This window comes from Ambystoma mexicanum, chromosome 4p (genome assembly GCF_040938575.1).
Source record: "Ambystoma mexicanum isolate Mex_15411 chromosome 4p, UKY_AmexF1_1, whole genome shotgun sequence".
Lineage (NCBI taxonomy): Eukaryota > Metazoa > Chordata > Amphibia > Caudata > Ambystomatidae > Ambystoma > Ambystoma mexicanum.
In genome coordinates this window covers 1,069,857,125-1,069,929,213 of record NC_090927.1, presented here as the reverse complement: position 1 = coordinate 1,069,929,213, position 72,089 = coordinate 1,069,857,125, and positions in this window count along the sequence as shown.

Genomic DNA, 72,089 nt, shown 5'->3' with positions numbered 1-72,089 from the left:
TTAAACCCAGGTTGCTAGTCTCAATAAGGTCCAAAATACCTGGTAGTTGTAAGGATTATGAGTCGTGTAGGTGTTGCAACATCCTGGGTGATAATGCGGGTACTGTGGTGGGCATTTCATCCTTCGACATGGCTCAGTCAGTGCTTTCAGTTGCAGTTGTAATGTGACGTTGAGCAAAAGCCCTTGCCACGATTAGCAATGAGTAATACGGGACCTCACTGTTCTTCTCTTATTTTAGACCAAGCTGCTGCCTGCTACACTATACAGGCCTTGATTAACAGCCGGTGCTTGCACCATGACGTGCATTCTTTAATTTCTCTTCATACCATCTACCCAAAACTGATAGCACACACCACAGGTCCTCTTGCAGCTCTTTCCAGATCCACAGGCTCCATTTCAATCATATGAGGGAAGCAGGGAGACCTCCACTCGCACAAGCACATCATGTCACATCCTTCCAGGGCCCAGAGGCCATTTATCATAGACAGCAGATCTTGGCAGGGAGCAGGCCGTGCTCCAGCCGCTCAGTGTCCACAATATGTTGCACCTCAACGCGCCGGTAACCTCAACACTCTGTAGCCAAAGATAAATCCCTTACAGGAACTCATGAATTCACTTTCCCCACACGGTGCCTTTCACACGTAATGGACGTGGACACAGGAGAAGAAACAAACACGTCTTTAATCTTCTATTCCTCACTACTTCCTTCCCCTTCCGATCTTTCACGTCACTTCCCTTTCGCCAAACAGCCCGATCTCCATCAATAACATAACGAGGTGGCCTGGCACCAACGTGGAATCTATGTTCTTACAAAAACATTACAGTATGTATAGCATTACATTGCTCAGAACAGTGTTATTTGTCATTGTTAATGTTTGTCTCGGGGGCCACTGTTTCACTATGCAGAGCTCATTTGCCAAGTTTCTAACGCATCCAAATTGGAGGTTTTTTGTGAGTGCCAGAAAAGTGCTCAAATTGTGATGATGCAGTTGTGAAAATGCGTTTGTTTTGCTGCATCTACTTTGCACCTGCATGGTTGAACATTCTGCTAGGTGGGTGCCGTGCGTCTCGTGTGTGGAAATAGCCAACATAACACATAATGAACAAGGATGTGCTCCAATTATACTGCGAGCATGTCTCTGTGACTATGCAAAAGACAGACAGGACACAGCATAGCTGTGACTTCTTCGCTGTAATGCTGTGACCATGGCTACTGAAGAACGTGTGTATTGTCTGTACAGGAGCGTGGCTAGCTGGGTTTCCTGATGATAGCCTGGACTGCAGGTTAGTATTTCAGGGCTGACAAGACTTTAGGTGCTATTAAGGTCGTATCATTCGATCAAGGGTAATGTGCAATTTCTTTTAACAGGACCCCTTACTTGCATCCAATAAACAGTCTGTATTCTTATATGAAAACCGGATATTTTGCATTATACTTAAATAGTGCAGTAGTATCCATATATGGCATAATGCTAGGGAATTTGATTACCACTTATTTTCAAATTAAGTTTTGTGGTAAATGCTGTCATCTCACTGCATCCCTCTTCATATTACTTTCTTCGCTTCTCCGCATCGGATTTCTAATGTCAATCTGAGGGCCAGCTGCTGCTGGCAGTGCCAGTGGCATCCTTCCCTCTGTCAGGTAATGAGGGGGGAACTTTTTTTACCCCGAAGCACAAAAGTGATGAACGTGTTCGTTTTCAGAAATGCTGACCTATTTCCTTAATTTTAATCCTGACATTAATGGCTGGCGATGTTCTACCCTCTACAGTTGTAGTTACTTTTCTTCTATTTAACAATAAGTCCTGGTTTCTTGGTACCTTTTCTTTTATATTCGAAAGAACACATAACACCCCTCATTATCTGCCTTCTGCCTCTGTCTGAGTGTTGCCTGAATATGGTGTGCTGAATACTGGTAAATTAGGCACTGTACGGCCTCTCCTTTTCAGTGTCAAGCATCACATTAGATGGTTCTACGATGTTTGTGAAAATTAGCTTGAGGCCCATTGGCAAGTAAATCCTTAAAGGGGAGACACCTGGGCTTCTGATATGACTAGTGTGTACTGTCATATGTCGTGATCTGTTCCAGACCCATTTGCAATTTTTTAACACATTTCCTTGCAAATAAAATGTTGGGGGGAGACCCCCTGCAAACCCTCACATCTCTTCGCCATAATTAAATACTTAAACCCAACCCCCCATAGATATTTGCGAGAAAATGTCTTAAAAAATTGCAAATGGGCCTGCGAGTCAACAAGGGCTCGAACAGATCACGACTGAACGTGATATATCACAGTACACACTATTCATATCCGACGCCCAGGTCTCTCCTCTTTAAGGATTTACTTGACACACTGAGCTTGTCAGTGAGTACTGCTATTGCTGTGTCTAGTCTATCTGGTTGTATTTATTTATGCATTTCTCACAGCGCTAGTTACATTGAGGGAACAAAGAAGAAGGGGGAGGAGGTGGGACAAATGCATTACGAAGAGTGATGAGTCTTAGGCGGAGCAGAGTTAGTTGAAAATCCAGGTCTTTAGGTTTTTGTGCAAGGTCCAGTAGGCCAGTTCTTTTCTGAGTGCTGGAGGGAAATTGTTTGAAAGTTTGGTGGTCACGACCGGGAAGCTCTTACCCCCCCCACGAGAGGCAATTGAAGTTGGGGATCTTGGAGACGTGAGAGTTTGCAGATCTAAGAGGTCAGGTGGGCGAGTATTTCTCCACGCAGTGTGAGAGGCAGGTTGGGGCTATGTTGGAGAGACATTGGTGTACCAGGGACAGTGTTTTCAATGTAATCCTTTCTCAGATGGGCAGCCAGTGTGCCTCTCTTCAGGCTTCTGAAATGTGGACAGATTTGGAGAGACCAATGGCCTCTCTGAGAGCATTGTTTTGAATTGTTTGAAGTATGTTCAGGTTGCACTTTTAAGTGCCGGTAATGGAGAGGCAGTTGGGTGTGGAAAGTAAGAGCCTGCTGGCATGTAACAGTTAGGCTTTGTAGGCCGCTGTCGGGGTGATTGAGTTAACTTGTAACAAAAGATCAAGGTTAGAATCCAGGTAAACCCCAATGGTTTTGGCTGCAGCAGCGGTGGGTATTCGTTTTCCGTCTATGGTAAACTCCTTGCAGGCTGAGTCAATGTTGCATAGCGTTGAGTGGGAGCCAAAAATGAGGATTTCGGTGTTATCGTCATTGAGGCAAAGTAGGTGAGATGCCATCTAGTTTTGTATGACTTCATACACTGAGTTAATGGTGACTGAGTCCTGAGCGTAAGAACCGGAAAGGGGGATAAGGAGTTGCATGTCGTCAGCGTAGTTCGTGTAAGATATGCCGAGTAGGTCAAGGTGGTTGAAAAGGGGTTTTGATTAAATGTTTGATTAAATGTTGTAGGGGTGGGGAAGAGAAAGGAACCTTGGGGAACTCCGCAGGTGATAAGAGTAGGTGCAGCAGAAAAGACATTGACGCAGACTTGTGATGATCTGTCAGCTAGGAATTACCTAATCCTATTGGTGGCCGATGCAGAGAAGTTAGCTGTCGAGACAAGTTGGGTGGTCTACCAGATCAAATGCTGTGGAAAGGTCCAGCCTCATCAGGAGGGCAGGTTTTCCAGTGTCCTTGATGACATCAAGCTGAATTTTCAGGTTGAGGAGGGCAGTTTTGGTCCTGTGCTTGGTGCGGAATCCTGATTGGTGAACTCCCAAGATATTGTTCTCCTCAAGATACTGTTGAACCTGCATATAGGCTACACAATCCAGGATCTTCAGGAGGTAAGGTACTGTACTAATGGGGCAATATTTTATAGGTATGGAGGGGAAGGGGAAGGGCTTCTTGAGTAGTGGTAGGACAGATACTTGCTTTAGGGAAGTTGGCACCGAATTGGTGGAGAAGGAAGCATTAGTGATGGCTGTGATGATAGGAGTTAGTGTCTCCGCACAGTCTTTGATGATTGGCGCTGGGCAAGTGTCACTTTTGCAACCGGAAGGTTTGAGACTCTTGATGATTTTGGGGATGTCCGGGACTGAGACAGGGTTTAAAGGAGCAGCTGCATGCTTCAGCAGGAAACCATGCCTCTTCCTCCCATATGTTGGAGACCTGAGATCGTGCTGTGTTTGACACCTTCTGTTGTGCCAATACCGCAGCCGGTGTTTCCAAGAGGATACCCGTTGAGACAACCCTACAGAATGTATCCCCGATAGATCCCGCTGTTTAGAAAAACAAGACAGGGCACAAGAGGACAAAATCACTTGCGTGTCCACTTTTTCACCAATCAGCAACGACCTGCGCTGTTGCATTCTAAAAAATTGGCCCTTATTCCAAACTGAAGAGTTCTTCGTACAGAAACCACGTTTTGCTTTTAAACGCATGCCCAATCTATGTGATAAACTGGCGCACACACAAGGTTCCAAAGACATCTTCCATCCCACCACAAACAACATTGTGGAATTTGCCACCAGTAAGTGGGCATTTTAGATGTGGCAATTGCTCGGTATGTGAATTGACAAATAACCTTAAATCTGTCAACTTAAACGGCTTCACCTGGCATCTCAAGAATTTCACAAATTGTAATACACCATGGGCCATTTATGCCATCACGTGCCATTGTGGGCTTATATATATTGTCAAAACAAAGAGACCTATCAAGCAGAGAATCTGTGAACACCGCTCATGCGTTAAAAATGCAGTGCCCGAAAAACCACTAGTAGCTCATTTTGTCAAAGCCAAACATACTGTCAAAGATATCCAGTGGGTCATAATTCAAACAGTGCCACCAGACCCCTGTGGGGGAGATAGAGAACGAAAATTGAGACAGCTCGAGCAAAAATGGATTTATAATTTGAACACAGTCCAAGCTGGTTTAAACATCGGGATAGAATGGAGTTTGTTCTTACACAAGTGATCCATCAGTTTTGTCCAGTTATAGGAGTTGCCTGCACTAGTCGTCTCCAGGTACACACAGTGATTTTTTTTTTTTTTTGGTAGTGTGACAATATTAACACCCATCACATTATCCAGTCCGCCAACAGACGTGCGTAGTCCATCTTTACTGTGCCTTTTGCTTGTATGATACCGTCTCTAGCCTTTAGGAAATCATCCCAGTTAAAAAACGTTTTTCATTCCTAAAGAACCCATTCTTGTGCGCCATTAACAATGCGACAAGAATAAATAGAATGTGTGTAGTATCATACATTTTTTCACTCTTTTCTACCACATTTTCAGCATTGAGATCCGCCATTTTGTTTCCAAGATGGCGTCCATTGCGACCCACTCTGACAGCACAACTACAGTCTAGTGTCGGGCATTCAAACATAGTTACACCCGGCAACTACTTCCAGTTCCTCACTAAGCGTTCGGCACTTCGGTAGTCAGCAAGCCTCTGGCAGTGAACACCAAGAGATCAAGTGGTAAGCGGACGCACACTCGCGCTTGTGCAAGCCACAAAGAGATATATCAAAATGCTTCTAGTCACTAACCGCTAGTCTCCATTCTCAAAAAACAGAAACACGGCAGACTTCGCATCAGCTGCATCCATCTCGTTAACATGGCGGCGACCGATATCAACGAACAGGCACACATCCAATTGTGCATGAAGGTAACAGCGTTTCTCAGCCCGTTTCAAATTTCATACGTGAAACTGTAGGTTTGTTCAAAATCAAAGCTTACGGGAAGTGTTTAAAAATTAAATCAACATCTAACGCTGCACACTTAGTGAGCATGTATTACTTTTTATAAATTAAATGAAAAGTATACTTCAAAAATGTCTTTGAAAATAAGCAGTTACAGCTTACATTTTCATTTCAGTCACCTCAACTGCGAGCTTCCACAGTTACAACAATTGAATTCGGTCTACATGGTCACCCAATTCGATGCCACACACGGCTACAAAGTAATTGCAAGGTCAGTGTCAACAGTTGCACGCGTACATTTATAGAGATTCCCACCTGGTTTTTAAGACGCCACTAACACGTTCTTGTGTGTTTTTGGTTTTTAGTCCAACCATTGTGCCCCTGACATTTAATCTGTGGTGCCACCACTCATCGTCCTGAAGAAGGGTCCAGGACACTTCCCATAGCAGTTCAAGTCAGCTATAGAGTGCTTTGTAAAAACATCTGGTGGTACCCAGAAACACATTTCTCTGTGTCGACAGAGTCAAGGACAAACTAATAAGAATTGAGGATATATGAAATGTCTATACCACACTTTTACTAACCTCACAACACTGTCTAAATATGGCGACTGTGGTTGTTGTTTCATGGTTAGGAAAAAATGTTGATTTCCACAACATGTTTTTATGTTCTGTGTAGACAAAATGCATTGTTGTTTTTTAACGTGTTGAGTTTTTTCATGTACTAATTAAAATATGTCGATCTCTATTTTTTCCTGTCTGGATCTATTGACCGACATGATTGTTAACACTTGGTGCAACTAGACACACCTAGCACGTGTGTAGGCGGGTAGCTGTTCTTAGTGGCATTCCTGTATTTACATGTTTGCACTTGGCCTTCAGCCACACAGCCCCCTAAAAAAGAGGACTTTTTTAGCTCTAATTTCTTGATTTACTCCCCGATGTGATGACAACATAAGGGAGGAACTCCCTAAAGGAATATGAGGAGTAGAGAAAAGAAGCCAGTGACATCATACAAAGTATGCACGACGTCCCGAGATACTGACTGAAGAGAATGGATAGATCCTAAAGAAACTAATGACAAAGTAAAGAAGCAAGTGAGCCTTTAAATACGACAAAGAAGATTACACATGCACAAAGTGCTGTAGAAAATCAACTGTTCAATAAATGAACAGATGCTGAAACGCAAGATAGACTAAGTCATCATAGAAGCAGGTTATACCTAGTGACTAGAACGCAGGTGAAGCCACCATTATATAGAAGCTGGACATCAGTATCATGAATTTAGTAAGCCAGGACCCATGAAGCAGAAAGGGAAAGCTGTGTTGCAGCAATAATAAGCAGAATTTTGGAGCTGCAAGGCGAGGTTGCCTGGCCTGAAGTCAAGACTGAAGCAGCCAAGGTCAGCTATCTATTCTGGAAATGAGCTAACGTGCAAAGATGAATCATCCCTTGTTAACGTTTAAAGAAAGAACATCAAGAGTGCCAAGTTTAATTCCATTAAATCAGTTAAAAACTGATAAATGGACCAAATCGTGGTCTCCTGTCACCTGAGCCAAGGATGAAAATAGAGTTTGAACTTGGAGTCCCAGAACACGATAGTGAATGCTCTCACTCCCATGTAGTTTAAACACAAGGATACTTTGCAAGGCCAAGTTCAAAGACAATCTTCAGGGTAGAAGTCATGGGCGATGAGATATGCTGGGCTAATTGGGTGGGGAGGTAGCATCATGCCCCATTTAGTTGCATCTGTGTCTGGGCTTATGTGCTGCTAAGTGAACCGAATGTCCCAGACCTGGCACAAGCATGCCAACCAATTGTAGTAGTCAATATAACGAAGGACATTATAGTTTGAAAACCAATGAGAAACGGTGTATCTAATGTTTCTGAAGATGACATGTTTTAGAGGTAGACATATGTTGTCCACCTGATAGTGGCCAGCAAATCACAATCCTAGTACTTATAGAAAAGTATATTTCGATGTTCCCCTTAGCAATCCTGACCCTTGATAGGTGTTTCATTATTGCCACGTAGTATGATGTCATCTCTGATGTATTTTTGATATAAAAGCTTTGATTTTTGAGAAGATCGCTGAGAGAAACTGAGCATGTGTCCGTTGATGTTCATTGTAAACTCCCTGTTTTAGATAAATGTTAATAAAACAGTACTTTGCCATCTTCCTGAGTTGGTTCCTTTATTTGGACTCGGAATTAATTTGTGTGATCCCATCCATTACATATGCACTTTCCTAAAGGTTCCTAAGCTCACGTGGTAGTGGTGCAGATGGTTTAAAGATCCAAACTAGTTTAGCTCCAGAGTTTCGGATGATCAAGCATCTTTGGCCATTAGCTAGAAGAACGCTGAGTTTCCTGTGGAGAGCAGCCAAATAGAAATACATTTCCAAGAAGAACGGAGATCGTGGCAAGGTCCACCTTTGAAGACATCCGTGCCCGGTTTCTACAGGTGCTCTGCGGACGGAAGGCAATGTGGTTGGATTGGAGGAGGAGTCGATACCGAAGGCATTGAGTCGATTAACGAATGGTAAGTAAACTAAGGGGAATGGCAAATAAGGGGAAGGGATTGTGATAATTTTGAGTAACGGGAAATATTGTGAAGATAAGAGAGACCACCTATGAGTCCTAATTCAAGGGAATTAGAAGGAGACATTTCAAATTCAAATGGGAGTAGAGAAGAATGCACAGGTCAGGAACGTATAAGGTGATGTCTGAAACCATTTACAGGTTAAAGTAAAGGCGAGAGAACAGTATCCTGTATTTATAAATGAGATATATAAGTGGGAAGGGGATCACAGTGTTCTATAATGTGTAATGTCTGGCTAGCCTAAATGTTGTTTGTTGAATTAAATATCGAGGGGAGATAGAATTGTGAAAAGTTTGAAAAAGTAACAGTGAGTAAAAGATAAAGTGTAGCAAAACGATTGGCCCCTATCAAAAGAATAGTTAAGTCATTGAAATAAGAGGATTGAGCAGCAATTGGTGGTGTGTGCTCACATTTGTTGTTTTAAAATGTTAAAAGTGGTGATTTAATTTGAAATAAAAGGTTTATTTATCGATCTGGCAAGTATTGACAGTCAATTGAGACTTGTCATTATGGGGGACACTCCTCTCATGCATCTATGCAAGACACTGCCAAAGCATTCTCCCAAGCTCAAACAGTACAGTGCAGAATGGATAAATGGCACAGCAGATAAAATGTTCATGCCATGGCCACAGGGAGGATCATTGTCAAGAGCGGTATTGCAACACATGACCGCATACCTGCACGCCGCGTACATAGGAAAGAAATTAGAGAACAGATTAGCAATTTTAGAACTTTAAAAGATGTATCAAGATGAAAGGGAAGATCCTCCACTGATGAGTGGATGCTTAATAAGCATAATGGGGAACGTCAGCTTGAAACCTGTGAGCTGGAGGAAAAGACAGTGGCATTGTTTTATCATATTTTATGTCAGGGGTTGTCAGAGTCAGTACAGAGACAAATGAAAAAACAAGTGGGGATGGAGGTGAAGCCATGTGCTGGGATACAGTTGGCAATAGTACACAATTGCCAGTTATTACAAGAGAAGAACAACAAAGAGATGAGAATAGAAAGATTGAGGAATAAAAGTTGGTTCAGAAAAAGTTGTGAAAATTTGCCATAGAAGGGGCGCTATTGACAAGCGGAGAAGGAATGGGTGTGCACGAAGCAATATGTACATCACAGGCAAATAATCTGCACCCCCATGGATGACGGTTTGTACGAGTTTACACCACAAGGCAGTGGTATGGGATATTGGTGGAAGAGGAGGCGGATTTCAGCATAACCAAGGACAGATTATCAGAAGGGTTCCCCGAGTATGTTTGAATTGTGGAATGACAGGACATATCTTGTGCGTGTGAGAGCCGAGGGAATGTACACAATGGCAAGTTTTCCAGAGAGGGAAAGCTTATCCTCTGCTATTTAGCACACAATACAGAGAGGACTTTGCCCAAGATCACACATCTTATCAGGCACAAGTACCACAAGTAGAGCAGGTGCCACAGAAGGGACAAGCACAAATAAATCCACCCCAAGGGCAGCTGCAAAAAGCCCCCATACAGACACAACAGTATGCTAATACAGGACAATTATTGATGCCTAGAATAGGATGTGTAACCTAGCTGCCATAGGACAGTTTACAGGGTGATTTGATGTGTTCAGTACTATCTGTGACACCAGACCCCCAAGAGGAACCAAGGGTCGATGTGATGATAGGAGGCAAATCCTTTTATTTTCTTGTAGACACTGGAGCAACTTGTTTGTGTATATGACAGGGAAAATAGCCAATGTTAGGTATTGTTCCTTTGTTATGTTCATGACAGACAGTTAACATTTTAGGAAGAGACTTAATGACGAAATGTAACATGACGATTTCATTTACTGATCAAGGGATAGTGTACTCCACTTGGGGCACTATTTAAATGTGGGAGAGTTCATACTTGCGTTCACAGGACAAGTGGGCTCTGCAAGGCGTTCCAGTAGATCCAGAGATTTTTCTATATGGATAAAACATTTTGCTGACATGGATACCTGGCCTGGTAGGGAAGAATGTGAGAATACCTGATGAGTTTTTATTTATACCACAAATACCTATGAATGAGGAAGGTGGACAGACTTTTCCTATAGAGTTGGAATCAGCTATAGTGCGAAGAGAGATGGCAATGCTGAAGGGATAGACGATGAGTGTAGACCATGGAGAACAGTGATAGCTCTTGAGGAGAGATACAGACTGACTGACATAACAGATGATCATATGTTCAGTGAAGATCGAAACGCTGACCAATTGGTGTTCTTCATGAGTATTACATACTCGATAAGTATAGAAAAAAGGTAAGTCCCACAAAGAATGGCGATAATTCAGCAATGACCAGCATTTTTTCAGGAAGATCTTGAAAAGGTGCTTGATGCACAATGGACCACAGACCCCTATGACGTATATGTATTAAAGGGGTTAGGGGAGACTAAAATAAAGCTTAACCCAGGAATAATTCTACCCCGAGCCAAACAAAACCCCATGTCTGAGAAGCTGATGAAGGTATATTTCAGACTATTTAAGCACTGTGGATTCTGGTGACATAAGAGTCATCGTGTAATACCATGGTGTATCTGATAAAAATATCTAAAGGGGGTACATGGAGATTTATCGAGGGTTTGAGATATCTTAACCAGATTGTAGATGCTGAGTGTTCTTTAGTTCCTAATCCTGCAACAATATTGTGTAGTATTCCAGTAGAAGCTTAATATTTCACAGTGATCAATTCGAAAAATGCGTTTTTCTGGATCCCGTTGCACAAAGTCTCACAAAACTTGACCTCATTTACGTTTTGCGAAAAAAGACTAAAACATACTCATTTGCCTCAAGGGTACTGTGAGTCCCCATCGTTCTTTAACAGAGTCCTACAGATGGATCTAAGCAATATAGATCTTAAAAGCGTGTTGATACAGTATTTAGAAGACCTATTGATTAGCAGTAAAACAGAGGATGAGTGTAGGCAGGACTCTCTCCAACTAATAATTAGTTTAGCAGACAAAGGATATAAGGTGGACAAGGAGAAATTACAGTATTGTCAAGAAGAGGTGTTATGCATAGGGCAGTTGATCTCGCATGAAGGAAAGAAAGTGACACCTGAGAGAGCTGAGACAACCATAAAAAACATCAAAACCAAACACAGTGAGACAGATACAACCGTTTCTGGGTCTATGGGCCTCATTACAACCCTGGCGTTGGACCATGGTGCTATTAGCACCATGGTCCATGCCGGATTCCGCCATGGTGGATGGCGGATTTACCGCCCCATTCCAAGGTTGGCGGGGCGGTAAATCCCCATTCACCATGGCCCCTTCCCCATTCCCATTTTTGGCCCATAGGGCTCAATGGGAATGGGGAAGGCGCTAATTACGGCACCGTAAATTACGGTGCCGTAATTAGCACCAAGGTCCCTTAGCGGGTTGGACTTTAACGCTTGCAAAAACCAGGCGTTAAAGTGTGAATCGGGCGTTAAGGGTTTAACGGCGCTGCAGCCTTTTACGGCGCCGTTAACCCCTTAACGCCAGGGTTGTAATGAGGCCCATGTAATTATGTTAGAGGCTGGGTTTTTGATGATAGCATGTACACAGGGCCACTTCTTCAAGCATTAAAGAAAACACAAGTTGGTAAGACAAAACTATTATCGTGAGGAATTTTATTTGTTTTCACACACAAATGGGTCCGTAATGAGAGCAGTACTTACACAACGGATAACATTGGGGTACAAACCTTTAGCATACTACAGTGGGATTTTAGATCCAGTTATAAGAGACATTTCCCTAGCGAAAAATCTTTGGCAGCTGCCACATTTGCAATTGAGAAGTCCTCAAGTATTGTCATGGGCTGCTCCATTATCCTTTATGTCGAGCATGCTCCGTGTGTCATCTTAGAGAAACCCAAGGGCACCTTGCCATCCCAAAGAGCTTCATCTTATGATGTAATGATTTCTAACCCAACAATTAAAACTGTAAGATGTAAAATAGTGAACCCAGCCACATTCATAGCTGAGCCTGTAGAAGAAGGTGATCATGTGCATGACTGTGCCAATTATGTTCAATTTTATGATGATATACCCCATGTGAAAGAGAATGCTTTGGCGGGAGGGGGAATTCTTTTTATTGATGGTTTTTCAAAAATTGATCTTAATAATGGGGAAAGGCATTCAGGCTCTGCAGTAGTAAGACACAGATTAAATGGAGAATTCAAAGTAGTGGCTAGTGCAAGACTACCGTCTCACTTTTCAGCACAAGCAGAAGAATTAGTAGTGCTTATTGTAGCATTTGAGAAACATAAAGGACAAGAAGTGATGGTGTACAGTGAATCTGCCTATGTGACGTCAACCGTACATGCAAGGTTAGCACATTGAAAAAGGAGGAGCTATCTCCACGCACACAGCTCTACAGTGCAGCATGTGTGCTTATTGGATAAACTCATTAAGGCACTACAACTCCCAGTAGCCCGAACGGTCAAAACATATGCAGCGCATACTAAATGAACAGATTTTTATCTCTTGCAGGAACAAAGCTACAGATGTAGAAGCCAAAAGAGTTGAATATTCTCAAGAAATGTTGGGTTTTGACACTGAGGAAATTAAAGAAAAATCAGCTACAACTATGTTAGTACAGGAGGGGTTTAATATGCTGTCAATAACCCAATTAATAGAGATTCAGGGAAGTGCACCACAGGATGAGCAGGAACTGTGGAAACGAAAGGGGTGTTCTTTATCACCGCAGAAGCTTTGTGGTGACAGGCCAGCACTGGAAAGGCCAGTGATGGCAGTAACTTTATTGAAAGTTGTGCTTGAACAGCTGCATTACCCTGCACATGTAACTAGAGAATGTTTTGCTGCCAATATTGCAGAAGACTGGTTCATTCCTAATTTGTTGGAACACGTTGCACTGTTTATGGTGAATTCCATTGTGTATCAAATATTTACTGCTGGGTATACACTGAGAATAATTAGAGGACTAATACGACAACCAAATGGTCGGTTTCAGCATTTACATAGTGACTATGTCAATATGCTGCAGACATGTAATGGATATAGGAATCTATTAGTAGTGGTGTGCTCCTTCTCTAGGTGGATCGAAGCGGGTGTGTGTGCATACCCTGATGCCACTTGCGCAGCAAAGCTTTTAGTATGAAAGTTTTCCGGCGGTGGGGTGTGTGTGAAGTGCTAAGATCTGATAATGGGCCACATTTTGTCAATGAGCTATTTGAAAAAATAGGACTTTTATTAAGTATAAAGCACAGGTTCTATTCTGTGTATTACCCGCAAGTGGACAGACTATGTGAGAGACTCAACGGCTTCCTCAAAGAGAGGATTCGCCAAGATTAAATTGACTTTGAATAAGGGATGGCTGTATTGCCTACTCCTGGCCTTATATGCCCTTCGGAATCAGCCAGGGTCGGAACGCCACCTCACCCTGTATGTGCTAGTAACAGGGTGTCGAATGAGAATGCCCCTTACACCTCATCTAGGATTAGGAGTGATGCTCAGAGTGTAGCCAAAACTCTAGGTAATGAGATGCACGATTATTGGACATGTAGGACTACCATCGGGGGGGCTGGTCTAGGAACATGGAAGCAGTTAATTTGGCGACCAATCCAAATGAACTATTACCACCACCTAAGTTATATGTTGGGGACCTAATTCTAATTAAAAATGGAACTCGGAGTGGCACAATCAATGCTTTAATGGCTCCTTCCTTATTGACGAAGTTTCCCCTTCTGCTGTTCAGGTGACATGAAGATTTATAAAGGCGAGACCCTCCCTCCCACCGTTGCTGATCCAGAAGCAAGACAAGAAGAAGAATTTCTACGTGTGCGGACCCAATCAATGGCTAAGAAGAAGGACAATAAAACAATGAGTGATTAACGCATATTTTATTTGGACTGGAATTCAATAGACACTCCTTATATATATATTTCAGCAGAGAGTGCAATGATTTGCAGAGAATTCCACGGGTGGAATTTAACTTTTAGAAATATATTGAAGCAGTGAATAATGCACCAGAATTATGCCTAAGCGTCAGTTCTTCATCAAAAATTGGAAAAGAGATTAATATCCAGTTCATTTCATGGGGAATATCTGTTTTAGGTGATAGAAATACATGATACCTGCAAATAGTGATGTTCATTGGCTCCAGGTTGCTGTCTTTGTGTTCATACTTCCATCTTACCCTGCTCTTGCCAGAAGAGACGTTAATATTCACCCTTTTTTACAAGATCCTAAAAACGGTCCAGTGATAAGAAGGCTCCTCGTTGCTATAATTGAACAAACTGTACAGTTGCAAATGTGAAAGAACCTCAATGATTGTATTAGAAATGGTTATAGTGGAAGACAACATGATTATAGAGAAAGGACGAGTTTGGCTAGCAGTAGAATGGCCCGAAAAAAGGTTGTCCATATTTTGTATGCATAATATATATTTGCATAATTGTTCTTGTTATCTTTTTGATCCTTATTTTTCATAGTGTCTATTATCTTAATGTTTCTACTGCAGAAAGTGCTCCGATGATTCTCCCCACTATGAATACGAATGATGACAGTTTTCTTGATCTCTGTAAGTATATTGGGAGACATAAAAGAGACGCAGCAGAAGATAATCAAGGGATAAATACATCTCTAGATAAGTCAGCTCACCTGGGGTATTAAATGTGGTACAAACACATGTAAAAGGTTGGGGAAATAGCATCTGATGAGAGTTGCTAGGTCTGCTCTCTCAACCCCTATGCCATGAATATGGTAAGGACTTTCATTTCGAAGGAGGTATCAGCATACAATGCGAAATGCATCTGTCATCTTGCAGCATGTACTACTCAAGGACAATTTCAAGGAAGCTGGGTGATTTTGCGATGGAAATCAAGATGTTTTTTTCCATAACAGGATGATTACATCAAGACCACACAAATGGAGAAGGAGCCTGGATGGAAAGACAAAATGCTTGTGTATCATGCTGCAGGACAGGATGAGGTGATCATTGGGAACAAACCCAACTGTTGATTAATGGATGAGTGCATACCAAGAAGGGATGGAAAGAAGGAATGGTGTCCTGAGCAGCTCATCCTCGCAAGACGGAATACATACAAGAAGAACAGAAAGTGAATGATGTATGCTTAAAGTCATGGGCCAAGCACTCCAAATTGCTGACACAGGTAGAAGATTAATCAGGCCCAGTAGTTGTAGTCCGATTGGTTAATCCAACACTATATTTCCAAAGTCATGGAAAGAACTATGTGGGATATAACAAAGAATGCAAAGCCACAATTGATGGTCCTGGAATGAGAGAAGGGACAGCTGTCCTTGAAAGGGGCCCCTAGGGGTCCCTCCTGCTATGGAAACAAGGCAATAACCATACACGAAAAGATGCGCCAGACACGAGGTTCAAATTCCCAATGCTAGGGTCTATTGCAAGCAAAAGATAGTATCAATTGGCCAATTCTGATCTCACGCCCCGCGACGTGAGTTTCCTAGACCTCGAGGGACGCAAGAGAGCGAATTACATACGTCAGTTACATATATACAAAATGCATATCATACAATCAGCAAAGTCATGTTCGACACCCCGCTTTATTAAGTTCCTTTGAACTCGGGATGACGATGGACATATCCGACGAGTATGAAGATTATAACATTTTCGATGTCTATTCTAGTAACAATGTGCAATTAGAAAGTGCGGAGGCATCTTTTAGTTGTTGAACAGAACACAGTGGTTCTGTTCGTGGAAGCAAGCTGCACGCGGGGGAAGAGCCATATTCCAAGCTTTGCTATCAATGAGGTACTATTCGTGTCCTGGGAGCCTACACATTCTAAAGGGTTTTGCGAAGGGGGGCCGTAAGAAAAGCATAATTCAAGCCTTTAGCTGTATTATTCTAACATATTCTACCATCGTACGAGACTGGCTGGCAGCTGTGAAGTGATTAAATGCCCTGCAGCTCCCTCCCAAGGCTACAGAGAGGAAGCGTGGGCATTCCTCTCTGGGCTACTCATGAGGAGTTTCAACAAACTCTTCAGTCCCGCGACCTTGTCCTTTCATATTCAGACAACAATGTTAACAGTTGAGCAGAGTAAGCGGAATCCGCAAGAATTGTAAACTGCAAAGCAGTTTTTAGACAGAAAGCAATGAGCAATGGTTAATAAGCAAAATGACGATTCTTGCTACATTTAAAATGGCCGCTCGTTGGTCAAGCATAGCAGTTTATATTTCTATAATTCGGTGCATAAGACGGTTGGCCCACGGCCATCAAGTTACGTCTATCATTCAAATGAAGGGTATTCATTTTTCCAGATTGACATCCTTATGGATTGATATTGGGCTTGTGGATCTAGAGCGTATATGAAGTTACCCAAGGACTGCGGTGGAGTGGGTTCCCTGGTGCTCATCCATGTTCCAGCATTAGTGATTTCTCAGCATGATCTAAACATTGGTGAATTTCCAAAAGAGGATGATCATTTGAGAAAAAGAAGATCGCTTGAACTCCTACAGTGGATGAAAAGAGAAAATGATTTCTCAGCCAAGTCAATAACAGCATATGAAAACATTCTTGAGAAGCACAAGTTGTTTAGCAAGACTGCTATGATAATGACAGCTATATTTATGCCTGGAATTCAAACAGTGGCAAATGCCAAATGGTTACAAATCACCAGATGGGAGCTTCTGCAGACAATCAATGCTACCATAAAGGGATTCAATGTCTTTGAAGAAGAGCTGAGGGTAATACGATTGATGACCCTCCAGAATAGATATGTCCTTGACATGATCACAGCGATGGAAGGAGGAGTTTGCACCAAAATTGGACGATCATGTTGCACATGTATACCTTCTCACAATGACCAGAATGGGACCTTGACAGAGGCCATAACGTTGTTGCAAGACCTGCATGCCAAGATGGAAGACAAGACAGATGACATTGAGGATGATGGTTGAATTCCTCAGTGGTTGGCGAATATATTCAAGGTTATTGGAGTAATACTGGTGTTAGTAATGTTTGGATTCTGTGTAGTCGGGATGTTGATTGCCCAATGCAAGAAAATGGTAAAGAAGGTGGTAGGGATGAAGATCTTGATCGATCTCAAATATGAACCAAACACCAAGGAGCTAACTGATGATGCTGTTAGAAAGCACATAGATACTATCATCTTAGCACTTGAAGGAACACAGTTATCATAAAGAATCATAAGAAGTATGTGGGAAGTTGGGTCTATTGCACCTCCAATGCACAATGTAACTACATGACCTGGAGTGTAGAGGGACATGTCAAATCAGCAGGCACCCTGAGGGGGTGATGAAGATATGGACACCCAAGAAACAAATCTTCAAAAGAAAATACCAGGATTTAGGAACGATTGATGAGGTGGTCAAGCACTCAACCACAGGGGGGAATGTAAAGGGGAAGCTGCATGCCTCTGCAGGAAACCCTGCCCCCTTCCTCCCATATGTGGGAGACCTGAGATTGTGCCGTGATTGACACCTGCCGTTGTGCCAGTACTGCAGCATGTGTTTGCAAGAAGGTACCCGTTGAGACAACCCTACCGAATGTACCCCCGAAGTGATGACACCCTAAGGGAGGAACTCCCTGATGGAATATGAGACTGAGCAGAGAAAAGAAGCAAGTGACATTATACAAAGTATGCACAATTTCCAGAGATACTGACTGAAGAGTATGTATAGATCCTAAAGAAACAAATGACAAAGTAAAGAATCAAGTGAGCCTTTAAATATGACAAAGAAGATTACACATGCACAATGTGCGTAGAAAATCAACCGTTCAATAAATGTACAGCTGCTGAAACGTAAGGTAGACTAAGTCATCATAGAAGCTAGCTATACGTAGTGAATAGAACACAGGTGAAGCTGCCATTATATAGAAGTTGGACATCGGTATCATGAATTTAGTAAGCCAGGACCCATGAAGCAGGAAGGCAAAGCTCTGTCACAGCAAGAATAAGCAGAATCCTGGAGCTGCAAGACGAGGCTGTCTGGCTTGAAGTCCAGACTGAAGCATCCAAGGTTAGCTATCTATTCTGGAAATGAGCTAAGGTGCAAAGGATGAATCATCCCTTGTTAAGGTGCAAAGAGAGAACACAAAGAGTGCCAAGTTTAATTAATTTAAAGCATTTAAATGCTGCAAAATTGACCAAATCGTTGTCTCCTGGCACGTGAGCCAAGGATGAAAATAGAGTTCGAACTTGGAGTCCCAGAACACGATAGTGAGTGCTCTCGCTCTCATGTAGTTTAAAGACAAGAATACTATGCAAGGCCAAGTTCAAAAACAATCTTCATGGCAGAAGGCATGGGCGATGAGAGACGCTGTGCTAATTTGGAAGGGAGGTAGAGTCATGCCCCAGCTCCTTGCACCTGGGTCTGGGCTTACATGCTGCTAAGTGAACCAAATGTTCCAGACCGGGCACAAGCATGCCAACCAATTGTAGTAGTCCATATAACTAAGGACCTTATGGTTTGAAAACCAATGAGAAACTGTGTATCTAATGTTTCTGAAGATGACATGTTTTGAGCTAGTCATATGTTGTCCACCTGATAGTGGGCAGCCAATTACAATCCTAGTCCTTATAGAAATGAATACTTAGATGTTCCCCTTTGCCAATCCCGACCCTTGATAGGGTTTTCATTATTGCTGTGTAGTATGACATCATCTTTGATGTATTATTGCTATCAAAGCTATGATTTGTGTGAAGATTGCTGAGAGAAACTGAGCGTACATCCGTTGATGTTCATTGTAAACTCCCTGTTTTAGATAATTGTTCAACAAACAGTTATTTTTCATCTTCTGAGTTGTTTCCATTATTTAGACTCAGAATTAATCTGTGTGATCCCACCCATTACATATGCGCGCTCCTAAAATGCCCTAAACTCAGAATGGAAGTTGAACGTGGTGCAGGTGTGGGCCGTAAGGCACTGGGTGCTGTGTTTGGTGGTGGTTTGGCTAGCATGGCAAGTTGCTTGGAGGGGATGTTTTCTTTGAGGGAGTTGGCTTTTCCAGTGAGGGGGTCTTGGATTTTGTTGCACCAAGCGTTGTCCACTGTCAGGTCTGACTGTTGGGGAGGGGTTCTCTAGCTCCCAAAGGATGGTGAATAGTTACCGGGCTTTGGATTTGGCATTACTGACTCTGGAGTTGTAGCTGCTAGCTTTGGCAGCTTGGATTTCCCTTCTGTAGTCTTTGGTGAGGGAGGAGAAGAATGCTTTGGAGGCAGGGGATGATTTTCTTTTCCAAGCTAGCTCAGAGGTGCACTTTTTGGCACAGGCTTCAAGGAGCTCAGATATGAGCCGAGCGTTATTTTTTAGTGAGGTTTTAGTTTTCCGAAGTTTGAGTGGGGAAAGCGTGTCGACTGCCTGAGCAATGGTTTGCTTGTAGATGTCAACCAGAGCTGCCGTATCTATCACTGAGAATGGAGAGTGAACAAGGGTAACAAGTAACGGGCGAGGTTAGTGTTGTAGAGGTTTTTTATGCACCATGCCATACCTTCACGTTTAGAACGGTGAGCTGGTCTGAAATGTTCTGGAGGGGGGATTTTAAAGGCAATGATGTGATGGTCAGACCATGGGCAAGGGGAGGTGATGGGAATGGAGATGTTGCAATTGAGGTTGCTGATATGATAGGATATATGATATGATATGGCATTTATAACGTGCCTATACACAAGTGTTTCAATGCCCAACGAGGCAAGGGAGGGGAAACAGAGGGAAGACAGAGACAACGATCCTACTAGACCAGACGACATTGAGATCGTGCAACTGCAGGGGAGTGGGGAAGGGGAAAAGTGTGGGGGGAAAGGGGAGGGGGTAGTGCAGTACATAAGACAACAGTAAAATAAAGAGAGGCAATAAGTAGGTGTGCGGCCAGCTGGTGGCAAGTGCAAGGGTAAGTGCAGACATTAGTTGTCAAGTGCTAGTAGGGGCTGTAGGGATACAGAAACAGTCCCTGAGTGCATGGGTTGCCAGGGGGCAGTGCAGGTGTGCAACTGGCGGGGCGGGGATCTGGGCCCGGGATCAGAGAGTAGCCAGGTAGACAGTGCAGTTTCAGATTCAGCCAGGAGATCAGCAGGGGAGTGGAGGAGAGAAAGCAGAGTCAAAGAGGAAGGTCTTGAGGTGCTTCCAGAACCTGAGATGGTTCTCCTCAAGTTTCAGGGAGGCAGGGAGGCTGTTCCAGAGGAGAGAAAGCAGAGGCAAAAAGGAAGGTCTTGAGGTGCTTCCGGAACTTGAGATGGTTCTCCTCAAGTTTCAGAGAGGCAGGCAGGCTGTTCCAGAGGGAGGCCCCAGCCGAAGAAAGAGATCTACCACCAACTCGCTGCTTGGAGAAGCGACTAACCCTGAGGGAGTTGGAGGTGGATGAGCGAAGAGCTCGAGAAGGAAGATATTTAGGAAGAGAAAGTTGGAGGTATTGAGGTCAAAGGCCCTAGAAGGCCTTGTGGACAATGCAGAGTGTTTTGAACTTAATCCTCGCTGCAACTAGGAACCAGTGCAACGATTTCAGTCCTGGAGAGATACGATCCCTGGGCTTGAGGCCAAGGACAAGTCTTGCAGTCCTGTTTTGGATGTGTTGCAGAGGGTGGAGAGTAGAGGCAGGTAGATTTAGAAAGAGGCTGTTGCAGTACAGCCTGGAGGGAACCAGATCTCTGGAGATAGTGAAGAGAGAGAGGACAGGATGTCCTGAGTTTGAGAGATGAAATGATAAGCCAGGGCTGTGCAGAGGGCCTGGGAGGTTACAAGAAAAGTAGAGACAGCAGCAAGATTGTCCAGCTCCTTGCAGATTTTAAAGAGTTTGGCTGATTTGTTAGATGCCGCAGAGACGCGGGCTTGGATGTGGACTCTCTTCTTGGTGTGACAGAGATCCAGTATTGCCTTTGGAGCAGGCGGCAGCACAGTTTGTCAGAGGATGCACGCCATTTCCTCTCAGCTACCCTGCCCTTGCGTGTAAGGGTGGCGAGGTCTGAGTCGTACCAAGACTTGCACTTGGCTTTGGGCTTCAAGTGGATCCTCATGACAGGGGCAAGAACATCGAGAGTATCAGATACAGCAGAATGGAGCATGGAAAGGGCTCTGTCAGGGTGAGAGTCAGTCAAGAGTTGTGGGGGGAGAAAGTGGTGGCAAAAGCCTCAACTGACACATGCTTCATGTGTCGGATAACCGAGAAGGTAGGTGGCAGTGCTGGAGTTGGCTTGGCTTGAGGGGTAGAGAGGGTGAGATGGAAGGAAAGGAGAAAGTGATCACACCAGGAGAGGGTAGTGGTGAGAGGGATTGAAAGGGGGAGGTCTGAAGAGATCCGAACATCCAGAGTGTGCCCTGCAGAATGAGTCGGGCCAGAGGGGAGAATAAAGATTGAGAGAGAGTCACTGAGGTCACAAAAGAGTCCAGTGGAAGGACAAAAAGCATTCAGGTGGATGTTGAAGTCTCCAAGAAGGAGAAGTTGAGTGGTTGAGACCAGGAGGGAAGAGGAAAGGTCCACCCACTCCGAGAGGAAGGAGGAGATATGACCAGGTGGCCGATAGATGGTAGCCACAGTAAGTCCAGTCAAGGGTGCGGCATTGGTCGTGGGTGTGCTCGAGATATCATTGTGTGACTCCAGCTTCGGTGAGTACAGTGGCTATGCTTGTGGCGAGTGAGTCTGCTGGATCATTGAGGCCTAGGTTGAGATCCCCAAGGATTACACAATATGAATTCAGCTTGATGGAGGAGAAGATGCTTTGCAGTAAGTTATCCTTGAAGGCAAGGCTAGGGCTAGGATGCCTGTAGATAAGGAGGATGGTAATGGAATCGGTAGGTGACATGGAGAGCTTGGCAAGTAGGGATTCACAGTTGGGGATGACGGTGGTGTTCATGGTTCTGATAGTGAGGGTGTTTTTGAAGATGAGGGCGATGCTGCCTCCTGTTTTAGAGGATCTTTCCCATCTTAGAATGGCGTAATCTGGATGGAATGGTGATGGAAAGGGCTGGGCCTACAGTGGGGTGGAGCCAGGTTTCAGTAATGGTAAGTCGAGGTTGTTGGAAGTTATGAGGTCATGGATTTCAGCTTCGTGGGCCGGGACTGATCTTGCATTGATTAGCGCACAGTTGATAGTCTTATGGATTGGTCTGGTGGGTGTCCATGTTTGCATAGGACGCAATGGCTGAGGAGCGTAAAGAGGGAAATGTGGGATGAACTGTGTGCACAGTCTGAGGAACCTATTCCTCGTAAGGATCGTAGGGGGCGTAGCAATAGCAGATCCGGAGGTTTCAGGTTGAGTGGGGCATGGTCTGCGTATCTGCGATGGACAGAATGGCTGGGGATTGGGGTGTGGAACGCACGCGGTGAGCCTTGTGCGTAGCCAGAGGAACCTAATCCCTGCAAGGATCGGAGGGGGCATAGCGATAGCAGAATCAGAGATTTCAGGTTGCATGGGACATGGTCTGCAAATCTGCGATGGGCAGAATGGCTGGAGAGTGTAGTGTGGGACGCACACATTGAGCGAAGTGCACAGCCTAAGGAACCGATTTCTCGTAAGGATCAGAGGGGGCATAGCGATAGCAAATCCAGTGGTTTCAGGTGGCATGGGGCATGGTCGGTGTATCTGGGATGGGCAGAATGGCTGATGATCATGGTGTGGGATGCATGCAGTGAGCCGTGTGCACAGCCCAAGCAATCTAATCCGCGTAAGGATCAGAGGGGTGAAGCAATAGCAGTTCCAGGGGTTTCAGGTTGCGTAGGGCATGGTCTGCGTATCTGCGATGGGTGGAATGGCTGGAATCGTGGTGCGGGATGCACATGGTGAGCCGTGTGTGTAGCCCGAGGAACGTATTCCTCATAGTAATCACAAGGGACATAGCTATGGCGGAGCTATAAGTGTCAGGCTGAGAGGGGAATTTGCGGGGGTGGCTTAGGCGTGCATTGGCGGAGTGGTGAGATGCAGGGACGGTGGTAGCACCAATGCGCTTACCTGTGGTCCAAGTGTGGCGGGCATCCCTGGAGACTGGCTGGACTTGCATGGAGGGTGCCATGGGGGCTCTTGGGTAAGGGCTGTTGCCGGTCTCAGATCTGCCTGAGATTGTTGCAAGGCCATGGTGATGGGGTCTGGCCGAAAATGCGAGTTCAGATCTGTGGTGGTCCAGTTCAGCAGCGCCATTGTGCAGCAAATAACACCTGTGGCGCTCAACACCATGCCCTTAGTCTGCGTGGGCTTTAACGCAGAGGGTTCGGGACACAGGTTTTAAATGAAGTTTCGGCGAGCATCGATGCAATGTGCAGCACATAGTAGAGGTGGATCAAGCAGTGTGCTCTGCGGGCCTGCAGAGCTCAGCACCGCACCCTTAGCCTGTGCATGCTTTGCCGCAGAGGGTTCGGCACACAGGTTTTCAACAAAGCAGAGTCGAGCATTGATGCGATGCGTAGCACGTAGTGGACTTGGATTGAGCAGTGTGCTCTGCGGACCTGTTGCACTCAACACTGCACCCCTTGGCCTGCGTAGGCTTTTAAACATATATCTAAGGGTGTTATATATAGTTTTTTCTGAACCCGTCACACTTCCCTCACAAGCACTATGTGGCGCATGATGTTTGCAGTACATACAGCAAATAGCAAAGGGTGGACATTTGTAAAAGAAATGGGGAGATCTGCTTTGCATAATCTGGGTCAAGAGCACCCTTTAATTTGATGCACTCCGGTGTCGAGAACAAGCTCTAAAGCACCAGAGCATTCAGACTTTGCATGTTTTAAGGAAAAGAGTATTTATAGTATTTTGGGGAAAAGAGGAAAAAGGGCCATGGAGTGGAGAAAAGAGCTGACGTTTGCCCTGTGCAGAAGGTAGGTAGTTACTCTCCCAGTATAAAGATGTCCTCCTTATTGTGAGTGATACTATGGGCCGTGTGGCACTGAACGTGGGAATGGATAATGGATTGGTGACCATGTTCTGTTACCTCCACTCTGGAATTACACAGGACAATGAGGTGGATAAACAGTTATGGCTTATTCAATGCACCCCCCTCCCCCCACTGAAGGATTGTGTGTCTCTTAGAGTTAAACCTGAGATTAGCTCAACATAGGACTAAGAGGGCAAAAAATACATTTTTGAATGTCTCTTATCTAGGGGAGTTTCTCTACCATCTTTCCCAACTAACATTTCTCACCCATAGTGAGTAGGACGCTTAAAGCGCCAGCAAAGCCTTTTGCAGTAGTCAGGATACCCAACAGAGTGAAAGAAAATGGGACAACAAAAGACATACAGGGGCAGGAAGAGACAGTGAGTGCATGTGCAGCAGGCCGGCATGACCAACAGGAAAAATGTGGTGGCACCCCAACTCTAGGAGAACTCTAGAACTCTAGGCATGACTGCCACCAATAACGGGTCCGGCACCGGTATAGTTCAGTGGGGACTTACCGGTGTAGTCCGACCTTTGCGGGAACGGTAAGTCCCCATTGAAAATGCCATTCCCTATTCCCATTTGAGCCTCCATAGGGTTCAATGAGAATGGGGAGGGCGCTAATAACAGGCTCGCGACTTGCGAGCCCGTTATTAGCGCCCTGGTCCCTTAATGAATCCCGACCAGAACGGCTGGTCAGACCTGTCGTTTCTGGTGGGACCCGCAAAGGGACCTTGTAGTAGGGCGGTAAGGGATTACCGGCACCAGTCTCCTTACCGGTGCCCGGTATCCCTTACTGTGCAACTTGGAATAAGGCCCAATGTCTAAGACATTGAAAATAACGTGCGCCATCTTTACCACGGGATTGAGCCTAGCAGCAAAAATAAAGAATGTCTAAGGCAGTAAAAAGGGGACTGCCATCTTACATAGGGCTTGGTTCTTTCTGTTTCACCCTGGTGGAATTCCCAGTAGAGCAGTTCTACAGGATGCAATTGCGGCATACTGGCATACTGGTTTTGGACATTAAAGTACACATGGCCTGTTCAACAAACAAGGGACTTTTTTTGGTTAATTTTAAAAAAAACGTAAAACATAAAAACACTGTTTGCAACAAAAATGTCTTCCAAAGAAGGCAAATAGTCGTTATATCTACTGGAACCCGCAAGAGAACTAAAAATGTGTGTTATTGTACTAAGTGACTTTACACACGTAGCCATCCATATCTCCTAACCATAACCCGGACATTGTTTTACTGAACCGACTTGGTATCTATCGCAGATTGTGATTTGTGCTCTCCAATGATAGACTGACGACTGTTCAATCACTTTTAATCCATTAAAGTAAATTCAGATTCTCTATGCCCAACCTCTCCATAAGTGCCCGCGCTGAAAATGCGTACCCCTCTGCAAGTGCGAAAAATATAACTCCAATGAACTTTGCCGAGCAATTTCCAAATCATTCGCAGACAGGGATATCTAAAAGCCTATTGGACAACTATTGTCAAAGCATTAACACTCATAATACATTTGCTAGTAAAATCACAAAGACAAACCAACAATGGTATATCAATGAACTAAACACCAAAAGGCTAAACTCGTTAGAGATGATAGTACAATTCGAGATCTACAATGTCAAAAGGTTATTAAAAAAAACAGTCATATACTACTAAAAATTTATGAATCCACAACTAGCATACATTTTCTTTTAAAAGATCTAAAGTCATACTGACCTAAAGAATGTCTGGTTATAAATAATGAACTGATGCTGCAGATGAAGAGTTTTATGCTTATCATCCGGCCATGCACTCGCTGAATTGTCGCTCGATGAAAAAACATCGGATTTTCAAGCTAGTTCATACTTTTTTATTCGAGCAAGCAAAGTTGCTGAACAATATACCGAAAAACATGGCACGACAGACATGGGTTGCTGACATAATTGATGCTAAAAATAGATATTAAACCTTGAACGAGTAGATCAGACATGTAGGTCGTTACCAATGACGCTTATAAATACCCTACAGAGGAGGCATGCAAATGTTAAGCAAAGAAATCTCACTCAATTAACAGCCTTCGAAAACCAGAGGACCACTTTTTTGGGATGGTCTATGCCAGTAAGTACTCTGGCTCTCTGGCCAACATCTGTCCGAACCAATAAACTATGGTGTCACTCCCTCTCCAGTGCATCATTTCTGAAAAGTTATTAACAGTACCTTACCAATTGTCAGTGTTTGATAGCACTTAACTTTGGATACATCTCATTACGACCCAGGCGGTAAGTACACCAACTTTACCACCATGGTGTAAACTATGTTTACACCATGGTGGATGCCGGATTTACCGCCCCATTCCAAGGTGAGTGGGGCGGTAAATCCCCATTTCCCATTTACCCTTCCCCATTCCCATTTTTGCCCCATAGGGCATAATGGGAGTGGGGAAGGCGCTAATTACGGCACCGTAAATTACGGTGCCGTAATTAGCACCAAGGTGGGATAGCGCCATGGATTTTAACGCCTGCTAAAAGCAGCCGTTAAAATTGGAATCAGGCGTTAAGGGTTAATGCCTGGGTCGTAATGACCGTGTCTTCAAAAATCTTAGTCCATCCCCTATGACATGTCTAACTTCATGCCAATATATAATCTGCTTTCCCTTGCTAAATTGCTGGAAACGGCAGTCATACAGTGATTAGACTTTTTGGTAGCATCAGCATAGGGTGAATTCGGCACAAGATGAGTTGCGCTGCCTTCATGGAAAGGAATTCAGGATTTCAATACTAGACAACCTTAGTCTGGAAAGTGACACACGAGGTGTTGAACCCCTGCTACTGTTAGATCTGCCTGCCGTCTTCGGCACAATCAACAGCACTATTGTTTATCACTTGAGGTCTACATGCACCAGGCACTAGAGGTCCAAGTTAGGGTGTTTGGGTACTTCCCACATGGAAGCAGAACAATATCTGTCTACCTCCTCATGAATATCTGTCTACCTCCTCATGAATATCTGTCTACCTCCTCATGAATAGCTGTCCCGTCTCTCTTTATGTGGACTACCACTGGGCTTTGCCCTGTTGCTTTCTCTTTTCAGTTAGTATATTACCCCCCTAATTGAACTCATTTAGAAATGTGATGTAATCTTCAGATCAAAATAAATGCTACTACCCAAAGCCCTTGTTCTGATCCACAAATTCGATGAAGGCCTTTTAAAAATAAAAAGCTGAATAGGAACAACAGTCGCAAAGTCTCAAAATCACATCAAGACTCAGATGCTACTGGAAGGTGCCACACCTTAAATCTGGTCTTGCAACATGTGGCTCCAACAACAACCCGTAATGGCCTATGTGTCTAAAGTGGGAAAGAGCCTTGGAGCGCGGTGGGTTCATTCTTTGTTGAGGGTACCTGAGGTTGTAAGCATGGTTAAATAGTGATTATTTTACTTAAGGCTGCAGAAGAGAAATCACCACTTTCCTCACCCTGTCAAAGAGGTAATCCCCCATAAAAACGAATTACAAAATAAGGCTGAAAAGTTTTTCTGAGTGCAGTATTTTAATTTTTTTGCACTTTTTTAAGCAACAAATAGAGGGGTGTCGGGGTAAAGGAATACAATAAGGAAAGGGAAATGTGGGAGTGGTGCGGGGAGTATCTCCCCGGATTTTTGTCTTAAAAAAGTGCAAGAAAACAAAAAAGTATTTTAGAAATTCGACCAAACAAAACTCAGCCTTTTCAGGCTCGTTATTTTAAATTCAGTATTTCAATGTAGAACTGCCAGAGAGTGTGCAGGCAGCACTGGCCCGGGTCTTGGTTCATTTAGACTATGGCAACAGAGTGTCACTAGGAATTCACCTATAACTCATCCATTGCCTGTAGAGTTCTCGATTGGTGGAATAGTTGGGATGTTCACTTGTGCGGTTCCCACAACATTTGGCTAACAGTGAAAACAAGGGCTGACTTTGTAGCCGTTTGCATGGCCCATGGAGCGCCCTGAGACCTTCGGGTGTGAGGTGCTATATAAGAAACATATAGAATAAAATAGAATAACCTCGATAACTCAGGCTCCACTGTTCTTGCTGTCAAACTGAGTCAATACCCCCACAATGCATGCTGCGATCGTCCTCAGCCATTTTGCCCACTATTCCCAGATTTAAGAAATACAGAGTAAGACGTTTCTCAATGTTGGTGCTTACTCTAAAATGGCGGAATGCTTTACTCCACCCATTCACAGCCAAGGGAAGACTATTCAGTCTTTGGGTAAAACTTGAAATGCATCTATTCCCACAATCGGCCAGCTGCTTTGGACACTGTCAGGTCCTAATGCTGACTGGTACGGCTGCTGCTACTGCCATTGCATGCACAGTCCTTCAGCGCTGAGAAGCCCCCTCACCAAGGGTTCTGTGAGAATGGCTAACATAACATAAGTTATCTAACAAACATGGGCGTTTGGATTCGGAAGGCACAGGTCACCCAGCAGGCTAATCCATTTGCATCTGCCAGGAATCTTCCAGGCGGATCTCAGGATTCGAGCTTCCAAGCGCCTCACTTCCAGCGTGGGCATCATTGTGCATACGCCTTGGTGCTAAAACACAAATGCAGGGGTATTTCTCCCAGGAACAAAAGGGGGGAAGGAAGGGGAACTCTTCCATCTCCCCTTCTATTTTTTTAAACAAATACCCCTTATATTTGATAACATTGCGGTCTTAAAATAATTAAAACCAATGCCTTAACACACATGCTTTTACAAAGATGCATAACATTGCAGGTCATGTGATGGAGAGATATGCCACCAAATCCAGCCATGGGACTACAGCACGCATGAACATGTTCGGTTTAATACATGATTAGCTCATTCCTTTTTCTGTCAGACTACGTTCAACACACAAAATGGAGCTTTTGTTTCGGCTAACAGAAGGTTTTCATGCTGCGCCCTTCAAAGGCTGTCTCTCAGGTGCGATATATTTAAAACCACTTGACGCTATTTAAAAGTATGCTGGTGATACAGGCTACCGCTGGAAGCTAGAAAAAATGAAAGCGAACATTCAAAGCTGGCCAGGAAAATAATGGCTTGGGCTCAGTGTGGTCCCATCAAATACACCCTTGGGAGGCACAGGAACTCAAGATCAATAGCTTTAAAGTGGTTTGATCTATGGGAGTACCCCCACTGCTGCCTGTAATGGTCAGCAATGCTAGAGGCAAGTCCTGCTCAGATGTGTCCTTCTACACACAGATGCCCAATCCTCCCGCATCTTACTCTTCCAGTTAACGGCTAGGGATCGTATTCCCTTCCCCAACTCTCCCATAGACAACAAAGCCTAGCTGGAGCTTCCATCCTATCATTACCGCAATGCGCTTTACTCACGTATTGCGGAGAATAAAGAAGCAAGAAGACTGCACAGGTGGAGTGGACGCGCACATTTAGCATGGCGTGACTTGCCCACCCCCCCGCGCGCAAGCCCCACAGCCATCAACTTCCCTTTCTGCACATTTCTGCTTTCCAGCTGGGAATGGCGATGGCAGGCTGTTTGCAAACACCTGTGTGGGATTGGCAGAAGCCCAGGCGCATATATGCGCTGATAAATATCATTTCGGTTGGTACACAGAGTGCCCCATGTTTATGGTCGTCGTCACTGCTAGACCTGGCACGGAAGTCGGGTCATGGAGCAGCAAAGGAGCATGGGAGGAGATGCAGACTTGAGCACCCAAAAATACCCCCATGAATTCCCCACTCAAAATTCACCAGTTTCCCTTTTTAACGAAGGGACCTGGTCATTTCTTTTCACTCTCGGGGCTACTCATCTATCATCTAAAGGAAAGCCAAAAATATGCCCCACTTCCTTTCACCAAAAAATAAATAAATAACCTCGAAATATTTTAAAACCTCCTATGCCCTTACTTTGACTTGTCTGATTATTCTGAAGTTTCCAAAGAGGCCAACATCTCAGAAAGGAACCCAGTGCACATGACATTCTACCGTATCCATCGACGCTCATTGTGTCCTATCCCTTTTCCTGGTATGTGCTAAGAACAGTCTGTAAAATCTAACCTTTTAGATGCATCATTCTCGCCTGTGTTTATCTTAATGTGTCAATGAATCCGGTTAATGTGTTCTGCAGCCAAACGTAATATATGAAAGAGTACGATTTAACAAACACCTGAGGGGGAAATAGGAAGGCGATGGTAAATAAGCAAAACTCCAGGGCGCTGGCACTGTGGAATGGAGCGGGAGGACAGTGTCCCACCCTCATTCAGTCATGCATGTGCAGCATCAACTGTCTTCCTCCCCTCAAGAGAGAAGGGATAGCGGCACGCGGGGCAACTCCCTCAGAGGAGGTGATTGCGACTTCTACTGGAGTAATGCCTAAAGCTGGTAGGTAAATATGAGGTGAGGTGGGGTAACAGAAGCTTCAAGATAGGGGGGGAAGGGCAGTTAAGCCTGCAGCCTCAGCAGGGGTTTAGGCAGCTGCATTGGCCTGTGGATTCTCAAAATGCCCCAGTGCCTGAAGGGGGTACAATTGCCCCTGTGGTGGGGGGATGGGATGAGGAGCATGCTAGCCCACAAAAAAGCATTGAAAATTAGACCAGAATGTGTGGTGAGCCGCAGGACGAGATCAGGAGCCCAAGAGATCTCAGGAAGACCGCAGGGTGACACGGAAGGACTAGAGGCTGTGGCAAAGTCAGGTACAGCATGCAGCTGTCCTGGTGTGCATCCGCTGAGATGAAATAACATTATAAGTATTCCCAAAGAACTAGGGTGAGAGTTTCCTTCTGGCAAGATGAGAGTAGAAAGGGGTTATGAAGATGAGTTACTGGTGGTGGAAGATGGAGTGCTTCTTGGTGCGATGGAAGTGCAGGAGATAGTGTGTGGGTCAGTTTGTCTGGTAGAAGGGGGCAGCATGCAAGGGCTGCAACCACTGCATGTAGGAGTTCCTGGACATGTTGTGATGGGACATGATAGGTCCATGACCCAGGCACCATGGATAAAGACATGGCCTTTGTGGCATAACGGGAGGCCAATCAACTTGGATTTAATGGTCAACAAGTAGATAGTGAAGAGTCTCAAGGGGGAAGAGTTGATGCCTAGATATGGGTGTGTCAATGAAAATAGTGGAGAATAAGGGTGCTCTGGAGACAAGCGCTTGGGATCTGCTGCGGGAGTCTTTGAATGATGAAGGGGAGGTGTTCAGTTTCATCGTAACAGTGTGGAAAGAAGAGGGTTGAGGCTGTGAATAGTAGTAGGTGTGGAGTGGGCCAGAAAGGTCTCCAGAGCTGTTGCCACAAGCAAGGAAAATTAAAGGGCAGTCGCGCGATGCGCAGGGGGAAGAATGAAAAGTGGGAGCAGGGGACCCATCATAGCACTCTTAAATAGAAGAGAAAAACTGAACTCCTCATGGTGCATCTTGTGAGGTAGAAGTGCTCAGGGCTCAGCCAGAGGACCTTTTGGAGAACAGTCCCAGGACATCAGGGAAAATAGGATCACAGAAGGGTGGTGGATTTAGTAGGAATAAAAAGGAAAATGAAGCAAAGAGTGGAATGTGAAAAAAGAATGGTGGAAAGGATGGAATGCTACAGTGTAACAGGGTGAACATTCAAATGATGAGGTGGTGGAAAACAAGTTGGAATGTTTCGCAAAGGTGGGTGGTAGATTTGGGTGAGGAGAAGTGATAGTGGGGAGGGGAACAGTGATGATGGGGTATACTCGGTCACTGCTGGGCAATGTGGGCAAGTATGAGGTGTGGAATGAGCCACAGATGAAGTAATCAATGAAGGCAGGGGAAGATGCAGGTGGGCTTGAAATAACCCCACAAGATGAAGGGGTACGGGAAGGATAAGATACAGCAAGAAGATGTGAAACTGCCCTAGACAGGAAAGGCCAAGCCACTGGTGATCCATTTGAAATAGGCTATGAAGGAAAGACGATTGCATGGTGGTTTGTGAATATTGTCAAACTGCTACATAGGCAGATGAGATGCATAGAAGGACCCAAGAAGGAAGAGAGTGAATCGGCAAGACACCCCACAGTGCTGACGACCACTGAGAATTGAATGTCTTCCTTTCTGATTTATGTTCCTGAAGTGGAGTGTTGCTTTCTTCTTGTACATGGATATGAAAGGGAAATCTCAAGAACACTTTGCAGGCTTTTCAGGGTTGTGGTGAGAGGAGGAGTTCAGTTCAAGGAGGGGATGACCAATCTGTTGACTGGTGTGTAGTGGATGACCCCAATGCAGCCGGTGGCATGCGTATATACTGGGAGTAGCCTGACGATCCCACATGCATCATTTCAAGGACGGCCCCCCAACAGATGGGCGGGTGGACAAGGACGCTTTGATGTGGTAGTTGGTGGGGCATGGTGGCCATGTCAATAGGGTTTGTTCAAAAGAGCTGTATGCCTTTTTTGCTTTTGTTTAATAATTTTTATTAAGATTTAGTAAATGAACCACAAAACATTGGAATAATTACATATGATAGAAAGAACAATGTAATGGGAAATTGAGGCTTAATATGTGGTGAGATAGCAATATCCTGATAACCAGAGATTAGTTAAGTGCATAAGAGCAGAATGATTGGACGAACAAGATCAAGCCATGAAGAAAAGAAAAGATTTGTTCACTGATTTGTGATTGCATAGGAGTATATAAACAATTAATCTGGGCAACAATCAGGAGACATACACTGTACAAAATGAAAGAGGGATGGGGAGAAAGGGCACAGTTAACAAGTTTGCTCATACATCAATAAGAATTTAGGCAGCAAATATTAACATTGGTATGAAATTAATGTGCTACAAACATAGAGAAAAATGTAATGAGCCATGTGCAGACACGTTATGAAAATCTAAGTAATTGATAAAAGGAGTTCATTTCATATTGTGTTTGGGAACGGTATCGAGTTAAGTAAACATATAGTGTTCAATTCTCTGTGTGTGTGTGGCAGATATTGTTCCACCAGCCCTTAACAGAATTGTTTTGAGAGTTTTTCCAATTAGCAGTAATAAGCTTGAAGGCAATAGCAATACAAAGGTCATATAGGATGGGGGAGGGGAGAGGTTTGCCCTTTTGACAGTGATACTGACAAGAAAAACATCAGCAAAGGATAGAGGAATATGAATTTTGAAAATCACCTTCAGATATTTCCAAATTTCATGCCACAACCTGATGGCAAATGGACACTCGTAAAACATATGCTTGTAAGAACCAGGGGTATTCCCGCATGACCAACAGTTGCCGTCTGATTCGATTTGAGCTTTTGTCAATTTTATAGGGGTGATGAAGGTTCCGTGCATGAAGAAGAAAAGGTTTTGAGTGATGTTGGCGGAGGTGGAGACACATCTGATTTGATTCCATAGCAGAATCCATGTACTGTCATTGAAGACAAGGCCACAATCAGTCTCTGATTTGATTGTACAAGCCACTTGATAGTAGGAGAGTCAGCAGTAAGCAGCAGTTTGTAGAATTTGTCGGCTCTGACATCAGGGGCAGTGGCCAATAGTTGTAGCATACAGGTATCAGGTGAAAGAATTTTGTTAGCATGTGCCTGAAGGCCTTCCAGACAATCATTGACCAATGTGTTGTAAAAGATAAAGTCAGATGGAGGTAGGGAGAATTAACTATTGAGGTCCTGGAATGATGTCATGGTATGATTTTGTACAATCTGATGAATAAACCTGATACCCTTGGTGAGCCATGATATTCAATATAATACTCTGTTATTAATTGTGATAGACGTGTTATGCCACAAATATAGGGAGAGCTCTTAGGACGGGGATTTCATTGACGGGAAAAGGAGAATTCTTAGGGCAGACCTGGAGGCTTTGATAGGGTCGGAAAAAGTAGTGGTAGAGTGGTTAAATAAACAAAATGTGTCAACGATATTATGAGAGTAAACTAGCTGTTTCTCTAGTCTGCACCAGGAGGGGACATCGCTAATTTCCAGTGGGGTGTACCAACGGCTAGCCCGTTTAAGTAGGAAAATGTAGTGATACAATTTGAAATCCGGAAATCTGACACTGTCTTTTTCATAAGGGGACATGAGCTTGTTAAGTGCAATTCTTTACTTTTACCCTTTCCCCATTAAAATGTGAGCAAAATTGAGCTGATGGATTTAAAAAATGTAATCGGGCGGTGTACAGGAAGCATTTGTAGATAATATAGTATAATAGGGGCAAACATCATTTTGATAGTGTCAAGGCGTCCCCACCAGGATAAAAAAGAGGGGGCCAGCTGGAGGATATATCCTTAAATCTGTTGAGTAAGATATCTACATTTATTTTGATAGTGCTACTAACAGAGGGGGCAAATCGTAAGCCTAAATATTTGAAGGAGTTATCACACCATTTGAAGCCAAAGACTTCTAATTCATGCTTGAGGCAGAATGGATTGAGTGGTAATAGCTCTGATTTGTCTCTATTGCGCTTGTACCCGGATACAGAGGAAAAGTCATGTAATCTGGCCTGCAAATAGGGAAGGTGTTGTTTATGGTTTTTCATAAGAATACGAATATCGTCTGCATAAGCGGCTTTCTTGGTTTCATGAATGCGTAAGCAATCCCAGGGATATGTTAGTCAGATCAGAATAGTTCTAAAAGAGGTTTGTGAGGGATAACACATACAGAATGGGGGAGAAGGGGCATCCCTGGCGTGTTCCTCTTTGTAAAGAGAAAAATGATGAGGACTGTCCATTAATGCATATAGAGGATTTAGGATCAGAATACAGAAGTTTAACTAAGGCTATGAAGCCATCTCCTGGCCCATGCCAAAGCAGACCTTGGAACATGTAGTCCCAATTAACCCGGTCAAAGGCTTTTTCGGCATCTAAGGCGTCTAATGCAATAGCGGCATAGCCCAATTTATCATTTTTGTCTTGTGAGATAATGTGCAAGGAATTAAGTAGAAGTCTCGCATTGGCCGAGATGTTCCTGCCTGTGACATTACCCATTTGGTTGGGTTTGTCAATTTGGGAAGGTAGGATTCTATTCTGTTGGCAATTAGTTTGGTGAAGATCTGGCTTTCTACATTTGTAATGGATAACGTTCTGAAATTTTTAGGGAGATCTTGATCTTTCTCAACTTTTGGAAATAGGCTAAGGAGGTCCTTGGTGAACGTTCTGAATGATGAACCTTTAGAGATAAAAGAGGAGTATAGGCTTTTGAGTCTGAGGGTTAAGGAGCTAGAAAATGATTAAACAACTCAATGGATAGAGCATTAGACCATATTAGAGTAGCCGATTATGCTACCTCTTAAGGCAGCTTCCGGGCATCCTAGTTAGTGATGATGCAGGTATCATTGTCTACATTTTCAGCAGAAAAGTTCTGTTGGAAAGACATGACTGGATAAATTGTTGGTCATAAAGAAGTCAGTTATTGAATTTCCATCTAGAGGATGGTTCTTTAATATCAGAGAGATCAAAGGTAGTTATGACTGGGGCGTGATCAGAAATAATAATTTTAGAAATGTGGGAGTCCGTAAATGTATTAGTGAGGTATTTGGTAATGAATATATAATTGAGGGACGAGAGGGTATCATGGGGATAAGAACGGAACATGTATTCTAGGTCAACCGGATGGGCAAGTCTCCAGGTGTCGATCAGGCCTGTTTCTGTTAAGCAGTGCATAAAAGCTTTATGGGACTTGGAACTCTTAAAGGAGCACTTGGATTTTCTATCTAAGAAGGGGTTCAGGACATGGTTCATATCAAATGCATTAAATAAGGTTGGAGAAGTTTGAATTGAGTATAATCTGTTTGGTAGAATCCCAAAAATCAGGATCAGTAGAGTGGGACCATAAATACACATTAACAGTAATAATGCCAGATTCAACCTGACATTTCACCCAAACCCACCTCCCATTGATATCAACATCTTGACTTAAGATCTTATATGATAACCTCTATTGATTAGTATGGCTACTCCATTTCTCCTCCCAACCGCTGGACTAGCAATGACATCTTTGACCCAAAAGACTTTAAGTTTTATAGCTTCTATAAGAGAGAGATGTCTTTCCTGTATACAAGCACCAGACAGGTTTATTGAAGCCACAGGGGGAGGTTTTCAAGTTAATAAAGGGTGTTGCAGTATAGCTCAATTTGTGATGGGCCGGAGCATCGCGCTTAAACTGGCATCTTCTTCGCCGTCAAGTCACGCCCTGTGTAGGAGATTTTGGTTTGCTTGCCCTGTGTTTTTGGTGGTGATGGGCTTCAGTTAGTTGTGAGGTAGGATGCGGACTTGAGGTGGAAGTCCTTGTATACAATGCATAGTTCCTCCAATTATCTGGGGGTTTTGGTAGTTGTAGCTGTAGATTGCATGTTTTGGTGATAGCAGCTTTGTGGTCTGTGGGGAATGGGTGGGGGTTGATGGTGAAGCCTAGGGACTGTACAGGTGTGGAAAGGGATATGTGTGTATGTTTGGGTTGGAAATTGTGAGTTCTATGATCCAGGGCATGAGGTTGGCTGTTGGTCTGGGGGGAGATGGAAAGGTATTCTGTTTTTGATGAGGTGGGGTGTTGAGGGGTATTTTGTGAGCCCCAAAGACACAGGACTACCTTTCTTATATTGGGATCATGAGCAGCAAGCCAAAAACCAGACCTGATGCACACTAGGGCACAATTTTTCTACCTTGGTGGTATTTCATATGTGGTATCTCAATGGTGGTTTGGTGTATAGGCTCACAATAGACTTATCAGGTCACCCGAAACTGCAATATGGGGAATCAGCTCCTTATGATTTGACCCAGTTCACAATGTTTTGGCGTACCTTACTTTTTACCAGAGGTGGTAAACAAGAAGACAAATACCTCCTTAGCTGTGTACCTCTCTATGCGTTATTACGAGTAATTAGGACACACAATAAATAGACCAAAGCTTGTTGAAAATATTCTTGTATTTTATAAGCAATTGAGGTTCATGACGCACACAAAACAAAATATGCAATGAGTTCAGCATGATATTTTCTGTAATACAAGAAGGAAAGCACACATTGCGATCTCACTTTTCCCCTTGCAGCGATAGCAGATTCTATTCTTCAGGCCAACACAGGGTCTCAATCACCTTTCACAGTAGCTGCCTTCCCGTGATAAAAACCTCTCTCCCACAGTGAACTTCAATTACACTTCTAGCATTGGCTGGCCAAATCCCTCCTATCTCTGGCCTTGAAACATATCATTCACTTAGGCAGAGTTTTAAGCTTTCAATTTAATATGTGAAATGTGCTTCTCGGACAGTGCAGAAAACCATGAAAATAGCTACCGACATTTGTAAGTGTAAAAGGTTCTCCAGCCTGTAACTGTCCACAATATGCAATCACACAAACACACAACCTCACTTGGTACTTCATTCTCAGCTAAAGAATGCTTGAATTATTCTCACCAGAATCTTCAGGGAAGGATAGGTTATGTGTGCCCTTGGTCTGCTGGGCCCGGATTACCCTTCCTTCCTCTGCTGCTGAGAATCTCTCTCACAACAGGTGCCTGGTCAGTACTCGCACATGAAAAAACCCTTCCCATCTGCTTCTCTCCCTTTTGGCAGGAAAGGCCCAGCAAACACACTGTAGTTTCCAAGAGCAAATCCTTTATTTTTCTTTCCTCTCTTTGTTTCCCTTTTTAAGGCCGCTCTCTTCAACCTGCCCCTTCATGTACATACTCCTACAGAAAGTGTAAGAACTGCCTGCCCCTTCATGATGTCACATGCCATTCAGACACCCCCTCCCAAATTGGCCAAACCTCTAAAAACATCCAGAGAACACGTGTTTCTTTCCTTTCACCTGTTACCAGAGTTTCAGGGCAGAAAACAGATGCCAATGAGTTAAATTTCTCTATGCTGGCTTCTTGCAGCAGAACACGGACACTCGAGCTACTATGAGCAGCATGACTTTTCGCATTACTCAACTCACATCTTCATCACAAAAGCAGCTTAATTTCTTGCAAATTTCAAGCAACACCGCACAACCTGTGCTTGCAGTCTCATTAAGTGGGCCAATTTGTATCAATCATCAACGCCAAGGATTTGCACGACTGAGCTATGGACTGAGCTGCCTTCAATATTAGTAAGGATTCCAAATTAGTAGGATACAGTGTTAATAGTAAGTAATTGTTAGTCTCATGCTTCATTGCAACTCAGTCCATGCTATACCATGGTATGGTGCACTATGCTATGGCATAGCTACCATGCAAAGCTGGGTTCAAACCCACCTTTTTCTTTGTTCATTTTTGATGTGGTCAGGGAGGGTGTTCCAGAGGGTTCAGGCAGTAATACAAAAGCTGGAACCACCTGCTCTCTTCCTTTGGAATCTGGGAGTGTGAAGAGTGTGAATTATCCATTACTTGGACAATTTGCTGATGGTGGGCAGATGTGGTACAGAGGAGGAACACTAGCACTTTTGCTAGGAGTATTTTTAAGAACTGACAGGTGGCTGGAAGTGCCACTGGCCCGTGAGAAGATGGTGGGCCCTGTAGGGGTGTTGACCTTTTTGGGGGATTGAGATGGCTTTCGTGGCTCTAGAATTGTAGCTTCCAAGGGAGAAATTGTAGCAGCTCAGAGTGATGCGTGTGGCAGATTGCAGGAAGTGTGAGGTACGGAGGGGACAGAAGCTCTTGGGTCCTATTAACCTTGCGTGGATGTTCCAAAATGAGTGTTGTATTGGCAGGTGTCATTGGAATGTCTGGGTGATAAGGGGCCGCACCACAGGGCCATACTGACATCATGCAAACAAGAGGACCACCAAATTTAGATAATATAGTGTGTCAATCCTAATTGATACATTATTAAGTTGGTAGAATTATTATCCATTGCTACGGGGTCTGCAAGACTCAGGATTTATTGGGATGGGAAGTGGTGTGTGAAAGTGTGACGGGGATTGTTGCGAGCTTAGCAGAGGTGTTGCTAGGCAGGGCCTGGGGGGGCTATTGCCCGGGTCATTTGGTTGTAGCCCCGGATAGAAGCTCAGGGGCTGCAACCAAAAGGTTAGCTAGCCCTGAGTCCCTACAGTCCCGACATTAGCATAGCCCCAGATCTTTTCCACCCCTGAATGCAGAGACATAACATTGCCTTTTGGGAGTTCTACAGTATTGGTAGTGCTGAGATTGTGGGCAATAGAATGGGTGAACAGGATATCTTCCTTTGTAGTAGACAATGCAGGCATGGCAGCGATAATAAATAGACAATCAACAAAGGACAAGTGGTTGTTAAATTTGTTAACAAAGGTGGTACTTCTGTATTTAAAATGGAATATTATGTTCAAAGTAAAACATATTCCTGGTGTGAGTAACTCCATTGCTGATGCATTGTCCCATTTTCAGTGGACAAGATACCATGGGCTTGTGACTGACACCGGTACCAGAAGATTTGTGGGACCTGTGAATTCAAAAGTGTTGGAATTAATTAAAGATTTCTTAATGGAATTCATGCAGACAGCTTACAGAGCGGAATGGGTGGAATTTCAGGAAAAGGGGGCAAGGGTGTGGTTGGGGATGGGATATTAAGTGTTCCATTTGCATAGGAAAATGTGGTGAGATACATTTTATCACTCATTAAGAGGGGTTTCTCTACTGCGATGATAGCAGCAAAAATGTCATGGATTTCTTTCAACAGGAGGTGTTTTTGGCCTTAAGAACCCATGATAGATGAAGTAGGAAGATGGGCGGTAGAGGGATAGGCCAGGCATAAGAGGGGGGCATTAATGGACATAGAGACACTGATTTTGCTTGGAAAACCGAAGGAACTATTGGAACAGGAACTAAAGATGCTTTTGTTCTAGTGGATTGCATGATGGTTAGGTCACTATTTTCAGTGTTATTTTTCAGCACGCTTAGAGTGTCTGAACTGGTGGGCAGTTAGTATTATCTGGGTTTTGGGATGGGGATGCTAAGTTGTGCAAGGTGGGGTGGACTTTCGATGCACTTTCCGAACTTGTGGACAGTGAGGATTATATGGGCCTTGCTATAAGGGATTTCAAGTGATGCAAGAAAGGGTTGCAATTAGGAGCCAGGAAGAGCTAGATGCACCTGAGTTTCAGGGGATCTGTGCTGTTGATGGACTGGTGATTGGATGTGTTCATGCAGGTATTAGAGATATATGAGACAGTTGGAATTATGAGAGGGCATGTTTGTTTGATTTGTATCCTCTATGGAAGAAGGAAATAGGGATAGTTGGACCCTCCATTGCCAAATGGTCTGGAATCAAGCGGAGAAGAGAACATATGGACATACGGGGATGCTCATTTCGCCAAGTGGGCTTAGTATGGTCCGCTAGAAGGAGCATGAGGTGTCAGCAGCTTCTGATTGTGCTTTTTGAACCGATTGGGAGGAGAAAGGGAGTGGACAAGATGATCATATACCTGGGCCTGAACGGTCTGGTACAGGCGACATGTCTAGAGGTGTATTGAATGAAAAAAGAGTTAGGGATCATACTGCTTTCGTGGCCAGGCACATAGTTGTGATGGACCTAGCCTTGTGGACCAGGGCCAGAAAGCTGTCAGCTATTGACGGAGCCAGAAAAGAGATAAACCCGGGAGGCATCAGTTGTTGCAAGATGATGGGCATGGGGTTGTGCTGCAACAGGTCATAACATTTGGCAGGCCAGGATATTTCCGTTGAGATGGTCTGCCTGCTCTTACGGTTGACTGAGATATACTGAGTGAAGTTGATGGACCGAGTAGATAAATTTATGATGGTGTGGCATAGATGTGGGTGGTAGGCAGTATAAACACAATCTGGGAAGGCTTAACCTTAGTCCCGGAGGAAAACAGTTAATAACAGTTGGGGGAACAAAAATGTTAAAGTTAAAGACAGTTTGGGTTTGTGAAGCTGAGCCACAATGGGAGAGAAGAAGTTGTGGTACACTAAGAAATTATTTGCTTGACACAGAGATTTAACAGTTAGATGTTTATTCTTATTTTTTAACAAGGTACTGGTTGGTTCAATTGATAGTTGGTGCTGAAGGGTTTCTCCAGAAACAATAAGGGGTTTCCAATAAAATGCTTTCAAAGATCCAGGTAAAGCAAAAGTATGGTTTCCTCGGGTGCTCTGAACATTAGCTTTCTAAATAATCACATTCCAAAATCCATCCTGATTTTAAGAGTCGTCCTGCTCCTGGGACACTCTACTCTATAAAACAATGTCCGAAAAGGAAGTGGGACAGGCCCTTCCTGCACATTGTCTTTCTAATTTTTCACTACATGTCCTCCCTGGAGAGTAGCCCTATCAGGTTTCACAACAGGTCAAATGGGTACTTCCTTCCCTCCTGCATCCAATGTCCTTGTCAGGTAGTCTATGATATGATAGATTATTTATAACGCACTTGATACCCACAGGTTTCTAAGTATGACCCCGGAATCGAACCTGTGGTGCTTCGTGTCGATTTGCTTCCAAGGCGATCACGTTGCCCCTGAGCTATCCTCCCCGTCTATACTATGTCACTCTCCTGTCACAGGTCCTTCTTCATGCCTCGACCTGGGGTTGCTTGTGGTAAGCCTTGGGTCATGGCTTAGCAATTCACTAGGATTCTAAGAAGGGCATGAGTATTCCTTCAGTGAGGCCACTCTCCTCTCGGCTTCCAATACTCAGAGTCTCTTTGAAAATGTTCAGGGTTTGTACTGTCTTCCTCCAGGTAGTGGATTCTTCAAGTCTCCCCAGAAGTCAGCCTTTCTCCAGGCTGACAGCTTTGCCGCTTGTCCTCCTCCAATACTCTCTCTTTGTATCAAGGGAGCAGCATTCTGCACATCTGCTTGCATGGAAATTCTCTCCAATACTGCTCTACCCCAGTACTTTTATAAACTAATTAAATTGCTATTTGTGCGAGTCATGTATTAGTGATGGTCTAACTGGTGCTTAGTTCAGGATCCTGTGGCTTGAAAGGCATCCATGGCGTGAACCGTCTTCTTGGTTTAATTTCTGTCATGGATAGTAGGTTTGTAGATTTTCACAGGTTATCCCCTCAACGGTCTGCAATGTAGTGCAAGGTACGAAGACATGCCGGCCTTTGGAGTGCTCCAGTGTTTCTTCTAGCTCATGTAAGGTGGTTCACGTGTAGAGCTGTGCACGCATATCATCACTGCTCTTTCTCCACTTAAGTGAGGAACAATGCCTTGCCCATCTTTGCCCATCGTCCCTGATGTAAATAGTTATTGCTGAAGGTGAGCACTGAAGTGCAGCAAAGTATGGACTGCGAAGGTTAGGGCGTTTTGGCTCAAAGGGGGTCAATACACATGTTGTTGATTTTAGGGCATTGTCTCTGAGGCAGGTTCAGGAAGAAAATAGTAAATCATAGTTGTGGAACGAAAATGTTAAAAGCTATACACAGTTTAGGTTGTGAAGTTGAGGAAAAAACGTAAAGTAGAAGGGAATCTTGTGAGGAATTACCATCTGGCAAGGGTGTAAATCTCTGTTTTTTTTGTATTTTAATACCTAAAATGATGCAAGTGATTACTGCACCAAATTGGTAATCTACCAACCAGATCCCCCTTTGTTGTAACTCAATGCCAAGGCCATCGTGCACTTGTGCCCTGCTGCATCAGTAGACTGAACGGCAGCACCAGCTCTGCTCGTGGTGCAGATCAAGTTCAAAGGTCGAAGGATACCCACTCGACCTCTGCTTGATTCATCAGGCTGATCATAAAAAGGGGTGCTTGTCCTTGCAGGAGAAACATCTCCCCAATCAGCCGAAATGTGTTCTGCACTCAGAGTCTTCCTTTCTGGTAACAGTGACACCCTATTGTTTGGAATGATGTGGTGGCCACAGCTTCTCAGTAGCAGGGCCCAAATTGTGGAATTCCGTCCCCCTCCCCGTTGGTAGCATGCTTGATTTTGAGCAGTTTAAAACTTCTCTTAAGACCCATATATTTGATTAAACTATGATATTCCTTGTCTGTTTATTTCTCATTTTAGCACCTTGAGTCCTTTGTTGATATACAAGTGCAATGATGATGATAATAATGGTCACAGCAAAGTCACTCTTGCATGGCAGTGACTTTTAGGATATGCCACATGTACTCAAACTTCAACGATCAGGAGTTCCTGATGCTGGTGGCAGGGTCATTTCTAAGAATAAACTATGCCTGAGTTTAGACATAGTACATGGCGATACTTAGGATCATGGCTGCCACAAACCAATTGATATTGGACATGTGCCAGCTCCTGTGAGTCAGCTCTGCTGTGTAAGGGAATGTGTATTAGGGTCAGATGGGCCGATACGGCCACCCAGCAGGACAGATACCAAGAGGACTCAGCCTCTCATTGATTTTCTTTGTGAGGGCCTGTAACCCCCTCCCTCAGAGACAGCAGCACCCAAGTGGGATATATGCCTGGTCGTGCTGCGAGAGATAACATGAGAATACTATTGCACCTATTGTGTGAAGAGAGGACGGCAAACCAATGGTGGCATCTATTCGGAATACTAAAAAGATTTGGTTTTGCTGAAGATTACATACAAAAAGTCAAGCTGCTATACTCTCACCCCGGTGCCATGGTGGACACTAGAGGATCCATCTCAGAGTCTTTCCAAATTTCAAGGGGACCAGGCAAGAGTGCCCGCTATCACTGCTGCTGTTTACTGTGACACTGGAACCTCTCTCATCAGCGATTAGAGAGAATAGTAGTAACCGAGGATACAGAAACCAATAGGGGAAATGAAGGCCCTGCTATATGCAGATGACATCATGCTACCCCTAGCTAACTATGGTTCTTCAATAGCAGAACTTATAAAGGTCATACAAGCCTTCTCCACCTTTTCAGGATACAAAGTCAACTGTGACAAGTGCGAGGTGATGCCACTCAACAAAAGCGCCACAAAAACCTCTATCTCAAGTCATAGTTTTACGTGGGTGACGAAAGATATGACATTTTTAGGCATAAATCAGAATTAAAGGTTGGTGGAGATAGTTACGGACAACACAAAAAAACCTTGAAGAAAACATGCGTAGAAATGGACAAATGGAAAGTGCTTAACTTGTCTATAAGGGGAAGAGCAAAACACGTGATGATGGTGATCATTGCACCGCTACATTATGTCTTTACTTTGCTACCCTTAGAAGTCCCCCTTCTTCTGATGCAGAAGATCACAAGAGGAATCAAAGACTTTCTGTGGGGCAGCATGAGACCGAGGCTTAAAATGGAGAAGCTGTATGCACCCACATGTGCCAGGGGCCTTAACTTACCCAATGTAGAATTGTACTATCTTAAATCGTTAAACTTTCCCCAGATTATATCGTACACATCTACTTATTCTTCAATTTGTAGTTCATCTTTTCCATTTTTTTTTTAATGGGGGGGAGGATCATTGTATTTACGTGATGTCCTTTTACATTTGTAAATTCCTGTTGTATTTTATATGTTTATCTTGTATTTAGTTACTGTTTCCTTATGTATTTAAAATTTAAATAAATAAAAAAAAAGAAAAAGAATTGTCATATCTAGCGCAACAACTCTCCTAGGTGTTTTACGAAGAACCAGAATTACGGTCAGCATGGGCGGGACTAGAACACCTCATAGGAGGTCAAGGTTGGAAAGCAATCATATATGGTGAGAAAGAAGAGCATAAACGACACACGTTTCTTAGGGCCACAGGGCAGGTGTGGGAACAAGCACTGTGTTTGCTCAAGGTTGATTGTCACTGGCAAAGAGAAGTCCCTCTTTGGAACAATAAAGTCATTCAGATAGTGGGGAAAAGCATGACGTGGGCAGAATAGGATGCCAAAGGGATACACCTAATCAAAGACATATGGTAGGGAGGAGTGCTGATGAGCTTTGAGACCTTATCCACTAAATTCTGTTTTAGGACCAGTGGAGTACTGGAAGTATATTCAACTTATGCTCTGTATTACACAGGTGCTTAAGGATCAGGGGAAAGAACGGAAGAGCTCACCTGTGGTAAAGATGCAGACTGGTTGGAAAGATGGAAAAGCCGGTACAGGAGCTCTACACGCCACTCTCAGAGACACATTATATGCAGAAAGTACTAGGGAAGGGATAGTGAAGAGATGGCAAGAGGCATTGCAGCTTCAGCTCAATGAAGACTTGCTTAGCAGCATTCTGGAGAACTAGGGAGAACTATGAAAGGGGGTCGGCTAGTGAGACGCTGACAGAATTCAAGATTCTACAGGGATGGTATTGGACCCACAAAACAGATGCAAAGCCAGTCTCAAGCAACATGATACATGCTGGAGGTGTGAAGCCCCGGAAGCAGACATTCTATGCATTCAGTGTTTGTACACAAGGCTTAAAGTATACTGGGGTGTTATACATGAAACATTACAAACTCTATGTGAAACAAATGAATATCATAGACCCCACAGCTGTGCATCTTAATTGAGCTATCACAGGAGTATAGTCTCATAGCCCAGGAAGCGAGATGGCTCCACACAGCCCTATTAGTGGCTAAGGAACATCTACTAAGAAGATGGGGAACTCAAGCCGTGCCTACAGTGAAGGAGTAGGAGGGGGATATGTCAAAAATGGCGGCATATGAAAGGCTGATCTATGGAATTCAACATAGGTCGGAGTTCTTATGCATATGGGGGTCTATATCTGCATATGGGGGTCTATAGCTGCTGCCCGCTACAAAGCTTACTGGCAAGCAATCGGGGGCATTAACTCTACTGATAACAGTGGATCGACAATGAGGATGACATATCTGCCTTTGAATCGGCCCGCTCTCTAGAAGACTTGGTGTGTAAGAGAGCCCTCACTAAGGAAAAAAAGAAAGCAGTGATCTGAAGAATCAGTGAGCTAGGAGGCACATACAGGCTCACTCTCCCACACACACTGAGAATGATCTAAGTTTGGATTAGCTCTAAGATTAGTCAGCTATCCTTTAGTTTCTTAGTTTCGTTCTAGTAGGTTCGGTGTTTCGTTGATAACCAAGTTATTGATCAGAATCTCTGTAGAAGAGAACAAGAAAGGAGAAGTGCATTTTGGTGTGGTTTTGGTTGTGTTAATTGGGAGGATTGTGATATAGCACCAGCGAATGACGTAGAGGTTTTCAGACATGCTGCCAGTTAGGAGTCAAGGATGGAAATTATTCTGTAATGTGGCCACAAGTTATGTTATGTAATACGGAACTAATCACTGTCGAAGAGCAGATGTAATATCACTCGCTGCACGTCAAGTTACGCGTATGTATAATAATGTTATGTGTACAACTTTATAAAAATGAAGATCTTAACAAAAGACAATCATCGAAACAGACCGGTGCGTGGTGCAATCTGATGTGCTACACTCCCCACTCTTTTGAATGGCTCACTCCATTTTGCCAGTCCTCCCAATTCCCTTGGCGAAGGGTTAGATTTTCTGAACAGTATCCCATTCCATTGTGAAGTGTTCTAATTAGGCCGGTGGCCCTCGATTGCGCTTCCAAACAAGTTGCTCCATTCAATGTTATAGGTTCCTAACCAATGTTTCTTTTTAGCATCACCATGATAATGTGCCTACCATTCCTGCAAATTATTTTGTCCTTTTCCTTGGCAGACAAGTATGTAGATTGTAATAGAATCCATTGGAGCCAATGGAAGTAAAGAGGCTACCATTACATCAAGAAACTACAGAGATGGTTGGCTTGAAAAGACGTCAACCTGAATCAACGTGAATCAGCTGCACTGAATGGTCTGTAATTGACTCACAATCTAACAGCAAATGACCTCTGCCATGATGTGCCTCATACACAAGGCTTTCTGAGATCAGTGGTCTAAGCTGCACATGACACATCAGCAAGGCATTACAATGTTCTACCTCAACTGGTAATCATCAGACAAAGCAGTTAATGGTAGATAGATAATACACTGAGCAATACATCACCATCTAAGGAGACAACAATGTGACTTTGCCAGCCTAGTTTCCTGGCAAATAGTTTCTGCCCAGTTGGCTCTGGTAATGTTGTACCTAGATTATGTCAGCTTGCTCTATCTTGGACTGTCTGGTCATATCCATCCTGTGCAAAACTCTTTCTCTTGACACCAGATCCACCTCCATATTAGCTACATTTGTCCCACTCTATCCTCCGTGCCATGGGTCAGGGTGGCCAAAATAGTGAGAGCTCACTTCAAAGCTTCACCTGTCGAGAGCTGCGTGCCACCTAGGCTCCACAACACAACTTAGCCTTCCGCCATTCCTCTTTCTAGAACGTTCCTACTCTGCTTTCAGTCGGGCTCCACATTAATTTCCTCTTCACCTCAGATGACCAGACCATTAGAAGAAGATGCAATGCCTGGCTGTTCCACTGCAACATTATTTAAGATGGTGCTACTTGTAACACAATGGAGTTTGTGTGACCAGGTACTCCCCTGCTTCACACATGATCCTTGTTTCCCGACTCACCTGCAAATCCTCAGTCTCCCTTCCACTTTACACTGTGGCCCCAAAGGATCACTACATAACTTCCCAGGGGGGCCAGAACTCCTGACATCCCCAACTCCTGTGTAGGATGCCTTCTACCAAACCACCTCCCTCACATCAGGCATCCCTGCAGGCACAAAGGCTATACCATTGACTCCTGTAAGGATATTTGGCATGTTACAGCACAAGTAGCATTACAGCAATACTGCACAAGTAGCATTTTTTTTTTGCAGCACCACCACAAGGGTGCGGTGCATTGCTATATGGGTTAACAGATTAACAAGGAAAGACAGACTATTCAGTCAAAAAACGATTTTAACATATAAGATGCAAAGCTATTTTTACAGTTAAAAGCACACGTGTTCATTTAAAAATATGCACACTATTTTTCACCTGAAATGCCTATATTGCTAGAGACACATTTGAAAATTAACAGCTAACATATTAACCATTAACCTGACTAATAAAACCTTATTTTATTATAACTCACTAATAAAATGTGTTCTCTACTGCAGAATTAGGCATATTTTGAAAACCAGTTAAATGAGTGTGCAGATTTTTCCTCTCTTCTCTGCATGATTATCCGTGTTGTTGTGCACAGTAACTGCAGGAGGAAGGAAGTCAGATTTGCAACAATTGCAAATGTATAAGCGAAGCTATTGTTTAAAAGTAGGAGGATGAGAGATGATGGATTTCATTGGAACACGTCATAAAGAGGGCTGAGAGGAAAGTTTTAGTGGGCAGTAGCAGGGAAAAAGACAGGCAGACATCTTTCTGCACTACTGGGGAGAAGACCTGGCTGTGGGGGTGTCCTGCTGCAGTCGAGACTGGGGAAAGCTGAAAGAATTACATTTCCACTGGCAGAGGCTGTCCTATCTGAAAAAGCTGAGAATTCCAGGCAATGACCCCGGCTTGAGAAGGCAAGCGTCCCTTTTCGTTGGAGTTAAGCCAAGAGAGCCACATTCACAGAGAGAATCCTCTAAACAGATAAGGTAATTACCTAACTGGGGGAGATGTGTGTGTGCACGAAAGTATGCAGTCAGTGTAGAAAAATGAAAGTCCCGTGCGTGTCTTAATCAAGTGCTAATGTTGCAATTTAAGTTCTGTTCTCCGCCACTATAATTGCAGTGTGTCATTGAAAATGCTTTGATTGTTCCCTTTTATTGCTGTAAAGAATGAGATTATGTCTAAATGCAAATTTTATAATACAGAAAATATTTGAAAACAGACGGGTGGTTTATTTTCTATTTACCATTACAATGCCAATGATGTGGGGAGATTTTTAAACAGTGCAATGGTCATTTTAAGACAGATGTGTGTATGTCAGAATCAGTATGAATAATTGTGAGTGACTGTAGTATAACTTGTTGGAGGTACATGAGCCAACGGGAAGAGAGACTCTCTGAACATAGCTCCCTACCGTATATAAGGTAGTGGAAATTACCACAAGACTACCACATATAGCTCTCTGTCGTAAATAAGTCAGTGAGTTTGCCCATGGTGGCGCACCAACACTATCCCTGGAAATTGTGGTTTCCCTAGAATGCAGGTCTGAGGTCTCTCTAGTGATCACACGAAAAATCTAAGCGAAGATAAGGGATTCTGGACATTGGGGCCACAAATAAAACAAGGGAATTATGCTCACCAAAATACCACCAACCACGTATACCAAATATGCAGGTCTGGGTGCTGAAATAATGCATGTCCATTGTATTATTGTTGCACATGGCCAAATCTGAATACAAAGAGTGATTATTGCTAAGTTATTTCTCGGCGGTAATAAAATACCGTCAGGCCCCAAATCTCCACAAAATACCCTACATATTTATGGTGCGTTGCAGGCCGGGAACAAGATCATAGAGTACCTACTGGGCGTGGCAAGCGTGTCTCACACTGCCATTTGCACATTAAAGGGAACCCATTTTATAATAGCAGTGTGCCACTAAAAACGAATTTCAGAATGTCACAAAGGGAAACCACATTCTCAGATCTAGTGCAATATTTAGAGGCAAAGTTATTTGCACATGGGAATTGGTCTTCGAACAGTACCTTAGAATGGAGTAACCGCATTCAGGGTGAGGTGCAGAAAGAAAAACTAGACAATATTTTTGCAGAAGGCAGCATAATTCAGGTCTGCCTTACAAGATTATTGAATGCAGCCGATAAAAGTGCAGAGAAAGACTGTTTAATACGGCTATGCGGCAAAATATGGTTTATTTTAAACAAGTCACTGCGAATGCAAGAGAATGATACTCAGCTAATTAACAGGTTAAAGACTGAATTAGATGGGGCAAGTAAAAATCAGGAAATGTTGAGAGCAGAATTGGATGTATGCCAAAAAGACATGCAATTAAAATGCAGAGACTTTGATACTCAGTTATCCAAAAACAAGAAACAATTTGAAGATAGTGAGCAAGAATTGACACACTTAAAAGCCTTAGTGGATCACATTAGGCAGGATAAAGATGAGGTTGTTTCAGAAATGCAGATTTTACAAAAAGAACATTGCGAAAAAGAAGGTGATCTCCAGAGTGTAGAACAAGAAATGATTAAAATGATCCAAGAAAGAGACAAGAGAAGTAAAGAGTTCAATGAATGCCAAATGCAAATGTGCGATATGCAGGAGGCAATTAATAAAATGAGTGATGAAAATAATTATTTGCATGATGAAGCCAACAGACTCCTTAAAAAGTGTAAGGACTTAGAACAGCAAATGTGCATTCCCAGGTCCCAGGAGAGGCGGCAGGGCACCACATTCAATGGAGTGGAGGTGAATTCTAGCTCTGCCCAAAGAGCTAGTGCCCCAGTGACTGGGCCGGTGACTGAACTTGGTTGCAGCGCCCTTGGGGGATTTGATACTCCCATTGGGGGCAGCCACCAATCTCATACACCTGAAAACAGGATTGAATCACAAAATAGTGCAATTCCATGCATTGCAACAAGTAGCCCCATAAAAATAATGAAATCCATTAAAGCCCTGATCAAACCATTTAAAAAGGGAGGTGAATGCTGCATTGAGGATCACTTAGAAGCGGTGCATGACATTTTTAAAGCGCTCCAGATACCTAAGGAACAGTACAGACAATATTTTCATTTAACTTTAGATGCCCCGACGGCCAGCATCATAAGGGGATTAAATGAACAGCAGAATATGACATGGCTGGAGTTTGAAAAAGAAATTAGGCGCCATTTTTCTCCTTTTCAGTCATTGCAGGAGGCAAAGAAAGTTGCGTACACTATTACTGCTGGACCTAATACATCACCTCGCCAATTTTTACAAGACTTAAAAAGAGCATTCTCTCGCTTTGATGTATCTTTTGACTCAAATTCCAATGAGTTTAAAACCGCATACTTCTATGGGCTACAGAAAGACATCATATCCCAATTGGTCCGTGAATTTGACCGTGACAAGTCCCTTGAATGGATTGTACATCAAAGCACCAAGCTATATGAGGTACTCTATTGTCAGGGTAGAGAAAGTGATAAAATGAAAGATACTAGGCCTAAATCTAAAGAACCCTCAGCCACAGTAATGGAAATCAGGTCAGCCAAAATGTCCCTTGAGTCTGCTCAAAGCCAAGGTAAAAATAATGTGACACCTGAACAAAGGGGTAATCAACAAAGATCGCCATTTACTGTACCAATATTCCAATCACATGATCCTAGTAATAGAGAGAGCTACATCAGCCCTAGATATTTAGGAGATAGACCCCGGGTAAGATACCGGTCTGATATGGCAGGTATGAACAATAATCAGAGACAAAATCAAGATCAAAGAAATGATGGTCCCTACCAGTCATTGGGGACACAGAGCAGATTTGATCCCAGCACCATGATATATGGTAATCAGGATAGGCCCCGATATGTGGATCGATTTACTGATAATGGAAATCAATATAGGGGCCAGTACCCACAATCTGAGAGACAGGACATGAAGCAAAACGTGAACTACAGTCCACGCCAGTACAATGATTCCCCACCAGGGGACTATAATCAAAGGATGGGTGCAACCCGCTCCCCTCCACAAATGAATCAAGAGTTCAGAAACCATCCCAACCGGTATCAATCACCTGAGAGGTATCAGAATAGATCCAATCAGGGGGAAAACAACCAATATCGACCTAGGCCACAGAAAGAGGATCCTAGAGAGGTGGAAAGGTTCCAATGCCTTGAGGCCCAAGTGAAAATGTTAGCTGAGCAAATAGGAAAGCTCTATACAGCGCAAAAACAACCTTCCAAAGAGGGGGCTGATGGCCATAGCAATGACCGGGGGGCTTCCGAAAAGTGACTAAGTACTCATGATAACTGCAGTGCCAAAATGACAGATTGCTCTGATATAATTTTGCATAACGACTCTGAGATGTCTAATGGATTAAAAATGAAAGTACCAGTAAATGAAATTGTGACGGAAAGTGCAAATACTTCTAAAAAAGAGGTACGGTTTAACTTAGAGCTAAATAAAACAGTAAAGATTTGCACAAATGAAAAAGAAACATTAGGAATTCCAAAAGAACAAAGGGACAGATTTAAGAAAAATGACTCATGCATGGGGAATACCAGTGAACAGGGAGTAAGTGGGGATGCCATAGCTCCTTCCCTGGGCAAGCAAAACAATTACCAAACACAGACAGAAAAAGGAAATACTCACAAGGAGGGTACAAGTCAATCACCTGAAAAATTCTTTGAGCCACATATTTTTGAAGAGGCTGAAAGGGCTGGTATTACACTAAATGATCACAAATGCACAGAATTAAAAAATGACAAATTGCTGAATGATGTTGTGACACATGTTCAGTTGGAAGGTTGTAATGTGGTCTCTGATGTTACCCAGATGGATGGGCGAACGGTGGCCACACTCCAAAAAACCTCTGAACATGGAGAAATGAATAAAATATCTCGCACAGAAATGGGTAAAAAGGAGGGAAAAATGTCTTTTCATTTACCAATGTGCTTAGCCAAAAGTGAAAAAGACCTGAGAAAGGTGAGCCCTGAAATCAGTAAGAATTCACATTTCTTATGTGTATTAGAGGAAGTTGAGGACAGATATTATGCACCCATCACTGTAGAAGAAAAATGCCACACCTTTGCTATGATTGACACTGGCGCACAGGCCACAATTATGTCCAAGGAGCTGGTAAAGAGTATCAATGAAGGGAGGCCTCCACAGAGTCAGATCACAGTGAAGGCAAATCAAGGCCCAGTGCATAACTTTAATGGGGAGGAGGTGCCCATCATAGGTGTAACTGAGGTTGACATAAAAATAGGAAAGCACAGAATGAAACAAGAGGTATTGATCACATCTATTTGTGAAATTCCATTTCTGATGGGGACAGATTGCCTGAAAAGATTGTCTCCTCTCATAGATGGGGTGAATGGAGTGCTGTGGTCCTTAACCAAAAAACCATTGAGGCCTAAGAAACTAAAATCACAAAACAGCAATATAAAAGAATGTCACACCGTTGCCAAAACAAATGATGCTGTGGAGGTATATCTCCAGAATAGCTGCATACCTAGTGTCACTGTTATATTAAGGTGTCAAGACAAAGATCAGAGCGACAATGAAAAACTACCTGTACAAATATACTTGGACCCAAGGAAAGATTGGCAGACTGCCATAGACGAACACACATTACGTTTCTATTTAAAAGAGAATACATGCAAACAGAATATTGTTCCTAAAACAGATTCAGAAAAACACATTACCACTCTGGCAGAGATACACATGGAAGATGAGCAACCATGGGTTCACACTGGTATAAATGATTATCTTAAAACAATAAAAGCCACTTTAGCGCTTGAACATGAAAGGAGTTTCATTAATGAGAAATTGTTGCAAAAAATTATGGAGAGGGAAGAAATCCCGAAATTTAGGATTAAAAACCAATATGTTTCTGGGTTGGACAGTCCAGACTTTGAAAACCGAATTACAGGCAGATGCATGCTTAAAATTAGCATTGGGCAGAAAGCAATTTACCATAATGTATGGATAGTGAGTGGAGCACAAAATGAATTTTACATGGGCAATGACATCATGCACAGAATGTGTATGGTGTTAGATTTCCTTAATCAAAAAATATGGTCACGCCTAGGTGGGCCGGCGCCTGAATTTGAAGACAAAAGAAGGGCTTATCATTGTGCACAACTAGTTCCTTATGCAGTCGAATTACAGATGAGGAAAAATACTATTGTTCCTGCATTTACAAAACAGTTTGCAATAACACTGAAATGCAAAAATGGACAGCAGATGAAAGGCTCTGATGCATTTGTATGCCTGAATGAATCCATAAAACAGCAAGGCCTGGATTATGAATACATTCCATTGGTAAACATTGGTGAGGGATCTGTAAAAATCATGGTGAATAATAAAGGTTGTCAGGATATTCATTTAGAGGAAAACTCCCCATTAGGAATGGCCATACAAAAATCACATTATACGGCAGATTTAAATAACATGGTGATTGGGAATATTCCTGAAAAATATGTAGATGCCAAGGGCGAGTTGCCAGAACACCTGGACTCTCAGCCCAAAGGAATATTTAAAATTCATTCTGTGTATCCTTATGATTCAAATGAGACAGTGTGCTGCCATCAAGAGGATTGCATAATATTTAATTTAAATGAAAATGAAACAGGAAATCAGCCCATTGAAGTGGAAGCTGATATGCCTAAATATTTGAAAGTGGCAGCCCTACAAAAAGACACAGCCACACAGTTAGAGGAAAGCGCTGAGATTCCTTTACCAGAAGAGTTTCCAGAATTTTCCAGAATGGTAGAAGAGCAGATCTCCTTAGCGGATGCATGTAACAGCGATGAGGATCGACGCAATCTGAGGGAAATATTTATGGAGTTTAAGGATGTATTTGCAAAAGATGCTTATGATTGTGGTTTAACTGATTTACATGTGGCCACACTACCAGAAGGTTGTAGCAGAAATCCAGTGTTTGTACGCCAGTATAGACTACCGCTGGCATGTTTAGAATCATTGGCAGAGATTATTAAAAATTTGGAATCACGGGGAATAATTAGGCCCATTCATAGCACATCCAATACGCCTATTTTAGGTGTGTTAAAGCCAAATGGTCAATGGCGGCTGTGTGCAGACTTAAGAGAGTTAAATAAAAGAGTACCAGTATCTAGATGGCCACTACCATTCATTGATCAGGGCCTAGCTCAGATACATGGTTCAAATGTATTTACCACGTTAGATCTCACATCTGGATATTGGTGTGTGCCATTGGCAGAGGAGATACAACACCTATTTTCCTTTACATTTGACAGGACTCAATATGCCTGGCTTAGAGCTCCGTTCGGGTACATCAATAGTGGGAGTGAATTTGGCATATTTTTGAGAAAGGCCATGCCGGATGCAGCGGAAAGAGGGACAATAGTTTATGTGGATGATGTCTTGATAAAAAATGAAAACCTTAAAAGCCATTTTGATGAAATAAGACATGTGCTTGGCCAATTGCAGAAAGCAGGCGCCAAAGTATCTTTGCAAAAAGCACAATGGTGCAAGAAAAAAGTGAACTTTCTAGGGCATGAAGTGACTGAACATGGGCTAAATCCACAAAGGAAGAAAATAGAGGCCATACAAAGATTAAAAGATCCTAAAAATGTGAAAGGAGTAAAAAGTTTATTAGGGATGACAGGCTATAACAGAAAGTTCATTGAGAATTATGCAGAAATCACTCAACCATTGACTAAACTGCTTAAACTAAATACTCCCTGGAGATGGGAAAGAGAGCAGTCTGATGCAGTGGCTAGATTGAAGGAATGTCTTGTAAAGGCACCATGTTTAGCATACCCCATAAAGAACAGGGATTTCTTTATAGAAATAGGATTTTCTGAACATTGTATGTCAGCAGTGTTATCACAAAAACACGATTTGAATCACAAAACCATTGCATATGCAAGTAAGGCATTTTCCCAAGTTGAAATGAAATTTAATGGATGCGAAAAGGCCCTATTAACCACTGTGTGGGCGCTACAACATTTCCGCCCCATTGTTCAGGGAGAAAAGGTGATTATTGAAACAAATCATCAACCTTTGCAATTTTTAGAGAGTAAAAGAATTAGATCAGGCGATCTAGCGCAATCCAGAATCACTTCATGGACGCTGGCATTACAAGGTTTTCCCGTAGAAGTAAGATATGGACAAAATAAAAAGAGCCCAATAGCTCAAGGGTTAGCTGACTTACATGACTGTGCAGCTGAACAAATAACAAATGAAATGGATGTGGAAGCTAGTTTACAGGAATTTGAACAATCACCACACAAAGCTTTTGATGAAAAAACATGCAAGGATTTGCCAACTGTATATGTGGATGGTTGTGCTTTTCACATTGAAAATGACAGTAATAAACAATTAGTGGCAGGAATAGGAAATGTCTGGTTGAAATGTGAAGGAGTTCCTAGTATAGGGATGAGGATTGGAGATAGGAGCAGTCAGGTGGCGGAATTGGCAGCCATCTATAAAGCAATTGCGACTGCAGTTGATAAAAAGTTCAGTGAAATTGTCCTGGTGACTGATTCTGACTATGCACGGAATAGCTTTGTGGAGTATTTGCCTGGTTGGAAAGCAAGAGGCATGATTACATACAACAAAAAGCCACTTAAACATGGAAAAATGATACAAGCCATAGACAAATTGGTGTCAGGAAATAATTTAACAATATACTGGAGAAAAATTCGTGGGCATTTAGAAACACCAGGAGAGGATAAGGAGGGAAATGATAAGGCAGACCATCTGGCTAAGATTGGGGCTGTGATGGGAGAATTGCTACCTATTGATTATTTAATGGGTGAAATACAAATTGATGCAGTCACACGTTCTAAAGCACCAAAGGAGGTAGATCAACCGGTGGTGCAGTGGAGTCATGACACGCCAGACCAAGATTTGATTGAGGCACAAAAGAATGATCAAATTTTGGGAATCTATTATAATCATTTGATAGATCCTGAACAAAATCCTTTAACAGAAAATGATTGTATGGGAAAAGAAGAGTTGAGGGTGTTATTAAAGAACAAAACACGAATTAGATTACAGGATGGACTCATGATTAGAGAGTCCATAACAGGGCAAATACAGTGGGTAGTACCCCTTTCATTCAGAGGACTAATGCTACACCATGCACACGATGCCATAACTGCAGGCCATAGAGGTTCACAAAAGACATTAGAAATACTAAAAGATTATGCTTACTGGCCACATATGTCCCAAGATGTGGAATTATATACTAGAGGATGTCTAGTATGCGCCCAATTTAAACCTGCTTCACCAATGCATAGGGCACCATTGATGAAAAGAGGCCTAACTTTCCCATGGTCAGATTTGCAAATAGACTATGTAGGTCCTTTAAAAAGGTCGAGCAGGGGACACCGTTATATTTTGAGTGTGGTATGTTTGATGTCAAAGTGGATTGAGTGCATTCCTGCACCAGATTGTAGTGCGCAAACAGCAGCCACATTGCTGGTGAACCATGTGTTCTCAAGGTTTGGGTTGCCACAAAGAATTGAGTCAGACAGAGGAAGTCATTTCACAAGTACTCTAATGAGTAAGGTATGGCAAATACTAGGTGTGAAAAGGAAACTACATATCGCATATCGGGCGGCGTCTTCAGGTACAGTTGAAAGAAGCAATAGGTCTGTTGTGGACATTTTAAAGAAATTTGTGGCAGAAGCAGGTTCCAGCTGGGATTTGCGTTTACCATTGGTTTTGATGGCAATCAGGTCGACTCCTGCCAAAGCAACAGGTGTTAGCCCCCATGAGGTCTTAACAGGTAGGAAAATGGTGTTACCACAACACCTACTATACAGAACACATGAGCAAACTCTAGTGAGTGCATCCACAGTTCATGAATATATTGATGAACTGAGGAGGCATTTGCAACATGCATTTGCTTTTGTGCAGAGAAATCTGGAAAGAGCTGCTGACAGTGCTAAGTCATATTATGACAAAAAGACATCAGTAAAGGAATACAATGTAGGGGATCAGGTGTACAAGTTTCATTTTGGAAAAAGTAAACAGAAAAATTCTAAATTTCTGGCAGCCTGGCAGGGGCCATTTCGAATTATAGATAAAGTATCTCCTGTAGTGTATAAAATTTTGTAAAATGAAGGTGAAACAGCAATAGAGCAGTTTGTCCATGTAAATCAAATCAAACCATGCCATCCCAGACATGAGATCAGGCAGCTTGAGCATGTGGAAACGGATAGAGTCCCTTGAGAAAATAAATGGGTGTGATCAGGAGGCAGTGACAAAGAAGTTAAAAAAAAGTTGATTGTTAGGATGGCACATAAACACTGTAATATATGTGAAAATATATAATATAAATAAATAAATAAATAAATAAATAAATAAATAAATAAATAAATGCACATATAACGGAAGCTCGTGGTTGGTGTGCAGAGAGAAAGTGTATTAAATATTGAATGCTGTTTTATATGTGTTTGTTTTCTTTTAACTTGTGTTTAATTTCAGAAAAAAAAAAAAAAAAAAACGAAGTATTTTTACCAAGCATGTTTTATTTTTGGCAAAAGGATGAAGTTAGTATTGTGCTATGTACTTAATCTGTTTATTTTCTATTTTGATTTAGACAATTAACATTATTTGATCGGAGGTTCCGGGATCAGAGGCCACGGGAGACGATGGAGTCCTGGAGTCCCCTGGATGAAGACCAAAAGATGCCTGCCTCCAGGTGGAGGTGAAGACAAAATGACCGGAATGCCAAAAGAGATGACTACTGTGGATTCAAGATTGCCAAGATGAAAGAGTACTCGAATGAACCGAATAACTTCGCTGGTCGGGATATACCAAAAGAGACAAAGCAAAAGTTCCGGCATATGAAGTTCCACGTATTTATTATTTTGATTATTTATTTTAACTTGTTATATTACTTATTTGTTTTAGTTAGTTGTTTTATTTCATTGTTTTTAATTGACTTGGAAAATTTAAACTTAAAGTAATGCCACTTCCACCGAGAAGGCAAATGTGGAACATTTTATGAACTGATGGACTCAGATGAAATGTTAATTGCAAATTTTCATTGATGCACATGAATATTCATTTTGTTGGATTGCTATATTGTAAAAAAAAAAAAAGAACAAGTTGTTTTTAGAGATTGGCTTGGATTATAGCCAAGTTCTAAAAACAAAAGGAGGGTATATGTAAGGATATTTGGCATGTTACAGCACAAGTAGCATTACAGCAATACTGCACAAGTAGCATTTTTTTTTTTGCAGCACCACCACAAGGGTGCGGTGCATTGCTATATGGGTTAACAGATTAACAAGGAAAGACAGACTATTCAGTCAAAAAACGATTTTAACATATAAGATGCAAAGCTATTTTTACAGTTAAAAGCACACGTGTTCATTTAAAAATATGCACACTATTTTTCACCTGAAATGCCTATATTGCTAGAGACACATTTGAAAATTAACAGCTAACATATTAACCATTAACCTGACTAATAAAACCTTATTTTATTATAACTCACTAATAAAATGTGTTCTCTACTGCAGAATTAGGCATATTTTGAAAACCAGTTAAATGAGTGTGCAGATTTTTCCTCTCTTCTCTGCATGATTATCCGTGTTGTTGTGCACAGTAACTGCAGGAGGAAGGAAGTCAGATTTGCAACAATTGCAAATGTATAAGCGAAGCTATTGTTTAAAAGTAGGAGGATGAGAGATGATGGATTTCATTGGAACACGTCATAAAGAGGGCTGAGAGGAAAGTTTTAGTGGGCAGTAGCAGGGAAAAAGACAGGCAGACATCTTTCTGCACTACTGGGGAGAAGACCTGGCTGTGGGGGTGTCCTGCTGCAGTCGAGACTGGGGAAAGCTGAAAGAATTACATTTCCACTGGCAGAGGCTGTCCTATCTGAAAAAGCTGAGAATTCCAGGCAATGACCCCGGCTTGAGAAGGCAAGCGTCCCTTTTCGTTGGAGTTAAGCCAAGAGAGCCACATTCACAGAGAGAATCCTCTAAACAGATAAGGTAATTACCTAACTGGGGGAGATGTGTGTGTGCACGAAAGTATGCAGTCAGTGTAGAAAAATGAAAGTCCCGTGCGTGTCTTAATCAAGTGCTAATGTTGCAATTTAAGTTCTGTTCTCCGCCACTATAATTGCAGTGTGTCATTGAAAATGCTTTGATTGTTCCCTTTTATTGCTGTAAAGAATGAGATTATGTCTAAATGCAAATTTTATAATACAGAAAATATTTGAAAACAGACGGGTGGTTTATTTTCTATTTACCATTACAATGCCAATGATGTGGGGAGATTTTTAAACAGTGCAATGGTCATTTTAAGACAGATGTGTGTATGTCAGAATCAGTATGAATAATTGTGAGTGACTGTAGTATAACTTGTTGGAGGTACATGAGCCAACGGGAAGAGAGACTCTCTGAACATAGCTCCCTACCGTATATAAGGTAGTGGAAATTACCACAAGACTACCACATATAGCTCTCTGTCGTAAATAAGTCAGTGAGTTTGCCCATGGTGGCGCACCAACACTATCCCTGGAAATTGTGGTTTCCCTAGAATGCAGGTCTGAGGTCTCTCTAGTGATCACACGAAAAATCTAAGCGAAGATAAGGGATTCTGGACATTGGGGCCACAAATAAAACAAGGGAATTATGCTCACCAAAATACCACCAACCACGTATACCAAATATGCAGGTCTGGGTGCTGAAATAATGCATGTCCATTGTATTATTGTTGCACATGGCCAAATCTGAATACAAAGAGTGATTATTGCTAAGTTATTTCTCGGCGGTAATAAAATACCGTCAGGCCCCAAATCTCCACAAAATACCCTACACTCCCAATGCGCTGTGCAAATAAATACGGTCATAACAGAATACCCTTCTTTCAGAACCTGAAAAACTAAGGTTTGAAACAGTTAGGGGCTATATAATACCAAACATGTTGCCAATGCTCTACAACAGCATGCTCTTTCCCAAGCATCTTAGCATTGATGGTGGTGAAGCGCTATATAAGCAACCCTGAACAAAAAGCAGAGTTATAGTCTGCTCTAGGATACTATATCTACTGTTTCACTCATCCTCAGTCCAATCCATGCTTTTTCTCAGGAAAGACTAACACATCATGTTTTGGTAAAAGCTATGACAAAGTTGGATCATATGTTTGATATTGTCATGAAAGTGAACGCTGTGCCTTGGAATAATAAGCATCACCCCTAGTGAGTATGGAGACCCAGGGCTGAATTTAAGGATAAGACCGAGAAGCAGAGCCCTCCTGTGTAAGGGTTGGATTTCTTGAGGAATCGTGATAGTGTTGTTATGTGACCAGGATCTTCAATTTCAGATAAGTGCTGGGAAAGTCCCTCCTTCTGGAAAGAGCTGGCCAGTGCAGGGTCGACCACCTAGAGCTGGGGGAGGCAAAGATACACATCTATGAATGTGTGTGCAATGAGAACCACGTGTAGGATCTTTGGATACATCTTGGTGGCTGTTCACAGTCTCTGTTTAGCTGGATGTGAATGTGTTTCATGGGAGAGAGTGTCCTCTCATATGCCCTGAGGGACACCGTTTTGCGGGTTCACTGATCAAATGTCATGGAAGAGTGATGCTCAGGGCTCGGTCATGCATGTCCCCTTTGCTTATAAAGAATGTCACCGACGATGGGCATGACCTTGCTGCAAGGTGTCACTTAGGTTTGCCTAGAGTTGGTAACAAGTGGAACAGTCGCCCCAGATGGCACGGTTGCTTGATGATTGCTGAGAGTCAGGGCCCCGACATCACAAAATGATGGAGAAAGTGGGCGAGTTATATTATTCACATGCATTCTTCAATGAAAGTGTTTGATAAGCATAGGATTTTGCTCGAATTGTCTGGTATCTAGGGGTAATAAGGGGCTAATTTGCATTGCACAATCCTATAAAGTGTGAGCTAAGAGGCCATGGCATTTAATGTAAACTGGACTCCAACATCATAAAGAATGACCTTGGAGAGCCCCTTAGCTGGGGGTAAAAGGTATTGGAACACTTTGTGGGTGATGTGATGTTTGCATGAAGAACATAGCCACTTGGGACACTTTGTTGGTAATGGTGTCATGAGTTCTTGCATGAAGTAGCCACCTAGATATGCAGCCGGTGATTGTCAGTGCACACGTCTTTTCAGAGCAAAGGCTTTCAAGCAGTCCAATGGAAGCTATGTCCATCATTTCCCATGCTTTTCCTGACCACTCAACATGTTTCATCAGACTACTCCACAGCATTGTCCCCCTCAACACAGGTGGAGTCCGGGTCTACATGAAGCTCATGCACTCTATCCATGGAAAGCCCCTAATATTATCCCCAAATTGTGTTTGGTGAGGTTCACGGCCAAATGATTTTTGTAACTTAATGTTATCAGAGGGTTCCTCAGTTGTGTTGGCATTACAAGCACACCATGTCTGATGGAAAGGTTAGATTCTACTGATATATCCACCGCAACTTTCCAATACAGGCAAATCGTCGCTTCTACTTGTTTCTCTGCGGAACAGAGATATTGCCTATAGCTGTTATAGACTCTTTCCTCTGACATGACTCCCTGTGTTTCTTCTGTCGCATCATTTACACATGTCACTACATGCTCTTCTTTGCTCCAATCATCTGGGTAGATGCATGTCGAAGGAAGGAGTGCATCAGGAAATGTGTTAGAAATCAAAAGAACATTCCTGAGGCTTTGCTGCCAGACATGCCTCGAGCCTCCGGGAGGGACTATGCAGACTAGAGGTCTGCGGGTGAGTGCACCATGCGTACGATGATATGGTGGCCCCAGTAGTGTATTCTAAATTCTCCATGGCTCAAGCACTAGTCAATCTTTCAATATCTGAATAGTATGCTTCTTACTCGGTCAACGAGGTAATGTGAATGCCACTACTGGTTGGCAATGCTTGACTTCTGCATGAAAAAATCACCACGGTCACATGCTTTGGTATGTACTATCAGAATAGTGCATTTCTGGGTGACGAATGATTGAATAAAATGGGGAAGCACCTATGTCAAGTTTTGCTTGGTGGAATGGAAGAGTTCAGTCTTCATTTCAATCAAAACCAGCACCTATTTTGAGAAGTTCCCTGAGTGGTTAATTTCTTTCTGAGAAGTCTTTCATGTGCTTAGCATAGTACATCACCATTGTTGAATGGCCATCACCACCATGCTCAATTGTTGGTCAATAATAATAATAATAATAATAATAATAATAATAATAATAATAATAATAATAATAATGTTTGCTAACCAAACTCTAAATCATCAAGGGATAATGCAATCTACGTCTCGGGAGGCACACTAATCCCAGCAACACTCCCATGTCTTGCTCATCTGAGTGTTGCTGGGTTTAGGATGTTAAGTACTTTAGAACACCTGAGTTTGACTCCCTGTGAATCACCTTTCTATGCCACCATATGTTGGGAGTTGTCCGGGACACATTATTCCCATTTTACCTTATGCGGACGCACACATTGTGATTGAAGTGAGTTAAGGAGGGCAATGAGGCCTTTGAGCAAATGGCTTCTGAATTTCATAACTTAAAAGAGAGGGAGCTGGAGAAAATGATGAAGAAGTGGATGGCAAAGGCGATTTTGGCAGGCATTGACGGTGTTTCCGGTATTTACCAGGATACTGAATATGAATTTATGGCATTTGTTGGATATACGGAAATATTAAGGGTTTGTTCACTAGGACGTTACACCATTTTAAGTGTCTTGCAAAAATGGTACCCACGCTGTTTGCTATAAAACCTCCCTTACAGTCAGATCTTTAGGGTCAAAACATGGTATCTGATTACATTCAATGTGATGTGCAACGGATCTTAACGTGTTCTCAAATTTCAAAAGAAAGATATCCATTCAATTGAGACGACATTGATGGATTATCTAATGAATGTTCCCAAAATCAGTTACCTTAACCAATGTTATCCCATAAATGAACTCAGAACACCTTCCTATTCACTGCAGAGTTCTCAGATTTAACAAATTATTCAATCTGATTGCAACATTTTCCAATTCGATATACAAACTGCAGAATTGTCTAAACACTCTCCTATCTCCGCATAGAGGCACAGGAATTATTTGAGGAATTATCTAGTGTAAGCTGACTGATACCACTGTAAAATTATCACATTGGTTCTTTTCTATACGAAAAGAGGTATTTGGTGGCAACATTGTAATAATATTATCAAGCGTGACCTAATGTGGCATCCCAACATTAGCCAAGCAATCAGACTAAATTCCTACTCGACATGCAATAGCAGTAATGTCCCTGCAGCCTTCATAATGTCAGGCAAACTTCACCTAAAGGCTGAACATATTGGAATGCAAATCACTCACATTTGCGGACAAAGGACAACAAGTCTCCATTGGGCCATACTTTTCTCGAGAAAGGATAATATGATGTTGCTCAATAAATGTCAGATCTTGGAGAAGTTTCACCCCCTTCAGGAGTGGTGATATTGAGCCTACATTTCTCCAGCAGGATGTGCCCAGAATTGAAATCCTAGGGTCTTTGTGGCCGTCTAGGCTCAATCGTAAATAGAATCTGGTGTGCTTTGTCTAACCAATTTTCGGTTCTATGTGATAATGTCCAATATTGAAGGTCGCACATAACAAAGACTGATTTTTATCGATCGATTAGTTGCGGCCTTCATTATTCGTCATTATCCCTTTTTTCCCACCCGCTACCTCCTCACTTCTGAAAATGGGGTTTTCACCCCCAAATTCCCCTCCCATTATCCCTGCCCCATCCCCATCCCCATCTTTGTCCCTATGCTACCCCTAACACATTTAAATATACCCTAAAACATACAGAAATACCCATCACCTTCTACCCACACTAGCATACACAAACACACTTACCTCTCTTCCCACGTCTGCCTTCTCGATGTTCTTCTCGGCCATGCCTGTCAGCCCCTGCGCATACTCATGTGCATCAGGGGCGTGACAGTTAGATTTAGAAAGACCACTCTGTGCATTCACAGTACGGTCTTTCTAAATCGGTCTTTTTTTCATTTAAAAAAAAAAAAAAAACCTTTTCATTTTTTCTATGATGTGTTTTGTATCTTGCCAAACGGTATGTTGAGGTTTCCATTGCTTGAGTCTCTATTTGTATACTTTGTTTTCTAAGTTGATGTTTTCTTTCCATTCATTGTTTTTTGCGTCTTTCTGGCTTGCTTTTGTTGTATACATTTTGCTACCTTTCTCTATTATGATTCTGTTAATGCAAAAGTGTGCTTACTTTTTTCCCTTACGCTGTTGCATGATTTAACCACTTTTTGTGTATTGATACTTCCTGCCTGTGCCTTATTCTTTTGTTTCTTCCCCTTTTTGTGGTTTTCCGTGTATTTCTATTTCTAATGATCTCTTAGGGGCTGATTCATGGAATTATCTGCACAGAAAATAGGGTACTTGCACGCACCACTGCACGCAAATCTGCCTTTGTCGATTCATGGACCGAATGCGCTGTACTTTCCCTGGACTTGCATGGATTTCGTGCTGGCTCGGCGCGTCTGTGCGAGACGTCGAGGGCCTTGCGCGAGACTCTGAGCAGAGCTTGAGCGTGGCCTGCGCAGAGGGCTGTGAAGGGGCGGAACACCAAAAATTAGGAAGAACTTGTAAAAAAGTGGCTGTTCGGAGGGACGGCCTGCATGCAGTACCGCACATGCACACTATTGCACGGCGCGAGATGTGTTTATGGATTTGATTGTGCAACGTCTCAGGTTGGAAATGGCCACACAAGTCCCTCATGCAATCTGCCACCCAAAGGCAGGCGTAAGTACACTTGCGCGTAAGGATTTTCAGCACACAGGTGGGGTTACATGTTAGATTCGGGGGTGCGTGTACTCAATTGGGGTTCCCCATGTAACCTAGTGGTGCGCGTAAGTGGTGTAGTGGGGTGCAGGAATGTTTTACGTGGGTTTGCATGCAAATTTCCCAAATTATTGCTAAGTTACGATTTTTTATACGCATGTTGTCAGGGTGCCGGATACAGTTACGGGGGACCTCGCGCAGGGTCTCTAAGTTGCAGGCCTGCTTACCGGGGGGGACCCCACACATTGTTTGAAGGTTGTGTGCATTCACGCCCGGCAGAGCGCACAAAGGTAGCTGATTTGGCCGTTTTTTGCTTTGCGTGTGGGCATGTCAGGGGTGTTCCAGTCGTGACTTGCGAATTCGATTACTTTGCGTGAACAATTCAATATCATAATGATATTGGTGCAATGAGCTCTCCATGGAGCGTTAACAACATACTTCATAGAAGATCATGCACACATATTGACAGTGCACAGTTTACGTTGATAAAGCTGTTTGCTTTACACAATGTCTCATGGTGAAGGGGGGCATTTTAGATAAAGCAATGATTATATGAAATCCCCTGGAAAGTGAAAAAAGGGGGAGAAATATACTCATTCACTGGAAAGAGCTGAGAGCGTGGCTCGCAGGAAGTGCAGACTGAACTAACCTTCCCGCTGGAAATAAGTAGCACACATTATTAAGTAGTTTACAAGGGTGGCCATTAATCAAATGCGTACAGCCTTCAGAGGCCGGTACCACAAAACAACATATCGATTCTGCAGTTCTGAAACGTCATTTTTCTATTAGATGAAATTTGAGTCCCTTCCTCTCACCCCACCCCACCCCTCCCCTCTTACCTCCCTGCGTTTCAATGTTGGAAGCTGCTCCCTCATCATTTCCTCGTCAACTGCAAACTGTCTGTTTTGTAGAAGCTGCTTTTCTTGTCTTCGAACATGTCATGTCTTTGTGATTTGTAATGCACCACACTCAGTGGATTGGCTCCAGCATTCTTGACCTGGCTCTTCAGACTCCCCAGTCTTTTCCTTTGCAAGGCGTCGCCATTACTGATTCCTCGCTGCTTTACTGCGGATGAAGTGCAGCGAAAAACAATGCCCTGCACCCACATTCTTGTGAGAATTATACACTGCTGATTCTATTTTTTGCTGATATCCTTTATTTTCTTCGTGCATCAAATTGAGGAGCAAATCTGCTTGTTTTTAAACACAAACACACAGTTCCCTGTTTCCCCTCCCTCGTCAAATTCCTTGTAAGTTATGTGAGTTCCACCTTAAGTGGCTACCCTGCAAATGCAGGATAGGCAAGCATCCTGAGCCTCAGTCCACAGCAGCGCCATTTTACTGGTACATCTCTGCAAATTGTCAGCAAAAGATGCCCTAATTGAGCTGCTCCCAATTTTATTAGTGATCCGGACCTGTGAGCCCAACTGGCACCAACAGACGGTGCGAACCTCAGAAGGCACTGATCCTGTGTAAGTAACTTCATAACTGAGCTTCATAAGTGTAAAACACACACAACCTCCTGCTCCTTGACGGTGGAGAAGAGAAAAGGACAGCAAAATTAGTTCCTAAAATCTATACAAATAAGACAGGAGCTTGGGGCCAGGACACGATCTGGTGGCAGACATGAGCTTGGGGTCAGGACACGATCTGGTGGTAGACAGGAGCTTGGGGTCAGGACACGATCTGGTGGTCGCACCCATGACTCTGGTTTCATGACTGAAAAGGTTGCCCTCCAAAGAAGCTCAATTATTTGTAAAGCTAAAGTGAATGCCACCAGGAACAGGATCTTCATCCTCAACAGAACTGTTAAGCCTCTACAAATAGCGGCAGATCCCAAATCAAAATTACCGTCGGCCCGTCAGATGGCAAGCATTAAACTGCCACAAAAAAATGGAATGCCAGATTTTCTGCGCTACGAATTCCCCAAAGCCTGTAGTTTTCCAAGAAGGCTCCATTTGCTGCAATTTGAGCCCAGAACATAGAAACATAAACCTGAAAAAAAGGGAAGGGTGGAAGGCGGAGAGCAGGAAGGTTCCTCAATAGAATTCACAGAACACTCCCCCCTTAAACGTTCATTTTATAATGGAAGTTCTCAAAAGACAGCCGATATCTCTGTAGTTCCAACTCTTTAACATTCAAGACAAGATGGCTAGAGACCTCAGATATTGGACCAGACAACTGTCCTGAACTACTGGAGAAGGAAGAACTTGGAACCCACTGCAATGGGACATGACCAACCCTGTGAGAAGAGGGAATAAACCACATCCTGGTTAAAATTAGCACCTCCAGGTCACCTTCCACAATTCCATCCTGATCCTACCTTCTCAAGCAGTAGAAAAGGGTAATGCATAAAGTAAAGTGCGGGGCCATAACAAACCTGTATAGTATTTGTTTCACATTAGCACCTGTGGCAGCTACACCAGTCAATCAGGAAGCCAGGGATGCAGGCTGAATCCAATAGCAACAGTCTGCATTCCATCCCAGCCACTGGATTTCCTACCACACTCCACCATCTATTTTTAACTCTCTGCCCCAAGGCCTCCACCTTCGACCTTCACTCTCATCATGTGTCTATCAGTGGCATTTAGCACCCCCGTGGTTTGCTCTGGTGGCAATAGCCACCCTTTGGGCTTTGCTGGCTAGTAATGGTCTTTAGCCCTTTTGAAGGCTCCTCACTATGCTCATGCCAGCATGCCATTACCAGCTGAAACCCAATTATCACTCAGATCCCTGAGTATCACCTATTTAATTGCTAAGAGGATGGGGCGACTCAGCTCAGCATGTCCATGTGTGGATGGGTCACTCACCTGCTATAAACCAAAAAGATTAATAGCACATGTTACTCTGCCTATAGATACATCTTTGAAGTCAAGTTAGAAATGTCCCTGTGGGTGAGTACCACTGGCAGATTTATGTATGCAGGAATCACCATGTTGTTTGTTCATTATAGGACTGCCTAACGCTTCAGAAGAGACAAAGGGGGGTCATTACAAGTAGGGCGCAAAGGGATACCGGGCACCGGTAATGACACCGGTGCCGGTAAACCCTTTGTGCCCTACTACGAGTTCCCTTTGCGGGTCCTTCCTTAACGCCTGCATTAAGCAGGCATTAAGGACGGGACCAGCAAAGGGACACCGGGGTCAATAACGGTACCGTAATTTACGGTACCGTTATTGCCACCTTCCCCCTTCCCATTGAGCCCTATGGGGGCTCAAATGGGAATGGGGAATGGCCCTGGTGAATGGGGAATTACTGGTCCCTCCGACCTCGGAATGGACCGGTAAGTACTCCATTCACCAGGCCGGAGTCGGAACGATTTTGGAGGCAGCCATGCCGCAAATAGTGGCGTGGTTACCTCCAAAGTCGGAATGAGGGCCAAAGTCTCCATAAGACCACAGAAGACCTCTATCTGCTCCATCCAATATGTTTATCCTCCCTTTCCTTCCCTGGTTTAGAGACTCTGAACAATGTCTCTGCACTGCAGGGCTCCCCACACCACATCACTGCATCTGAAAACACTTGAGGAGGATGGTTTAAATTAGTACATTGCCTAAGATTGTGCAACTTCGTCCACCACTGCCAATCGTCATCCAGTACTGGTGACAACAGATACAAGGGCTCAAAACGCAGGTTCTTTGTGCTTTCCCTTTTGTGATAATAGTTTTCACTTCCCAGTCTAAAGTACTCCTCTCTCTGATCTTTCCCTGACTATCTACTTTTTCACTTACCTGCTCTTTGTCTGATCAACTTGCCCATGTGGGCTAGCCACAGTGGCTTTGTCTGCATTGTTGATGCCATGCTAGCTGCTTGCCAGACCATTGAGTACAAGCTACAATAAACCTGCTTGTCAGAGGTCAAATCAAGCCCACCTCGATGCCCTCACCAACGCTACCCAATTTGTGGTGCACGATCGGACAGCGTGAGGAACACATCACCACCAATTTCTCTTTGCCATCTCCTTTTTCCATATTCCTTTTCCTTGAGCTCTACTGTTTCCCATGTAGGGGGATCAGCAAATACTGCCTGTATGTGGTATGTCTGCCACAACAATTTATGACGACCAGGGTGTCAGCGCCACCACCTTTTTAATTATCCAAATGCACTCCAATTTGACCAGGTCCACCTCCCTTTGGGGCTAATGGTTTAAGGCAATGATCTGATAAGTTATCATAGGTTATTTATAACGTGCTTATTACCCAGAGGTTTCTAAGCGCCGACCCGGGGATCGAACCTGTGTTGCTGCATGTCTTCTTGCTTCCAAGGCGAGCACGTTGCCCCTGAGCTATCCTCCCGAGACGATGGGTTGCACAGTCTAATCAATATGCAGGCATACCTCATAACACTTCAAACACCCCATGCAGGATTAACACATAACATTGTGGATCATGTCTTCTAGCTCCATCAGAGCAGAGGAAACCAAACAACTTTCCTGCATATGTAGAGACGATTTATATACTTAGCTGGAAAGGGTTTAATAGTGCATATTAAGATAACACGTGGACACTGGGCTAACATTCTTGTTAAAAAAGTAAAATTTTCTTAAAGAAGAATAATTACATCTGTAGGACATTGCAGAGGAGAATGCGGTCCTGGAAAAAGGGTAGTCTGGATCTATACCCAATGGGGTCACAGAGACAGCACCGCTAAGAGTTCAGAATATCTGCTCAGCATACTGGACAAAGACCAAACAAATCTGTATTGTCTTGGACACTCTGGACCATCTCATTTACTTGCAAGACTCTTCGAGGTGGACAGAAATTTGAAGGTGCCCAAATCCATAGTGCATTATGACCCGATAACAGATTTAAATAACTTCAAATAATAAACACATTGGGCCTCATTATATGTTTGCTGGTCTGGAATTAACATGCCAGTAATTCTGTTTAATGGCATATTTCAGACCAGCAAACTACAAGTTTGCTGGTGGGGGGCCTGATTTACCTCCATCTCAGGCAACCCACTGGCAAAAAACATCCGGTATTATTGGCACTGTTATTACCAGTGCTGGTTATACTGACAATGGGCCTCATTCCGAGTAGGGCGGTAAGGGTTAACGGTCACCGGTAACGAGACTGTTGCCGTTAAACCCTTACTGCCCTACTACGAGTTCCCTTTGCGGGTCCTTCCTTAACGCCTGCTTTTAGCAGGCGTTAAGGATGGGACCCGCAAAGGGACTTTAGTGCTCATAACCGTACCGTAATTTACGGTACCGTTATTAGCGCCTTCCCCATTCCCATTGAGCCCTATGGGGGCTCAAATGGGAATGGGGAAGGGCCCTGGTGAAGGGGGAATTACCGGTCCCTCCAACCTTGGAATGGACCGGTAATTACTCCATTCACCAGGGCGGAATCGGAACGAGTTTGGAGGCAGTCAAACCGCAAATAGCGGCGTGGTTACCTCCAAACTCGGAATGAGGCCCAATCCCTCAATGGAGTCCTACCGAACTCCATGGAATGGGGATTTACTTACGCTTAGTGGCACCTGTAATCTGCCGGTAATTCCAGCAGGCCATGGGCCTCATTACAAGTAGGGCGCAAAGGGATAGCGGCACCGGTAATGACACCGGTGCCGGTAATCCCTTTGCGCCCTACTACGAGGTCCCTTTGCGGGTCCTTCTTTAACGCCTGCTTTTAGCAGGCATTAAGTACGAGACCTGCAAAGGGACAATGGGGTCAATAACGGTACAGCAATTTGTGGTACCGTTATTGCCGCCTTCCCCCTTCCCATTAAGCCCTATGGGGGCTGGGAATGGGGAATGGCCCTGGTGAATGGGGAATTACCGCTCCCTCCGACCGAGGAATGGACCGGTAATTACTTCATTCACCAGGCCGGAGTTGGGACGAGTTTGGAGGCAGTCATGCCGCAAATAGCGGCGTGGTTACCTCCAAACTCTGAATGAGGCCCATGTAACAGTAATTCCATTTGATGGTATCCCGCTGGATTTACCAGCGGTATACCACCAAACATACAATGAGGCCCATAGTCTGCTCCTACTTCGATGTCTTGCCTAATCATGCACAGGTTATCACTTTATATTATTTTGTAGTAACCCTCTTAGAAGCTCCTGTTAGTGGCTGATGCTAATTTACAAACATTTCTATACATTATACAAAACACACCTAGACTGAAGTCCATTCAAATATGGCCGACCATTTTTCCCTATCTAACACGGCTGTGCGCCGTTGCCTAGACAACCACAGAAGCATTGATACACACAGTACTCTGCGCGCTGCCTCATTCATACACGGACATCCACGGGGAGTCAGAGCGTTCAGAAGATTCTGCCGTACGCCATCCAGCTCAGGTAAGAGGACCTGTAGACAAAGCCAGGACTGTGTTGCGTCACCATAACTGCCCCTTACTTCCTGGCCGGCCCGATTTTGTATAAAATTTTCATACCGCTTACAACTCTGCATGCCGCGAATAGATCTTATGCACACAGCACTTTTGTTGTTAGAGTGAAATCACAGTCCTCTATTCACTTGAGATTTTATTGATACCCGAAGGTATCTTTTTGCCACCATCAGGCTTTATTAATACTGCCAGTACACCAGTGTGGTACATGCTAGTAAGATCTAGACACCACCCAGCAGCACTTCCAAGCATAGGCGTCCACTTCACTTCAGGGCATCGCAGCATGCACACCCAGGCCTGACTATCATGCACTTTTGAGACTCAGTATAAGGGGTCACAGGTATTTGTTGTCATGGACAACACTAGAACATCATAATTTACTTATGCGCTACACCTGGTGATCAATCACCCAACCCTTTATCTTTCTTTGTTTCTGCCTTCATTTGGACAGATTACCATTCAGAAGGTAGTATTTCGAATCTCCACACCAGCCTTGCTGGGTCCCCCACAAATAACACGGTAAGCCCTTTTGGGTTCCATGAATATTAACTTAAGCAGATAAATCATTAAAACCATGTACTACAT